The sequence below is a fragment of the Corvus kubaryi genome, unplaced genomic scaffold (genome assembly GCF_017639235.1).
Source record: "Corvus kubaryi isolate FWS band 111438036 unplaced genomic scaffold, C.kubaryi_AGA036_p1.0 split3-73, whole genome shotgun sequence".
In the NCBI taxonomy this organism is placed as follows: domain Eukaryota; kingdom Metazoa; phylum Chordata; class Aves; order Passeriformes; family Corvidae; genus Corvus; species Corvus kubaryi.
Genome location: NW_024582091.1, coordinates 38,984,808 through 39,056,896, shown reverse-complemented (window position 1 = coordinate 39,056,896; position 72,089 = coordinate 38,984,808). Strand labels below are relative to the sequence as shown.

General features: G+C 39.1%; 2 protein-coding genes across 4 annotated transcripts in view; both read right to left on the bottom strand.

The window, feature by feature from the left end:
* Positions 1-40,362: 40,362 nt before the first annotated feature.
* On the bottom strand, positions 40,363-47,393 carry LOC121659230 (vasoactive intestinal peptide). 2 transcript variants are annotated; one of them, XM_042017150.1, is made up of 7 exons: positions 47,197-47,393; positions 46,644-46,765; positions 44,996-45,136; positions 44,506-44,610; positions 42,904-43,023; positions 42,139-42,247; positions 40,363-40,651 (listed from the first exon to the last, which is right to left on the bottom strand). In XM_042017150.1, the coding sequence occupies exons 2-7, from the start codon at positions 46,754-46,756 to the stop codon at positions 40,643-40,645; spliced, it is 597 nt and encodes a 198-aa protein (XP_041873084.1). In that variant the 5' UTR covers positions 46,757-46,765; positions 47,197-47,393; the 3' UTR covers positions 40,363-40,642. The 2 variants fall into 2 exon arrangements, with proteins under 2 accessions (XP_041873084.1, XP_041873085.1); XM_042017151.1 differs by lacking the exon at positions 44,506-44,610 and having other exon boundaries at positions 47,197-47,370.
* A 13,711-nt stretch (positions 47,394-61,104) lies between these two features.
* The window catches only part of MYCT1 (MYC target 1), a 23,075-nt gene continuing 12,090 nt past the window's right edge, over positions 61,105-72,089 (bottom strand). Inside the window, exons 2-3 of one of the 2 annotated variants that reach the window (XM_042017035.1) lie at positions 69,035-69,119; positions 61,105-64,117 (exon numbers count right to left, since the gene is read on the bottom strand). In XM_042017035.1, coding sequence (XP_041872969.1) covers positions 63,585-64,117; positions 69,035-69,047 — 546 coding nt within the window. In that variant the 5' untranslated portion in view covers positions 69,048-69,119 and the 3' untranslated portion in view covers positions 61,105-63,584. The remainder of the gene's footprint in view (positions 64,118-69,034; positions 69,120-72,089) is intronic. The other variant, XM_042017036.1, reaches the window with a different exon arrangement.

Sequence of the window (72,089 nt, the reverse complement as noted above, 5' to 3'; positions counted from 1 at the left end):
CTGATGCCATTTGAATTGGATCACCAGTGGCAGGTAAAAGCTATATAAGAAAACTCATGGTGCCTAGAATGGCACCAAATCCTTTCTTTAAGCAACTCAATCAAACCTCTCATATCACTTAATGCATCTAAGAATATGAGCAGGAATCCAGTTTGAAGTTAAGGTGGGACTAAAATTTTGTGTCTAGAGTCAGGATTCTAGGTGAGTGTCAGATGCCCTTGCTCCCTTTCCAGTCACTGGGCTTGTCTTAGCTGCCAATATGCCATCTTCTTGTGACATGACAGGCACTCTGAGGTGTAAGTCCTGGCCTCCTCTGCTGCTCCAAAAGGTGTGTATCTCACATAGGTCCTGCTGCATTTATTTGTCAGTCTTGTGTGGTTGTATAAAGCTGTATAGAATGGCACAGACATTTCAAATTATAGCAAGCAGGTATATAAATGGACAGCTGAGCTGGATGTTAGCTGACCTTTTCATCTACAGTTGTGATCAGATCAACTGCTTTGAACTGAATCCCACTGTTAGAACCTGTATGAAATAACCCTGTTCCTCCTAAAGTCAGTGAGAAAACAAGGCCTTTCCAGAGAAGGGTTAATGAAAATTTCACTTCAGAGCATCAGCATTGCTTCCACTTTGAGGATGACCCTGCTCTGAAGCAGCCTGCAGCTCCTGCACTGGAGCTGACAGCCCAGGTAGGTATCTCAGGTGGCACATGGGTCTAGACACATCTGCATAATCAGCTGAGTCATGGAATACCCCAACCTAAGGATGAGCAGGCAGCAGGAGACACGTGTAAGCAGTGGCTGAGTCTGGGAGAAGGCCCAAAGCTCATGGGGATCTACAGGTTCAGGCCTCACGGACAAGGTGCTTCCCCAGCTGATCAGTGATCTCAGCCATGAATCGTAGAAAGGCCGTGATGAAGTAAAATCTTTTGATATTCTGTACCCTCCTTTGTGAGGCTGCCCTGAGCCATTGTCTAGTTGGCAATAGTCAGCTGTTGCCTACTCAGCCTGTCTGGGACTTTGGGAGGACATTTAACTCATTCTAAATTTTGAGCAGTCAGAGCAGTTCCAGTGCTGGAATGTAATTCCAGTAGGAATTAAAACATAGATTGTAATGCTAAGTCAAAAGGTTGACTTTAGCAGGTCAACATTACCTATGCATTACCATAGGTTTTCAGTGTTTGGCCAATTTTATAAAGATACTTAATGACCTAAAATATTTGAGTGGATTTCTTTAATTTTAATCCCACAAAACCACTTCAAAATTTTACCATATGTCATTTAAAATGAAGTCTTCAGCTTATGTGACAGGACATAACTATATATTTTCCATTACAGGATGTTCATTGTGGATAAATGCATTAAAGACTGTGAAGTTAGCCATATTGTATGTTGTATAATTATCATAGTTGTTGACTGAATGCAAATGCATTTCCTTTAGAAACTCATATTATCAGAGTACACTTTCAATCTTCATATAATTGAAATGGAAAAAAAATTAAAATACAAGAAGGGAACCCTAATATTCCCCTAGTCTAATATTATTACTGCAGAAAAACTGTTTCTTGCTCATTTTAGTGTCAGCCACCAGTTCAGGAGTTAATATATTTCCTGGTAATTTCAGCAAGTCTCATTAACTGTCATGGTGCTATTTCAAAGTATAGATTACAATGTTTGCATAGCAGAGCCTCATAATTATATTCTCTTAGTGTAAAGCACTTGTATTAGGTATATTGTGGGAAACAGAAGCAAATTCTAAAATTAACATTATGTCAGTGTAAAGGCCCCTTTCCCCAAAGACAAACTCCTGCCTATATTTAGTATTATCTGGAGATATCTGCAAATGTCATATATGACCTTCTGTTTTTACTTGACCACTTCAAGCTACATACAAGGTAAACATTTAGCTAGACTTTTCCACTTTTATGAATCCAAACCATTTCCTGCCAAAAGCCCACCTTGAAGTCTCTGCAAATATTTCCCTGTCTGGCTGTGCAAAGAGCTTTACCTGACTGCAGTTTAATAAATTTTTACTCACCACTTTCAAAACATAAAGGTCATTAGTGTGCTCTTTCTTCTTTTCCCTCCTGAGATAAAAATTATTCTGAGGACAAATTTAAACTAAAAACCAAAAGAATAATATTACTTAGGCTTCTAATATTTAGCTAAGGCTATTAAACGCTTTTTGTTCCACCCATCCCAGTATTTTAGATATAGAGTGAATTCTATCCAGCAGCTGGTGAACTCTGATGTCACTGTCTAAAACCAAGAGGGGTTTTAGGACCACAGGAAAATTCGATATGGAAGGGATCTCAGGAGGCCTTGTAGTTCAATATTCTCAGAGTAGGGTCAGCTGTGACATTTTCCCCCTGGTGAGGACCTTCTGTTCCAGACCATAGCTGACCGGTTCAACAAGGGCCCAGCCTTCTGAAGATCCAAGCTACCCAAATTCCTTTTGAAATGAGCTGGTGGTGAAGAACTTCTACCAGTCCCCACAGATTTCAATAGGGAATCGAAGGTACTCAGCTGCTTACAGGCTCAACCCAGATAAAAGAATAAAGCATTTGTAGGGGAGAAGTTTCTTACAAGGGAATTATTTTTTTTTTTGTACACTCACCAATTAAAGAGCTCTCCCCTGGGCTACCAGAAGCACTGAAAATCTTGTGAGCCTGTGTCCTTTCAGCAAATGAATAAATACATAGGGGGCTTGCTCCAGAAAGCCAAATCAATTTCAAACTTAATGACTCATGAGCTTTGTTGAATTTAGTGCAAGAACAAACACTTGTTTCAAGGAAATAAACAGTACAATCAAAGTACAAGCTTTAAGTCATTAAAAAGAAACAAAAGCTTGCTCTCAGCATGGTTGTTACTCTTTTTTGATTCTTTAAAATCATAACATAAGAGTTCAGAAAATGGTAATGTGAGGGGCTGGACTCTGCTGTGCCTCCATGAGCTGTGAAGCCTTGAAGAATCTACACAACTCTTCATCTAATCATCAGCTAGAGTTACCCAGTGCTTTCTTTTGATTTCACTGGAACGGATGCTAGCAGAATATGATTATACTGGCAAAGACCAGGTACCTCACAGTGAGACGCTGAGCAGTCTCTGAATAGTCACCTTCATTTTATAATGTGAAAGGACCTGGTTTTGTAGCCTTAAACAAATTTTACTAGAAAATAAAGCAGTTGTAATAAATACTACTCCTAGAATAAATATATAAAATCCCATTGAAAATTCCCTTCCTTAGAATAAAAAAAAAAAAAAAAAAAAAGTTTCCTTATGCCTTCCAGAATTCAATAAAATATTCATTGATGTTGAAAGGGTGGAAGGGAAAATCTCATCACTTGTGTTTGCTCTTTTTCCTTAACTCTTACTTCTCATACTCTTTTCTCAAATATAAAGAACACTTATACTGATTCTTTTATTTAATTTGAGCCTTAAAAAATGAATTTACTTGCCATTTATAAGAAATATATTATCTGAATTCCTACTGTTTTCACTCTGTGTCCATAGAGTTATGATGTCTTTATACAGTCTGCACATGAAAGACCCCACTATGGCTTTGTAAAAAAGCAGTGGAGAGTAGTTCACAGAATATTCTGATTTGAAAGGGACACACAAGGGTCATAGATTCCAGCTCTTTACTTGAATGGCCTATAACTAAGCTATGACTGTGGAAAGATGCAATATGATGTAATCATGACAGCATGATGTGATAGAATTGTATGGACCTCTACAAAAGCAAAACTAAATTGATTTCACCCATAGTGGACTAGGAAGAAATTAATCCCTCTGCCTGAGAAGATAGTGTGAATACATCTGAAGATGAGCAGAGTGGCCCTTTAATCTGACACCTAATGTACTCAGTAATTCCTCATAAAATTAATTTTTTGGCCCCAGATTTATTCTCTTCTCCCTTGAAATACAGTGCCTGTATCTAGACATTTTGGTTGAGCAGACAACTAACACAGGCACTATGAGCTGTGTCTTTTTATGATCTCTGTTACGAGACCTGATCTCACAATTAGATCTATGTGGGTAGATCCTTTCTATGTAGCCCAACTGGCCTAATTCATCACACACAGTTGTGACCAAGAAGAGTATTAGATGCTGGATCAGATTTGTATGGGGTTTGGTGAGATAGAACATATAATGTCTTCTGGAAAGCATTCTTTTCCCTAACTAGACTGACCTTGAATTTATGTACCTGCTTTAAAATTTAGCATTCTTACACTACTGCTTTAATTTTATGTCCATCTTATGTTTTAGTGTGCAATAATATTGAAATGGCAGGAGGAAATATATGTGTTAAAAAGCTTGAATGGACTAATCTAGTGCTTTCCCTTCAACAACTATGCTTAGATAAAATTCCTAAGTAAGCACTGAACTTTTACAGGAAGCCAACATATTAATGAAGTGACTATGTTCTATTTATGAGTCTATAGAATATTCATGATTCTTCCAGTTTTACTCTCTGTCCTTCACCATACAGCCATACAAAACTCTGATTTTAGTCCCACGAACACCTGTGGAATTTTCACATTAGTTTTCATGATAAATTTCTCAAACAATTTATGGGAAAATGTGAACGAAAATTCCCCAGTCCATTGATACATCCAGAGCTGCCCTGTCCCAGGTGCAGAACCTGGAGCTTGCCCGTGTAAAACTTCATACTGTTGGTGATGTCTATCTGCTGTGGATGTTGTCTATCTGGACTTCAGCGAGGCCTTTGACACCATCTCCCACAGCATACTCCTGGAAAAGCTGGCAGCCCACAGCATGGACAGGGGCACTCTTCACTTGGTTAAGAACTGGCTGGATGGCTGGGCCCAGAGAGCGGTGGGGAACGGTGCTGCATCCAGTTGGCAGCCAGTCACTAGGGGGGTCCCCCAGGGATCAGTGCTGGGGCCAGTCATGTTTAATATCTTCACTGATGGTCTGGATGAGGGGATTGAGTCCACCATCAGTAAATTTGCAGATGACACCAAGCTGGGAGCATGTGTCAATCTGTTGGAGGGTAGGAGGACTCTGCAAAGGGATCTGGACAGGCTGGATAGATGGGCTGAGTTCAACAACATGAAGTTTAACAAGTCCAAGTGCTGAGTCCTGCATTTTGGCTACAACAACCCCCTGCAGCGCTACAGGCTGGGGACAGAGTGGCTGGACAGTGCCCAGGTAGAAAAGGACCTGGAGGTACTGGTCGACAACTGACTGAATGTGAGGCAGCAGTGTGCCCAGGTGGCCAAAAAGGCCAGTGTCATCCTGGCCTATATCAGGAATAGCGTGGCCAGCAGGACGAGGGACATCATTCTTCCCCTGTACTCAGCATTGGTGAGTTTGTACCTTGAGTATTGTTCCCAGTTCTGGGCCCCTCAGTTTAGGAAGGACATTTTGATGCTTGAACAGGTCCAGAGAAGGACAACAAGACTGGTGAAGGGCTTGGAACACAAGCCCTATGAAGAACGGCTGAGGGAGCTGGGGTTGTTTAGCCTGGAGAAAAGGAGACTCAGAGGTGACCTTATCACTCTTTGCAGCTTCCTGAAAGGTGGTTATAGTCAGGTGGGGGTTGGTCTCTTCTCTCAGGAAACAACTGACAGAACAAGCGGACACTGTCTTAAGCTGTGCCAAGGGAAGTTTAGGTTAGATGTTAGAAGAAAATTCTTCACTGAAAGAGTGATTGCGTGCTGGAATCATCTGCCCAGGGAGGTGGTGGAGTCACCGTCCCTGGAAGTGTTTAAAAACGGACTGGACATGGCACTCAGTGCCATGGTTTAGTGGATGAGGAGGTGTTAGGTCACAGGTTGCACTAGACAATCTTAAAGGTCTTTTCCAACCTAGTTCATTCTGTGATTCTGTGATTGCCCAGCCCTGTAATTTGTTGAGATCTCTCTGCAGGGCCTCCTTGGCATAGACAATCTCAGGAGAGGGTATTTCAGGGACCTATAAGGTTACTGGTGAGCTTTCAGTGTAGCTGCCTTGGACACTGAGGAAATTAGGCAGCTGCGTACCTTGCCCACTCTCAGAGGAATCTCTGTTGTGGGACTGGTGAAGGCTGATGAATGATAAATCATGATTGCCACCAAAAATATCACACCAACTGAGACTCCCCAGTTGCCATTCATAAGCTGATGTGTTGACTGGAGAGCCAAGGAGTGATCAACTGTACTCACTCGGCCTTTAATATTCCCATATGGTCAGTGCAAAATTCTAGTGGAGAATGGAGACTAACAGTAGATTACTGTGGACTGAATGAAGTCATGGTACTGCTGGGTGCTGCTGTGCCAAGCAGGCTACAACTTCCATACGAACTGGAGTCAAAGGCAGCCAAGTGATACACCATAATATATATCACTAATGCATTTCTCTCAATCCCTTTGGTGGCAGAGTGAAGACCACAGTTCACTTTGCCCTAGAGCAGCACCCAGAACACCTGGAGATGACTGCCCCATGGATAGAAACATATCCCTCGTCTCTGCCATGGACTGATCCAGACTGCACTGGATCAGGGGGAAGCTCCAGAACATCTGTGATACATTGATGATAGCATTGTGTGGGGCAATCCAGAAGAAGTAGTTTAGAAAAAGGGAAGCATATAGTCAAAATCCATGTGAATGCTGTTTTTTACATACAAAATTTTTTTTAAAAGGCCAACAAGAGATCTAGTTTTAGGAATAAAATGTCAAGATGGACATCATCAGATCCCAATGGATGTGATCAACAAACAACAGCTGCATCTCAGCCAACTAATAACAGGTTTCTTAAGCATCGTGGTTTTTTAGAGAATGCAGGTTCCAAATGACAGACAGTCTGATTGCCAGCCCTCTCTATCAAGTGACCTGGAAGAAGAATGATTTCAGACAGGGCCCTGAGCAATGACAAGCCTTTGAAAAAATCAGACAGGAGATAGTTCAGTTCAGGTGAGTCCCTGCTGAAGAGGCTCCAGTGTATAATAAATTACCAGAAAGTCAGAAACAATATGTTTACTTGTTTACTGATGGCTTCCCACTGCCATATTGTGGCAAAGCCTTAGAGGTGGAAGTCATCTGTATGGAGTCCTCTATGAAAAGTCTGGAAACTGCTGAAGAAGAAGGGAAATAAAGTTAGTTTGCAGAGGTCAAAGCTATCCACTTGGCTTTAGGCATTGCTGAAAGAGAAAAATGGCCAATAGTTTATCTGTATACTGACATCATGGAGGAGATGCAACGTATAGATAGGCTCATGATTGAGGGGGTGGACTAGATGTGAATGTGAAATCTGCACTGCAATTATCAAGGCAATCAGTTAAAGCCTGTGTGGTATGAAGGACAATGGCTGAAATATAAATATGGGGAGGCCTGGAAGATTGACTCCAGCACACTCCCACAAACTGCCAAGTTATGGGGCCTGTCTCTGCCACTTTGGATTCGGGGATCTCAATCCAACTCCCCTTCAATCGCACTATCAAGGGTATGACAGTAAAAATCACCCAGATTAATGAAAAATTAATTTTGATGAAACCACACAATCTCAGAAGTGATGGAATCAGATTTGACTTCAGCATGCAACAACTTAGAACTACACACCATCTTTCCTGCTCTAAAAGACTGTTACGACTGATGGTGTCCAAAATCATGCATGAGAAACTCAATAGACATTTTCATAGGGATTTGCTCACAGACTAAGAGAATGCTATCTGTGTAAGTGTATCACAAGACAGGAAAGGTGATGGAGGTTAGTTGGTATGTAATAGAAACTGTGGGACCTGGGCATGACTTAAATGCTGTAGAATAACTGTTGGATACTATCCTGATTTTGACTGGGATAGAGTTATTTTACTTCCTGGTACCTGATACAATGTGGTGTGTTTAGATTATGAGAATAATGTTGATAACATACTGGTGTTTCAGTGGTTGCTGAGTAGTACATACCTTAAGTCAAGTACATTTTAATTTCCCATGCTCTGCCCCTGAGGACATGAACAAAAAACTAGGACGGAGAACTGTAAGAACAGCTGGTTCAAATGGTTCTAAGGGATATTCCATACAATAAAGCACCATGTTGAGTATGTGAACTGGAGGTAATTGACAGGGAGGGGCCAACCCCTGCTCAGTGACAGGCTGGGCATCAGTCAGCAGATGGTGAGCAATTGCATTTTGCATCACTTGCTTTCCTTGGGTTTTGTTATTCTCTCTCTACCTGTTATCTCCTTAATCATTATTAAGAATATATCTCAATTTATTTCAATTATTAAACTGTTCTTCTTTATCCAGTTCTCCTCCCCACACCACTGGGGTGGGGTGTGGAGGGCGGTAAACAAGTGGATGTGTGGTACTTAGCTTCTGTCTGGCATTAAGCCATGGCAGAGGAAACCCTGTAAAAAATAGTGCTTGCAATGTGCAGAGGACATAGGAACAAAAATTTAAGCACTTCAAATAAAATTTAGAAAAAATAAGTTCTTAAATTTTGTTGACATGGTAATCACAATAATATATTATTACTACCACAATTTTATAGAATCAAGGGCTTTTCAAGCATAGTATGGAAATAAAATAATTGAAATTCATAGAGTTTACTTTTGCACACTGACAGCGCAACCACACTTCTTTCTGGTGCTCTTGAATCTGTTTTCATTTGACTGTTGAGATTGTCCAGTTTACTCTGAATAAGGCTGATTTCCTGGTTACCTAGTACACCTAAAATGTATGTCGGGAAAACACATTTCAGGAGAACTATTATATGATAATTTATGGCTTAATATCTGAAGCTTTTCCCATTTTATAGGAACTTTGTAACTTTAAATGCTGTGTGAAGAGGAAATAATTTCTAATGTTATTTTCATTAAATAGATTAACTGTAAGTACATAGTGTTTCAAGTTATTCTTCTAATACCAGGTACTGCAGAGGGTAAAAGTTTACATTAATTCATAAAAACACTCAAAAGCTTTAACAGAATTTAGCCTACAACAGCACTGGTACCTATGCAACCCGGCTATAGCCCCATAGAATTGCCCATTACATTCTGAGGTTGGTTTACCTATCTTTATAATTCTCTATAAAAGTTCATATTGCACTGCCACTTTTTGGTGATCTTTCTAACACTTTGCCTGAAGCATGCTGATGACCTTTCACCTCATATTAATGAAATAACCTGGTGGTCTCAAATGTTATCTATTTACAAATTTATCAAATTCATTTAACTTGTCAAAGACATCAGGAAATATTTACTACCTTATATTAACTGTGAAAAAATGTCTTAATATTCCAAGGAAAGCTCAGTTTGCCGCTTTTGTGTTTCCATAGATCTTCAAAGCCACCTCTTTTTCTGTGAGCACTCTGTAGATGTTTATAACATTCTCATTAATGTGTCACCAGAGCATGAGATGCATGAGAATATGTCTCTTGTAATACACAGAAATACTTAAAAGAGAGTTGTCTTAGGCTCTAGATAGCTGGGAAATATTTCTGTTTATTACTTGTTTAAATTAATGTATAAACAAACTGATCTTTTATATTTTTATTCACTAGGAAAAAATTATAACTGAGATTCTCATATTTTAATAAATATATTTTTGTTAAGACAATGGTCCATCCTTTTTCAGCATCAATCCTTCACAATCTACTTTCACTTCCTCAGTCTGCATAAACAAGAGGTGAAAACTGGGCAATATTTCTCAAATGTTTGTCAGAAGTAGAAATGTTGCTAAACTTGGTATCTGTCCTACTAAAGAAGCAGTAACAACTGTCTTAAAACAAGGATAGAAACTCTGAATGTGTAACTCTTCTCAAATAGTTATTTCACTCTGTGAAATCAGCAGCTCCTAACACTAGCTTGTAACAACACATGGTTCAAGAATACACAGCTGGATTCTATGATTTGAGGGAAAGATGTGTCATTAGAATGGAAAATGCAAGAAATGCAAGCAGCATGGGTAACAGAGGTTGAAACTCTGTCTTCCCTTTAAGATACCCTTTAAGAAAGAGTATCTGTGGTGGTCACTGGAAGACAAAGAAACTGCAAACCTTAGAAATGTTTACAAATTGAAATAGGTATTAATATTATGAATTTTTCATTTTTATTTGACTATGCCATAATATCCAGACACAGCCTTTTTAACAGGAAAGGTCTTTCCATCTCTCCTAACATCTAGTTAGTTGCTGTCATAATTTGAGACTGGCCCAATACCAGGCACCCACGAAAGCCTCTCACTCACCTTCCCCTGCCACAGCTGGGCAGAGGAGAGAAAAAAATTAACAAAGGGTTCATGAGTCAAGATAAGGACTGAGATGAAACACTCTAAGGGCAAAACAAGCTCAACTTAGAAGTATAAAGGTTTTACTAACAGAGTTGGAGGAAGATAATGTGAAGTAAAATAAGCTCTTAAAAACACCTTTTCTTCTCCCAACCCCTCCCTCTTTCCCACCAACAGCACAGGGAGACAGGGTGGGAGGGGTTTAAATCATATTAGATGAAAAGTGAAAAGCGCAGAGCTAATACTTTATCAGAGGTAAGCGTTGTAGTGAACAGTCAAAACTGGAGGAAGGGCACGCAACCAAGGATAGTTAATGGCTACATGAAGATATGTGTATTGTGCAACTGGATATGTGAGTGCAGCATAGGAAGGTGTATCAGCCATTTTCAGTCTAGTTAGTAAGTGTCTGAAATACAGCTGTGCCACAGGTCACAGATCTAGTGCAAGATGGCAAGAAGTAAGTTCTTGCAGATGTAAGTTCTCCAAACCCATCCTGAAAGTGGTGCCACGGCTTTTGCACCGTGCTTACCTGTAGGTTAATGTGGCAGTTCTCTTCTGGTAGTCATGCCTACAGCTGAAGATACTCTCTTGTGATAAGCCTTATGCATTAGTGTAATCGAACCTCACAATTTCATGACAGACACACCTTAATGCTGCTATTCAGCACTCTCAGTGAGATTGTCTGACATGCCAAGAGGCTGGGTATAAGCTCACTGCTTCAGGTGTTGCACTGAGCTTGATTCCTCTAGGCATCCACCTCTTTTTCTGCAGCTCCATGCATCTGCTTATAGTCAGCAATTCCTGATTGTAGGATATGATCTCTTCTCACAAGGGCAGACAGTCTCGTTAATGTATTTTATTTCTACCATCTGGCTTTGTAGCTTTATCTGAGAAACATATGGACAACTTCAGAACAAGTGAAAATAAAACATTATGTGCAACAGGCTGTGGAAACAATCTGCCACTCTTACTTGGCAGATCCCTTCCACAAGTAAATGTCATTCAGGAGTGTAGCTGTCAAGTCAAATGGTGTCCCACGCAGCCCCAGGTGCCAGGCACTGAGCGTGGCTGTGGATGTCAGGAAATGTAGTGTGCAGATGGGCTGTGCAGCTCCAGGATCAGCTGCTGGAGCAGCTTCTCTGTCCTGAGAGGGCACTGTGAAATTCAGGACTGTCTTTGCTTTGGAGAGAATAACAGGTTGGGGAAAACTGTGAACTATTAGCAAAATTCAGCTTCCTCATAAATCCTTCTGAACTGATGCAAAAATGTTATCCAGACTTGTTCCCTGAAGCCTATCTGTTATTAAACTCTTTGTGAAAAGTTAAGTTTTTCAACAATAGATAAACAATCGGCAGTTCTGAGCTCTGTTTCTGAAAATCTCTGTAAGAGATGTTAGCAGAAGTACAGGATGAAACTCTCAGCTTGGTTCTCGTCTCTCAGAAAGCTTGAAAGGCAAAAGCACTGTTCCAGATTCACACATATGTTTTTGTTTACGTATACATGCACTTATTAAATTTGTATAAATGTACAAATAATTGCAAAGACATTTGAGGGAACAAGGGTGAAAATAGTCCTTTGCTCTTTTATTGGAAAAAGACTGTGGTTGGAGGTGAGAAAGTTTTGTAGATTTTCCCTCTCCAGCTAAGATTTGGCAGGGGCTGCCCTTGGGGCAGTAGTGGTGAAGCTGGGTAGCACTGACCTCCTTTCTTCCTTTCTTGGGATGAGAAAATGCTTGGAATCCCTTTTCTTTGACTCCGGGGCACTGCATGAGAAGTACTGTTAATTCCTTATCCTGGTCTCAGGGACAGCAGCAGCGCCTGAATTTCTTGCACTTCCTCATGAGCCTCTGGCATCTTGACATTTATTCAGTTTGGTTGACCTCTGCTGCCTTTATGTATCTTTAAAGTTCATTCCTGTGCAACTGTCAATACCTCTATTTCGTAGGTTTGAAATAAGAAGCTTTAGGGTGACTAAAAGGATGCCTGTAACTGTTCAGTCAAGTGTGGTTGCGATTTTAAAGACCTTGCTGTTTTCAGTTGACTTTTTATTAATATTGCATCTATTTTCATCTACATCTTTGGAAAATACATTGTATTTTCTAACCACTTTACCTTGTGTTTCATAAAGCAAGCTATAAGGTAGAAATAGAAGTAGTTTTGGGATCAAAATTTATCCCAAAAAAATATTCCCTGGAGCAAACTTTTTTTACTCTTCAATCCTTTATAATCCTAAAATCAGTTTTTCCCAGAATGATTGAAGCAGTGTTATCATAAAGCAGAAAGTTGTATAAGACCTTAAGTTGTATAAAATATTTTTAATATGATACTAAAACAGAAGTAAGAAGTGCAGACTATATAAAATGTACCAGTAATTGAGCACTGAGATTGAGGTAAAGTTCTAGAAGAGCTCACAATGAAATAAGGGGATACAATGGGTCAGTTTAATTCTTTGCTGAAAAGAGACATGGCTGTTATCTAACTTGTTACATTATACATGACATTCTCATCTGGATAGAGCTGCAGGAGTTGCAGCACCAGTTCTACTTCTGTTTGCCCATTATATGTCAGTGCAGTAGCATGGTAAGTCTAATGCAAATATTTCAGGGTGTCTTTTCCTGTTTAGGACCACAAAAACCCCACTGTGCTTTACCTTTTCCAGTCTCATGCAAGAAGTAAATCAATTGGCAACATCAGGTGGGGTGCAGTAAGCTCAGCTGTTCCAACTCAAAACAGGACGCATTCTGCTCTCTAGTCTATGGCACAAGATACATGTAGGCTGCACAGATAGCATGAAAAGAAATGAAAAAGACATATTTGCTTCATAAAATACCAGTTTTATCCTCAGAAACCCTTGCCTTTCAAAGTTGTGTTTACAATGTAACGTGTCGTTTTCCATCTCCTTGGGTGATTTTACTGTCAGGGGAGTCAAAGGACCAAATCTAACCTCTTTGATAATCCACAAAAATATTTTTTGCCAATCTGGAAACATAGCTCTGTTGTGGGCAACTGTGCTCTGCAGCAGCAGGAGATGGCTAAGGTGTGCTTCACAGGAAATTGTGATGATTTAACCTGGAGATGGTGTAGTCACAGCTTTCATTGCTAACTAAGGAGAATCACAGACTTCACTCTGAAATTAAAAAAATTGCTGTTCCAAATGACTTGTGCCAGCTGGTTGCTGCAAGCCCTGGGGACTAAGCAGATGTCTCAGTAGCTTCAGCTCACCAGGTCCATGCCAGGCAGCTCCTCCTTTCAGGAAGGCATGCTTCAGGGACATTTCCCATTGTGCCAGGCTGTGCAGACCACCAGTGCCCAGTCTATTTGCCAACCACACTCATTTTTTTAAACCAGAGTATCTCTACTGAAATTCTCATACAAATATTTGGTTAGGTATATGTGTTTTCCACCTCATATGGCTGCTCATATAATTTAATGTATTTCATGTCTTCTGCTTTCTATCAGACTGTATCCTTTTGTGTCATAGACAATTTCCTTTGGTCTTTTCTCTTTCTCCCTGGTATTAGATCTGATTTTTTTCTTCTAATATTTTGTTTACGTTCATGATTCCCCCCACCCTTCTTTATATTTCCATTCTCCTCTTTTCCTGTTTCTATGCCTGCATTCTCACAATTCTCTTTGCTCCCTTCTCTTTCCTGCTTCTTTTCATTTCTCTAATTTCTCCTGGAGAAAAGGAGGCTCAAGGTTGACCTTATCACTGTCTACTCCCAAGTAAAAAGTGATATCATGAGATGAAATAGCCTCCAGTTGCATATGAGGAGGTTTAGTTTGGATATTAGCAGAAAATTTCTTCACTGAAAGTGTTATCACTTATTGGAACAGGATTCCCATTTAAGTATTTGAGTCCCTGGAGGTTTTCAAAAATGGTGTAGATGTGGTGCTTAGGGGCATGGTATAGTGATTAGGGACATAGTTTAGATTTCACAGTGTTGGGTTAATGGTTGGACTCAATGATCTTAGTGGTCCTTTCCAACCTAAATGATTCTGTGATTAATAATTTCTTTTGTCTTTCTTCTTGATCAGATTGCTAGCACTATATTGTGTCGTTGGAGTAATCTATTTTTCAGTGACATTTCCAGGCTCAGAATTTAAATAAAACTAATTCATCTACTATGAATATAAATCTGTGATAGGAAGTCTTTTGTATGAAACCCTGAAGAAACGCAGTCTTCAAATCCTACTTCTTTAGTTAATGGCAAACGCTGAATTTACAATTAATCCCCTCCCACTCATACATCCCACTTCATTAAACACCTTTCCTTTGCTATAAGGTCACCACAATAGTTTTGTCCCTGAACTTCACAGTCCTGAGTCCAGAACTATTGCTTTTTTGGATTTTTTTTTCCTACTCCTGAACAGTTGTTTAGTGTGTGAGCAATATCTTTTTTTTCATCTAATTGAAGAAGGATATCGTTCTACATCATATGGTAGTTGCATAATCTCTCAGTCAGAATCAAACAAACCAGAAACTTAAAGAGTTCAATAAGTTTGTTGAAAAGTTGCTCACTTTTGAAGGCCCTTTACCAAAAGAAATAGCTCAAATGCTGATTTTCCAACAACTACATTTTCCTTCCTCTTGAAAAAAACAAAACACTAGTAACCATCATGTAGATGTCAAGTTTAATACTGGTCTTCAGTTTTCTGGTGTCAATGATTTAAAGAGGACATTGCATTTCTGTAGTTTTAGTGGGATCTCTAAAGGACTTAGCAAATAGATGGTGGTCAAAAAAGCTGCATAATACAGCCTAAGCTCATGTGAATGACAAATCTGGGTGTCTGTGTCCTTTCAGAAACCCTCAAAGTCCTCATCTGACATGAGTGAGATTAGCTGTCATCTTTAAATCATCGAAGCCTGAGATCAAGCAAGGCTCCTAATCTTAACAATTTTTTTCCTGAATATCTTGGTGTAGCCGTCAAGGTCAGAACCTGCAGCTACAGTGCTTGTGCCTAATATGGTAGGGAAGGAAGTTGCAAATGGATGGGCAGTGCTGGCTGGGCAATGAAGAAAGAAATCTGAGTCTTGCAGACAAGGGAACACAAATCTTCAGGTATTTTATGTATTTTGCATGTGAAAAGCAGAGTTGAAACCTCATCCATGTACTGAGTAACAAATCAAAGCCTTTTTTTCCTTCTGTCAACATTTCTTAACACTTTGCCCTACACTGGTTTATACCTACTTATGTTAGACAAGGACTTTCTCTTATCTTTTTTGCTTTTACTATACTGTATTTTATTACAAGCTACACAGTACAATGAGGGAAAGTTACAATTAAATTATTATCTTTATGACCAATGTCTGTTTTGCACAGTGAGGATTGATTTCTGATAGCCCAGGTTCATACCAATGTCTTTTAGAGACCTCTACCCCTCACTCTGAGCAAGGACTGTCTGTGCCTGAGCCAGTTCACAGGAAGACCCAGAGCAGCTGAGGGAAGGAAGAGAACTCACATGTCATTATATTAGGCTGAAACAGCTCTTCAAGCCTTAATATTTCTCAGCAAACTGTATTTCCAGTTTTGAAGGCTCCCACATTGAAGGTGAAGGGCTGCACCGAGCTTTAAATGTCTAAGTGGTGGGTTTGAAGTAGAATAACTGTTCAAAATAAAATAAAACAAATTTTCCTGCTGCAGTGGATGAGCCTGGCGTGGATGTACTGTAACTCTTTTGTTGAATGAATATTGAACTGAATATTCTTCAGACTCCTGTGGCTGGAATTCATACTAGTCCCTATAGTACAGTGATTTCAAAACTTCTTTGGTCAAGGTAAGAATTTTGAGTACACATTCTCCATGTACCTACATTTATTCATTTATAAATTATGCGCATGCAGAATGTACTATGTACAATTCACATTTTAAATTTTATAAAAGAACAGACATTTTTTAAAGGATGAGATAAAGACAAAATAAATGTTATTTTTCATTTTTAAAATATTCTTCCCTATTCATGCCACAAAAAATATTTTCTTCTTACACCCCAAAGGATTGCCTTGCACACCTCCTGGGTTTTATGCACCTCACCACACTTTGGAGAGCACTGTTTTAATTGATGTGCTATAATGGACCAAGCACCTTCTCAGTAGCAGTAGTAACAGTAGTAGTCCACAGACCAGACACTTGATTTTACCATCACATTCATATGAATTTTTCAGTCTTTCAAATCTAATTAATCTTCTGCTTTGAGCTTCTGGAATATCTGTGACTGGTATGATTTAAAAACACTGTTATTATGGTATTAGGAAGTGATGAAGTAACATCGCATTCACATAAATTTTTCAGTCTTTCAAGTCTAATTCATCTTCTGCTTTGAATATTCTGGAATATTTGTGCCTGGCTTGAGTTAAAAACACTGTTATTATGGAATTAGGAAGTGATGAAGACTTGACCATAGCTGTCTGCTCACTTCCTTTTGAATAGAATCACAGAAATTAAATAAGAGAGTGTTTGTCATTTATTTAATTGTTTGGAAATGACTGTTTATTAAAAAATACTGGAGGATGGCTGATGTATTTCCAGTATTGGCTTCAGTACCTGAATCAACACTGTAATCTAAAACATTGTTCCATTTAGCCCTGAATTAATGATATATCATTTATCTAGGATCCTAGCACAAACATTATCATTAATTCAAATTATTGAAATAAATGAATTAATCCATATTCTGAAATGATTTAAAAATTTTCTTTAGACTTCCAACTTTAAATATTTATTTAAATCCTATAAAACATGGCTACTTTCTTGTTTGTTTTTATGAAGGTCAAATATTTGAATGCCACACTTTTGCCACTAGCAGAATACAGGAGAGCAACCACCTCCAGAACTCCTCTGTCCTAAAACAGGACTCTGAGGGTGACCTAGGCTGGACTGAACTGCTTCTATAAAGAACAGACTTCAGCCCTCTGATCTGCTGTCTGACACACACATCACTGTAGCAGCAACCTTCCCCAAAAACTCCAATCACAGATTTTTGCTTTTCCAGGAAAAAAGACCTTTAACATTAATACCAAATAACTACAATTGTAACCAATAAATTTTTAAAGTCTAGTCTTTTAAACTGATTTTTCTGTTTTCTATCCCTCAGAAAATCATATGTGGTGTTCAGCTTACTATTTTTCTCACTGTAATAGCTGAATCTCCATCTCCATACACCTTGCCAAGTTGTAATGGTCTGGAGCGTGTCACAGCTGCCCTTAGGTATTATTGGGGAGTTGCTGAACTCCAGCATGTGGGAAAACATGGATAACATTGAAGTTCATTGAAAATCCCTTTCCCTGTTTGAACCAAGCTACATGTAAACCACATAAATCACTGACATATAACTGCTCTGATTATGCCACATTTCTGCCATTGTTGGTTTTTCCTTCCATAGTTTAAAACTGTGAAGGAGTAACCATACATTATCTCTGGCTTTCAATAGCAACACTCCCCCTCACTTAAAGATAGAAGCTATTATCTTGCCAAATTAAGGAAATCTCCTTGTGATTCCACAGATGGGATGGACACTTACTCATTCCTCTCTTGATTTTTGTAAGTGAAAAGATATCCGTGCTTCTCTAGAGCCTCTTCAACAGCAAAGAGCCTGATCCTGTTCATATTTAAGTAAAAAAGTTCCCACAGAGTTATGGAGAGTAGACCATGGTCAAAAGTACTGTAGTGTACAGACATCACAGCAGCACCTAGCTGGCAAGAAGATTAGCAAGCACATCTGTTCTGAACCATTAAAATGATATAAAGAAATTGCCTTTAAACCACCTGCAGGACAGTAATTTCATGCAATCATTACAGAGTCGTTAAAAGTTAATGTAGAAAAACCACCACCGTGGGAAATGCAATCTTCTGTGTTCACTAGATACTCTAAAAATGTGAGCAGACAACAATAGAGCTGAAAACTATTGTGTCAGATGATTATGCCTTGTGTCCAGAATATATTGTCTCAAATCTTTCCTTTGTCACAGATGAGACTACTTTCTACATTTTCAAGCCATACCGGGAATTTCCATGTTGGATATAACATACACAGGGCAGCAGGATTCGGGAATGCTGCTGAGAAGATACACTTGAATTCTGAAAGTGATATAAGGTTCTGAATGTCAGTTTTGAAAATCCTTATATTCAAAATACAAACACCAGGATGGGGATAAGCAATATGGACATAAAGAAAGATGTGCTAAAATTGAGGAGGGGACATAGTTATTCATGCGAGGATCAAAGCAAGACTAGAGAGAAAAAGGCATTGAAAGGTGAAAAAAGGAACTTAACGTTTTAGATCAGAGACACACATCAAATGACATAACAGAGAACACTGTGATTAAATACTGGAATATTTTCTTATAATCCTTTATTACATAGATAACGTGAATGTGAAGGAACTATGAAGGGAGGAATGGAAAGAAGAAATATTGCTTAGAAATGCATTCATCTGCTCTGAGGGACAGAAAGTTCTCCGTGACAGACTGGGCTGGAAGACATCTGGAAAGTACTACCCGTTGACTTTGTTTAGACTTAGATGTTGTTCCCCACAACAGTCTTGTAAACAAGCTATGGAAATACAAGTTTGGACAAAAGCATTGGGATCAGGAAAGATCCATGCACATGAGGAAGATAGTATCTGATGTAGAATCACTAGTATGCCCAATTAATTGCAAAGCTACAGTGTGTGTAATATTTTCCTTAATTAATGAAAGAAGAGAAGAGAAAATCTTATTAATTGCAAATTGGATTAGAGGCAAAGGGGCCGCATGCACTTTGGAAGGAAAAAAAAAGGGAATGAAAAATGGACTTGGCAGATTGGAGGAAAGGTTTAAAATCAAGAGCATGTAATTTAAGAGGCTCTGGATATTGTAATGATTTAATTTAAAAAGCACATGATATTGAGATGTGTGAGGGAGTAAATTCTAACTGTAAAAATATACAGTAAGAAAAATGTGTGAAATAGTCTTTTAAATCTACCAAAATCCACTTGGGTTTTTGGTTTGTTTTTTTACTTCAAGAAAGATATATCAGAGCCATAATCTCTACAAAACAAAACAAAACAAAACAAACAAACAAAAAAACCAAAACCAAAAAAAAAGAGCAAAAAGAGTTGTCAGAAATGCTGAAAATATAATCGACTCAGGAAAACAAGGAGACCTGGTATGGAGAAGACTGAAGGGTGACATATCACTATCGATGAAATGCAATCTGTAAGATTTAAATGCTGATTTTGAAAAATTCAAACACAATAAGATGTTCCCCACATCTATTGGGGAGAAAGAATACCTCAATTGCACCAAACAATGGTGACATTGACTATTAAGGAAACAATCCATTAGGATAGTGGAGTAAGAGCAGATGCTTCACAGAGAAGTTCTGAAATTCCCATCACTGGAATTTTTAAGACATTGGTTTGTCAAATATCAGTCAGGAAAAAGCTGATGTAATTGACTCCTTGTTCAGTCAGAATCATGGCTGATATCTCAGAACCCTTCCTCTACCATCCTATGGTATGGCAATTGCCTGGAGTTTTGGAATAAAGTCATTTGTCCAATCCATACCTAACTTCAGAGGGACAGAATTTTGCCACAGCTGTTGACGAAGGGGGAGGACTGGAGTGGAAGAAGGAATGGAAGGAGAGTTGGAAATGGCAATACTGGTCTGGAAGGCATGGTGCCAGATAAACGAAGATAATTTAAAAATGTGTAATTTGAAATATTTCAGTAAAAGGTAAAGCTACAAATGCAATAAAATAATCAAAGGAAATAGACACTTCTGTAGCAAAAATATGGTCTTATGTCATTTAAATACACAAGCAAAAAGCCAATGAAGTATTCTGAGAAGCCACTGAGGGATATACAGAAAGTGGGAAGTAAGTTAATGACGTTAGTATTGCTCTGAGCCTGAATAAATTCTCTGCTTTCGTCTTCATGAAATAAGCCAAAGGTCAGATTCTGAGGATTGGGATATTTTCCCAAGTGGGAGGGAAGGGAATGGAAGCGTTGAAAGACTTTATGAGTACATCAAAGCAGAGAAGCAATTAGAGCTGATAAAAGTTCACATAGAAGCAGATAGAGATAAATTGCATCCCAGATTTTTTTTAACCTAGCAAGCTGTAGAAAGATGTAGAGGTTTCCAGCTCATAAGCTCTAAGAAAGAATAATATAAATATAGCATTCAAGAGACCAGAGATTCAAGAGCCAAATCAGCGCAGCCATGACACTGAAGTTTATTTATTTGATAATATATATTTTTGCTTATTTATTGTCTCAGCGATACATAAGGGAAAGACTTTATAATGAGATTCAGTGAAGTGAGTTATACCTTTACAAAGGAATGAGGTAGCAGTAAGCATTGATCTGAAATCATCCCTGTGGTGTTGTCAAAGCAATTTGCACTTTGCAGTCTCAGGTGTTTGCTACCACTGAAGTTGTTTTCTTAATATCTCATACTTCAATCAAACATATCTGGGTTATTTGCTGTAGAATTTTGACAGAAGATAATTCACTGATATTCTGTTATGATGATCTCAAATGTAATTTGTTCATACCATTTTAGCTGTCTTGAGTGAATGAGTTAAATAATATTTGCTGTCTTCAGCCTACTTTAGCTTTGCTCAGTTGGGCCATCCTATGCAGAATATTACTGTGCTCTTTATAAGCCAAAACCAGGGAAAACAGTTAAGAGGAGAGAGTTAAAAAGAAGTGTATGGTTTCCCAGATGAGTTAGTGTACTGCCCAATGCATTCAGTAGAGGGGACTACACTGATTTAGAGAAAGAAACTGTGGGAAACCCACAGCATCTGATGTCTTTATGCTAACATGCATAGACACTTGTGACCTTCTCTTTAAGTGAGGGCCTTCCTGTATAGCTCACAACTGTGTATTCTATTTTCAGGATTATTCATAATCTTTAGTCTTTCTGCTCCCTCATCTATGGCACCCTATAACCTGCTGGAAACAACTTTCCAAAAGAAAGTTTTAAAATGGTTTTCTTTGATTAATAAAAAGCCAAGGTTCATCAGATGTTTAGATCCAGTTATATGCATGTATTAGATCCAGTATAAATACAGATGTTTAGGCCCAGTTCGACCACAAAATATTAGCACAAAAATAATCATTGAAAGATTTCTATTACTAACTGGTCTTCCGAATATGTTAAAAAAAAAAAAAAAAACCAGAAACAAAACCAAAAACATTGGCATCTCAGTCAAAAGTCTGTCTTAGAATGCGTAAGCACTTAGTTTAAGTTTAGTAATAGAAGTGGTAGACAGCAAGCTGAAAAAATCTGCATGGGAGATCTCTTTTCCACAAAACTATCACAGTACACCAAAAAGCAGTTTCCAGTGAAAATGACAAAGGGAAAGATAAAAGCCGTGGAAAACTTTAATACCTCTGTCACAAACTGCTTCAGACAATCCATGCATTTGTAAAGATGGTTCTGGTTAGAACTGATTGGATTCAGTCAGCTCCTGTGTTTTCAGAAATGCTATTAAAAATTCCTAATTGAGAAAAAAAGTACTTTTGAAACATTCTCTTTTCAGGAGATAAAGTATCAAGTATATTTAAGGTTAAAAAAGGATTTTTTAAAATCATTATATAAATATGATCTATGTGATCATGAAAAATACATGTTAAAATGAGCTTTAAAATACTGAAATACTGTATAGCTCTTTGTGTGTGGTTTACTGGAAAAACATTCTCATTTAAAATGCAACATTTAAACAAACCAAAAAAAGATTTTATTCAGAATAATGTTCTGAAACTGTGTTAATGTGTTTTATAGTTTTCAAAAGACATTTTTGCTAGACTTTTAATCATTTCTAGTTGCTGGCATTTGAACACAGTTTATTGAAAGTGTAGTTTTGAAGCAAGAATAAATACAAGGAATAAATACATGAAACCTAGGAATTTAATTTTTAATTCTGAATATCAAATACAATTCCTATATTAATCCACTAGGCTTTGATTAGATGACTTGGCAGCCCTTTCCACTCAGAGAGTTTAACAAGTTTAGGGTTTTTCTATAGCAGATGCAAATCATCTTTAGACACGGAAAGTGATCCATGTTCCCTCAATCTACACTGAGCATATGAGCACTAAGTGAACTACCCTTATGGATTAGTTGCTAAATTAAGTATTTAGTAAGCAATGTAGTATTTTAGTAAGTGCAGAGCCTTGCTTTTCAAGTCCTTCTGCAACTATTGGCTCTGAAGAACAGGCATTTTATGGATTATTTTATCTTTTCTTCTGGCTAGAGGAGTGGGGCTAGGTAATAGGGCATTTCTCTGGTGTGTTGACACCAGGGACTGCTCAGCAGGACCTGTCCACCTGTGACTCTGGTTTAAGCAGTAAGGATTTTGGGGGGCATATTTTTCATATTTTAATATATTTTATATGCAAAATGCTGGTACCCAGCAGCTACAACAATGAATTGATGACTGAGGGTATTGGATTTAATTTCTGGCTTTGTGAAGATATCAAATATGTTGCTTATATTCTCTACAGCATAGTTTCTCCTCCTCTGTCAGAGGATTTTAATGATTCTAACTCTGCTTCCAGGAGTGTTCTTGATGAGCTTTAATTAATATCTTTAAAGTGTTCTGAGCTCCTTACCTATGCACTGCAATATCAATATGAAATATGATTAGATTTCAGAAACAATGACTATCCCAAAGGTTAATAATAACAAGATTAATAATGTATTGAATTTTATGTCATCTATTAGCACCTTACACATCAGATAGTATGGTTTATACCTGTGCCTGCCTAGAGGAAAAGAGTTTTCCACTGAAGACTTTTTTCCTCTCTATTTTTATGTGTCATGTCTAAACCAGTTCTGGTAAAAAGTCTCTGTTCCTTTCAGAGATTGCAGTAGTCATTGGAGATTTTCTTTTTAATAGGTAAGACCACTGAGGTAGTGACCAAAAAAACTCCCGCTCCCACACAGGAAAAGTAAATTTCACGCTCCTCACAAAACCTCACATTAATAAAGGCCTTCTTACTACTTACTCAGGCAAGTTTACTCAGTATAGTACTCACTGCTTCCAGATTTAAAATGGAATTGTGTGGCTTCCCTCAAATTCTCAGTTTGAGACTAATTCACACCCAGTTTGGCCAAAAATCTTTGTCATCTGACAGCCATCCAGCACAGTGCTGAAGGTGTTTTGACTGCCATGGTCTTGGACTTCTGGTTTCAGAGAATTACCTGTCCCACTTGTGGTAAATCCTCCCTCTTGGTACTCTCTCAGATGTGCTACAGTTTCAAGCAGTCACAGAAAGAAAAGCAATCTTGTCATGCTTCGAATGTAGGGGGGCACACTGTTGGATGGGTATTGATAGTCTTCTGTCTCCACTGTTCTTTGATTGAAAAAAACAAGGCTTTTAGCAACATTACATGGAATTGGACATCCAAAATTTGCTGGTAGTGAGTTCCAGTGCTCCCTGTACACAGTAGACTCTCACCAGAGCATCTGCAAACCGTGCGTGTGCTGACCAAGGCAGTTCCTAATCTAGGCCATCCTGATTCAGCAGGATATCTCAAGGGCTAGGTTCCTGAACACTATCAGGATTGTTGTTTTTCATGGTTTTTTTTTTTTTTTTCTTTCTTTTTTTTATATACTCCAGGATATAGATGCCAGTACAATTCCCTTTCTTAAAAAATTCTGTACCTTTATTAAAAACCCATTAAATAAAGTTTTTGCAGTGGTACTGAGAATCCATGCTTCTCCCAGGCTCATTCATTTTTGCTGTTTTTCTGGCATCACAAAGGGGGTTTTTTGCCCATTTATAACGAGGTATTTTCAACAGAAGTGCTGACGAACATTCCTATCTGGCCGTTTCCTGAATGCACACACCCCTTTGGTTAACACAATTTACTAGAAAGCTGATCTTGAATCTGCTCTGGCAGTAGCTGACATTTGTACAGTGTTGCCAAAGGGGGAATGTTACCACTCCTTGGGGATGTAGGATAAATAATGGGATGCTGATATGTAGGTGAGTTCAGAGACCAGCCCCAGTCCAACAAACGCAGCTGCAACAGGCAGCAGCACCTCTGCTCTGTGGATATTTATCAGACACAAGCATCAAATCTGTTGCAGCTTGAGGGACTTCTGGATTCTTCCAGTATCAGAACTTTAGACACGAGGAAATGTAATAATTTGAATTACTTTGGGTGTCATTAGGTTTCTGCAGGGTACGGCAAGAGTGAATATGGCTCTTTTCTCTCTCTCCTTCTTTTTTTTAATGACTACCTCTTTATGTGTTTTTTTTCCTCAGGTACCAATGAAGTTTTGAGACTTAAGTCAAATTTAAAAACTACTGATTAATACAGTGAGCTCCCTATTTGCCAGCATTGTTTCAGTTTCATCCAGTGTTAACTGCCTTGCAAATAGTCTTTTGAGTATTTAAATAAGATTCAATGTATTATTTGTTACTTTTGCTTCCTATATTGTATAAATAATTGTGTGTAATACATAATTATTATACATTATATATGTATGTAATAATTCCTTCAGTTGACCATTCTAAACTTACAATATTTTACCCTCACTACATCTCTTATTTTTCCCTCTTACAAGAGAAAACATAAGACACCATTTATTTTAGCTTGTTTTCAGCCAATGCATTCATTTCACATCAGACTATCAGTGCCTATTGATAATTTCATTGCTTGTTTTTAATTAATATTATATGTCATTCAGCATATGACACTCAAAGTAAATGTTAAACCTCTGGCAGAAAAAAATCCAATTGGCACTTTATGTGCCGCAATAAAATGGCAGACAACAGTTGGCGTTGTTCGGCAAAAGGAGTGCTTTCCTGGGAAAATGGAGCATGATGATCACCTCTCCTGACCCTGAAAACCACTTAACAGTCACAGGGCTTATGACACTGACCTCAGAAAGCCAAAAAGGAAAGTAGGTCCAACAAGCTTGTGGGGACAGCAGCATTGCCGCGCTACTGCTTCATCCCTGGGATAAACCAGGGTGCAGGACTCAGATTCTCACTGTTCAGGATCTGCAGATGAGATATGAGATATACTTTGGCCTCTCCTGAAACACATGTCAGTCTTTTTAATAGGAAATTATTTCTATGGAGAATCAAGCTGTATTATTATCTATCATTGTTATCTGATGTAAGGAACATTATAAACCCAACTCAGTGATTATTATTACTGCTATGACCTGTCATTTTCTCAGGCTGCACAGTTAACAGTGAGGTGCATCTATCATGAAGGTGTAAGAGAAGGAGAAAGGATTTATTTTGCAGTTGATTCAGGCTGCCTTTGTGTCTTGATTCTGTTCATTCGACCACCTTTCTCTGTTTTCTAGAACTTGTGCATGTATCTGTAGAAAATAATAAAAGTACACCCTGCCAAACACCTCACCAGCATTTGTAGGTTGTTGAAATCCTGTGCTGAGAGCAGAACATTAGAAATGCTGTAGACATTCCGCCCTGGCAGGGTGCATGAAAGCTGCCTTGTCCCCATCACTGCCACTGCCTTGGCAATGAGCACGTCTCCTTGAAACGTGTGATCAGTTTACATCAAGCTCCCTAATCTTTTGTAGTGTCACCAGTCACCACAAACAATAGGGTTTGATTGAGATTTCTTCCCTTTTGAAGGAATCAAATTGCAGTTTTGTCTCACATGAAATAAGGCTCACTGGTTTGTGATTAAGATATATTATATATCATCATTTGTTTCTTTGTTTGTATGCCTATATATGTATGATGTGCTCAGCCAACATTGCGATAAATAGATTTCTTTCATAAAAATCTCCCATGCTTTGAGGTCATATCTCTTTACACTGTTTTCTGGCAACTGGAATTAACAATACCTCTTGCGTAAATTTTAATATTAACGTTCACTTCCATACTGTTAGTGACTGGCAGGTAACACTTGTTTAGAAGGAAATCTTATTTCCATGCAAATAATTTTTCTAGCTTATCTGTGCAAGTGCAGCTCATGGCGGAGAAGATGCTAAAGGATGTACAGCTGCAAAATGGAGGTCTAATGGTTCTCAATAGGCTGAGGGTTTTTTGTTTTGTTACAACTCACCATGACACAGACCAAAATACTTTTGCATATCTTATAATTAATGTAAAATGACATGGTAAAAACTTGGCAAGGTTCTGCTGTGGTATAGACACCAACCATGTTCAAACAGCTCATAGTTTTACAAATAACCAAAAGAATTACCTTGTGATACTTCTTCTTCTAGGATAAAATAGGCAGGGGAGTTGAATAAGGCAATCTTTAAAGGTCTCTTTGAACACAAACCATTCTATAATTCTGTGATATTATGAATGGAAGGTTATTTTTGTACGAAGGTAACAAACATCTTTATATTAAAACACAAATACTCCACCCACCCAAATAATACACAAAATAATACACAAAAAATGTATATCAAATAGAAATTCCGGAAGGGATATATACACCTAACTTTATCTCAATTCTAATGAAAGTGAGGGAGAAGAAATATATTTCGTTTTCCCAGCTGAAACTGACACAGATTTCCTATATCAAACTAAATATCAGAGTTCAGCTATCAATAGTGCTACTCCTATTTGTTCTTTGACCTTTTAATATACCTTCCACTTACAGTGTAAACACCACCAACATGCTGAATGTAGAAAAGAAATTAGTTATGAATTACATAATTATGGTTTTTACCATGATTATTCCAAATTATGGGACAGACGTTGGAAAGGTAAAAAGTGTCATGGTTCCTTCCCCAACTGACTAGGTATTAAAAAGCTGAATCTCATTTTATGTATACAACTCCATTTTATATTTTTCATACCAGAAAGATATAAATCATGATCATTATTTCAGATAAATATATTAGGGTTGTAACCTTTTAAATTGGACTTTTTTCACTGTATTATGATGCCTTGCACTGAAAAAAAAAACCAAACCCAAAATCCAAAACAGAAAACAAAGCCATAAAGAAGGAGTGTAATACTGACATTTTCCGTCAGCTCCTGTAGTTTTTTAAATTAAGACTAGTAGAAACTTATTTAAAGCTTTAGAAGACATGGATTAGGTCAAAAATCCTGAAGATGTGTAAAATATGCCAAGGATCTAACCCAATACTGCTGGTCATGACGTGCATAAAGAATAAATTTGAAATTTGCCTATGATATCCTTAGATCGATGGAGCACAACCACAGTTTCACATACATATAATTTCTGTAAAACCATTGGTGTTAAACAAGCATGAAACTGCAGCACCAAAGTTTTAATTGCAATGATGTATTGAGACAAGGAGGGAAAAAAGGTAGAATGAGTGCTGGAAAGCCTCCTGTGGCAAAGCAACTGCTGGAAAGAAAACTAATCAGACACAGTTGGAAACAGTTGGCTTTGATAGACTGTAAACAGTAAAAGTCATGATTTCTCTCAAAGTTATCTGACACCTTCATTACTGCAATTACTTATTTAATGCCCCTCACATCAAGAAGCAAACACAGCTTTATTAGCTCATGCAAGCTTATTTTTTAATCTGTATTCTTCACCAGTACTTACCAATTAACACTGTGCATCAACAACCTGCATTTGTAGCAGCTGCTGAGCTAAAAATGTATTCAGATAGTAGAACAGTATGCAGAAGTGTCATACTCCTTCTAGGAACATGACCAAGTGAAGTCAATATTATAAAATACATTTTGAATTACAGCTTTGTGATACCTGAAAAGGAAACGTTAATCTGTAGATTTACCATAGCTGTCCAGCTTAACAGACATTAGACATTGCATTTCACTCTGTTTGTTCTTGGTCCTACTTTACAGATGTTCAACCAAGAAGTTGAGGTTTCACCCAGAGGCATCTTCCAAAATATTTAAATCTCGACTTCTCATGCTACACTGGTTAACTCATCTGCAGAAGCTTGGTATCAGAGCTGTTGCAACCAAAACAGACTGAGGAAGTAAAAGAAACCACGTCAGTGAGGAGAAACAATACTCTTTAATACATCAGCTGTTACACTTTCCATGGAAATGCATTCAGACTGAAGCTTTTCTTAAAGTAAGAACCAGAAATAGCTAAGAAACTTTTGTGATCTTGTAATGTCATTTTGTAAAATTAAGAAATTCCTGGATTCTGGCCACAGAGATTTGACAATTTTCAAAGACATCACTTCTACAGAGTTTTTATAACAGCTGTAGTGAGGCTTTATTTAGCCAAATGTCTGTAATACATGTTTATCTCCCTTGCAGTGCTGAGCCAGATGTCAAGTGGAAGGCTTGAAGTGATTTTTTTCTGTTAGATTGATTGAAACTTTTCTGTCTTTCCAGTGTGCTGGTGCAGGTAAGAATATATTTGTAATACATACAAAATACCAGTGAGATCTGAATAAGTGGCTACAGTTAGCAAGAAGGGTTGATGCATTCAGAGGAAATATCATCAGTGTATTTTAGTATTGTCGTGGTTTGATGCAGCTAAACGTCAAGATCATCTAATATTTTGACCCTTCAATGAGTTTCATTGAAAATACTATAATATGCCTTCAAAATATATCCCATAAATTGGAAAGGAAAATGAGTGTATCTTCTTTGTTTTCTCAATTTCCTTGTTACTAGGCTGGCTGAAGAAAAGTTAGATATATTTTCTATAGAACTAAAATGCATTCCTTAATCTGTCTTTGCAACATGCAGAAATCATTGACCTGCACTGAGATTAATGGGAAGATCTCAGATGGAGCTAAGGGTTTAAATAGAGGTAATAGAAGTCAATCTTCCATTTTTTTTCTGAACACAATCTTGCATGCAAGAAGTATAGATCATGTTGCAAAATTCAAAATCTGAATCTACTACATGATGCTCCATTTTTTTTTTCATGTTCCATCCATTTCAGATTCTTTTTAAGGCTTTTCCTTCTCGAACTGCAATTTTAGTAGATGAGTTTGCCCAAAAAAAGCTGCTTCTGCAAAGAATCGTCATGGAGTAGGTAATGTTAAACGTGCAAACTGAGTTGTAGTGATTTCTTCCATACCTTGAAAGAGTAAAACTCCTGTGCTTTATGATCTCAGAGGAGGCAAGCAGCCCTTCTGATCCAAGTCTGTCTCCATTAAAGTCTTGTAATGCACACTAATGCAGTGTTCCTAAGGGAACGCCATGGTGATATTTATCCTTGCTCGCCTACTAGGAAAATCCCTGCCAAGCAGGAGAGGAAGCATCTGTATGCATGGTTGAGCAACATTTTTATGCTAGCAGATATTCAAGGGCTCTAAAAAGATTCAGATTCAGTAGGAAATGAATTTGAAAAAAACACCCAAGGAAATGGCATTTGACTTTTTTTCCCCCTTTACTTTGGGGGCCTACCTTGACATTTAAAGTAATAAAACCATCTGCAAAATCATATCTTGTCCAGGAGTGCCATTATAACAAGTTGAACTCTTCCAGATTGGATGAAATAACAACTTAATTGTGGTCTTAATAGATTTCCCAGTTGCTTGCTGCAATCAGACCTACCTTTTTAACAGTCTTCATTGCTCATTAATCACATTTCCTCTCTTAATTTCTCCATTTCTTTCCTATTCCTTGAGGAGTATGGAAACCAGTACAACTAATCACCTCTGAATTATGTATGTGAATCATCCCAGAAGCACGTGGTTGGGATCTTTCTCTAGGTCAAGAGGGTATTTTAGATACAGAATAATTTCTCATCTTGTGATAGGGACTTATTGTGAACTTCAGTTCATCCAGAGGCTGTGTTAACAACCGGCTCTTAGGCAGGAATCTTCATTCTAAACTAATTAACATGTCCTAAATCTTAAACTACTATAAATGAGAAATAATTTGAGATGACTGACTCACCTGATCATTCTTTTCTTTGCTATTAAATGCATTTAAACTCTCTGAGTGCTCTACCAAGTGGACTGCAATTAACCCAACACCCTGACTGCTATGATTAAATACAATGTGGATACTTTTCTTATACCATGCCACATTATGACATAAGTTTCAAGTTTAAAGTTGTTACCTGGCACAATGCATTATTTATGTGATTGTAATGGAGTTGTGATATGCAAATAGAAAAGCAATTAGAAGCAGAACAATGCCTAAAAGGGGTATCTGTTTTCTCTCATAAACTAATTCAATACAATAGTTTAGCAAATTATTTCTGAGTAGCACTATAAAGAAGAATCTCAAAATATCAAAATGTTGCATTTCTGTCCTAATCCACTGTGTTTTTCATGGTCCTGAATGGGATTCAATTCCGTTTTTCTCCTTATATGGGTCTTTCTTTGGCTTACCTATAAAAACAGTGATACAGTCCATCTTCGTATCTATCCCCAGGTGCTAAGTGTCAGAGGGGTTTTGGGTGCACAAGAAAAATATTATATGTGATCAGGATGTATCTTTCGTTTTTGTAGATCTATAGAGCCAGTCATATATTCTCTGTTTAACAAGTAGCTATGACTTTGCAAGCATTTAAGAAGTCCACAGAGAATCCAGGCCTCAAGTGCTACATTCCTTCCTGCAGAAAACAAAACCAAGTTTAAAAAGTACATTTTTCAATAAGAAATTTTCTGAGGAGCAATGAAATCTGGATTCCAATGACTCATTTTGATGATATAATGAACCTAAAGGTAATGGGAAACAAAGCTTTGATCAACCATGTTTATGCTTTATGCTGCAGGGTTTCCTTCAAATTGTCATTTTCCCTGGAAAGTCCAACACCTGCCAAGAATTAGAAAGACAACTATGGATGCAAGCATGTGTGGGAATATATCTGTATTTATTTTATGTGCATTGAGTGAATTAATATACAGTCAGCAAAGCATTTTTTCCCAATCATATTTTATTTATTGTGCAACATTAAAAATGGTAACATGTGCTACATTTTTCTACCTAAAGATGTAGACTTCCTTAGTTCTGAGTGGTATTTTTATGTGTATGACATTTCACTATCTTAGGAGGTCTTTTATGACCCAAAATATTGATTATTCTCTACGTATCTGCATTTACCGCTAGATTTGTAAAAGTAAAATCAGTGCATCTGCAATATTGTCAACCACCTAAGTTTCTCTCTATCTGTAAATCTATTAAACAAAACAGCCAATGTGAAACTCAGTTAGTTTGACAAATAACAGACATCCATAGTTAAAAGCTTCACTATTTGCTGATATGTGATTTTCTTGTATGTTGATTTGGAATACAGCACTCAGATCCCTTGGATATTCAAGATTTAGTCCTTGCTATCACAGGAGAACCATGTCAAATTACCAGTTTCATAAATGCACTAAATTTATGAAGTAGCAGCTTAAAATTCAAACTGGAACATGCTTCCATAATTTCAGCTCTATGATAGCTAGAAACTTCGTGTCATTTCTCACCTAAGTTTATTCTCTGCTAATACACAAACTTGTCTTCCACGAGCATTATCCTTTTTGTTTTTTCTTTCTTTCTCCTATGTATTTATTCTTGATGGAATAAAATGGAAATCATGAAAATTATGGAAGGAAATTATATCAACTTTAAGGTGCTGTTTTATTTTGAAGTTATATTTAAAATGAAAATAAAAATCCAATTCACCAAGCTACTATTTTTTAGTCCCTATATCTTACATACTTAATATAAGACTCAAAGAACAAATACAAAATTGGTGATTTTGATTACATTCTACAGTTATACTAACAGCTACTTATGTCTACAGGATTGAGGAAATATTTTTAAGATCTTCATAACTAAAAGAAATTTAACCAAGAATATGAAGTACCAGGAAACGCATGAAATCACAATCTTCGTAGTAATTAAATGTAACACCACACAATTATTTTTGACATAAGTAGTAAGAGTGAGCTCCATCCAAGGTGTGGCTACAGTAGTTTTATGTCTGGAGAAAGGGTCACATTCCTGTAAGCCACAATAATTCAGAGAAGTCATAGACATTCTGGCTCCTTCATCAAAATAGAAAGATAATGGTGTGTCTGAAGAGTACTTTGCTTCCAAACATTCTCCAAATATTTTCTAGACTGGAGATGAGCAGTTCATTAATTAAATAAATTGTCTCCCAACTAAATCAAATTGTTTGAGATACTCTTCAAAATCCAGTCTCTTGGAATTCTTGTTTGCTAGCAGTCAATACTAGCAAAAGGAAAACAAGATTGAAAACATTCGTTTCCCTGGGTTACAGTGCAACCAGCTTTAAGAAGTCTAAATAAATTTTGGTATGTGTGTTTGAATGGTTCAGCTTAAAACTTTCTACCACTGCCAAGTACAAATAGAGCACAAGTTCTTTTTCAATTTACTCTTATTTGGTTTTATTCTGCTTCCTTGAGAAAAACATTAGCAGTATGTATCAGTTTAAGCTTGTATCTAAGCTGCAGAATGCAAAAGGAAAATGACAGCTAGACCAGATGTCATTGGTAACTTATTTGTACACTTTACTTAAAATTATTGTCTGAATGAAAGTCTTTAATCAACACATATCTGAAAATCTGTCATAGAAGTAACAGATCAAAAAGCAAGAAATAAAATTATGAATTAATTTTTCCTATTATTTATTTTGGATATAAGTAGTTACCTAGCAGATTTATAGGGTGTATCTAGGACATCTAAGCGTCAAAAACCAAAAGTTTTTTCCAATATTTGAGCTGAAAATCTCAGAAAATTAGATCTAACCAAGTCTCTGTTTCTGAAGATGGCAATGCAGAAACTAGAAAAAATATATAAATGTTTAACAATTCTTCAATTAAGTATCAAATTTTATTTAAAAATTGCTAAGGACTTGGATTGCTCTTATTTTTTTCAGTAGCAGATTCTCCCACAACAGATAATACTCCATGAAGTTGTCTCTTTCTTGTAGTGTCACTCTATGATATACCTTGTGATGTAAATAAGTTACAATGAGATGTTCTTTCAAATTCCTTTGTTTATGTCCATTAATACAAAGAAGCCTAAAATAATAGTAGGTACTCAGGGAAATGCACACTAGAAAAACAAATCCTTGACCAGTCAGAGCTACCCAAAAAGAATGCTCTTTATTCTATATCTGTGTCGTGGGCTGAATTTGGAAGACTGTAGTTCCTGAGCCTTCCAAAACTCCTGTATTGATGCACAGCTCTTTCAAAGTGTAATCAAACAATACAGATTATAAAAGCTTAAAATCTGCTTTAAATTTTACCAGAGCAAGTGTAGAAGTCCTTGAAACCATAATCTTTTCCACTGTGGTCTGCTGTTGCAGCTACAGAGTAAAGCTTGGGCAGGAAAGGTTCTCCTTCATTGATTTCTTCACTTTTAACAAAAAATAATTTAATAGTCTGTTTGCATTATAATTATGTAGCATGCTGTTTTTACACTGAAGAGTATCATTCAACAAACATAAAATTAGTATAAAACCTAATATGTCTTTGAAGCAGAATTTCTGATAGATTTCTCTCAGGGAATTGTTAAGAGCTAATGTAATTAGAAATACAATATAGAAAATTTATATGGATTAGTCCTTTTTACAGAGAGAAATTGTCTAGTGGCCATGCACTTTCTTATTAATCAGATCCTTCAAACCTATTTATAAAGCATAGCCAAGGAAAAGTCCCACCTAAATGTCATTCTGACTTTACCAGGTGAAGTTCTGTTTGTTCCAACACCAAAAAGCAATCTAATTATCTCATATATGATTCCAGAACCCTTCAGAATGTTGTCAGTGTGAAAAAGCTATTCAACAGGGCTAAGGCCAGGGAAATGAAATTTTGAATTAGCTACTCTTTGGGAAAATACATTTAAATGGAGCCTGGAAGTTACAGAATGTGCACTACCCAATTAAATTTGATCTTTACAGAATCAAAACCCCTTCTCTATGAAAGTAGGGTACATTGAGCACTTGTATTCTCACCTGTACTGAACAGAGTATGAATCATAAATCAAAGAGCGATGACCCAAGTAGTCCACTCAGCTGGATTTCTTTATCCCTGCACAGCAGTAGACTAATGATCCAAAAGGTAATCCCTGTTGTAATCCTTTAGCTATGGATAAAAGGAGACCCTCAGCCCCTCAGCATCACTGGAACTACACTTTACCATGATATTTTAATATACATGACATAAATACACAAGTGCTTGCCTGGCTTTCTTCCATCTTCCTTTTGAAGAATTAATGTGGATGCCAGGCCAGTGTGTAAACTATACCACACACTACTCACAGGGCAAGTCAGAGGACATATAGCTGTTTTTACCCTAATCTCCTTGATAGCGTGCTAGGGCTTTGCTGTGAACTGATCTCCATTTTCCTGTCCTTGGGCTGCCAAAAGTCAGCAAAGAAGAAAAAGGCAGGGCTGCTGCTGCTGCCACCCGTCTGTCCAGTATCACAGAGGATGGAAGGGCAACAAGAGGGCTGCATTTGTCATTTCCCTTGGCTGCAGGTTAAGGAAGTTGAATTAAAAGATACAGACTATAGCCACATAAAAAGGATGCAGAGATCTAAGTGAAACTACCCAGTAATCTGGGCAGTTGCCTGTTTAAGAATGGAGTTTTGCTTTACACACATTTTAGATTGAATTGAGTGCCTTCCCCTCCACTCACTCCATAAAAGCTACCCTATATCAACTGCTCAGTGATTCTGTTTCCTCAGCTTTAGAAAACACAGAAATGTTTGAGAAGCAACAACAATAATAACACCAAAATCCAAAACAAACAAAACAAAAAGAAAAAAAAAAACCACCTAAAACTAAACAAACAAAACCAAACCAAACCAAACAAACAAAAAAAACCCCCAGACCGAAAAATCAGCTCTTCCAAGACCTTCATGACAGAGGCCTTCAAAATAACTAGTCACTTTTCCTAAATGTCTGCAATAAAGGAGGGACTTTCAGATTCAGTTAGCAAACAGTAATTTAATAGTGTTAAGCTCAATATGAAACATGAGCCCACTGGGCATGGGGCTCCAGCACAGTCTTGGAAACATGGATTCATTTACAAGATGAGACAAGACAAACTGTTTCTTTAGCCCAGCAAAGCAGGGCTGGGGGGAAAAGCAGTCTATAAGTACATCTAGGAATACAGGTCTCTGAGAAGAGTAATGGTATTCCTGCAATGGGGAGATTAGGATGGTAAGAAGTGGTTGAAAAAGTGCCTGTCAGTTTAGGCTGCCAGTAAAAAGAAGGTTCCCAACAAGTACAGCTGCTAGATCTGCGCAGCAGCAGAATTAGGGGGAAAAAATCCAGCTGTGCTCCTGAGGGAGCTTGCTAAGTTAATGAATGAACTTGCATAATGTAAGATCCTCTGACAGCCAGAGATGACTATTTCTTCTCAAAGGCAGAGTCTTAAACCTACAGGGGACAAACAGCCATATATAAACTAAGTTTAACATCAAGTACTTTTTTGAAGACATAGTCTACACCTTCTCTACCTCAACATTTACCAGTTTCTTCTTTCTTACTACAATCTTCACTGCTCAAGACCAGAGCTCTGACACAAGCTTTGGAACTCAAAGTACAATGCACTGCTCTGGAAGGAATCACCAAATGGGACTGAAACGATTGACACCAAATCTAGAATTTTTCAAATTCTTCTTGCTTTTTAACCAAGACTTGGTCTTTCTGCATAAATTATATATCCCTAGTCTTTTCATGAAGAGGCTTCCTAGAATGCAGGAAGTTTGCTTTCTATACTCTCTAATAAGAGAAAATTGCTTGCTTAAAACAGTGTGCAGATGTTCTGGCTCTGATTATGGGAAGAGGGACTGTCTGAAAAACAAAGATGAAGAACTGTGTTAGAATAGAAACAAATGGTGATAAGACATCTGTCAAACATACTTGCGACCACTTTCTGTGAAAAGCAGTTCAAGAGTATATAAAACAAGCAAAGAACTAGGAGCATCCCAGGCTTCATATAAATGAATTCTTCTCTACCAAAAAGCTGATGTGTAACAACTTGACACTTCCCAGTCAACAGCTTGGCTGTTTCATAATCTACTGACAAAAGTTGCTGCTCTGAGTACATTTCCTAAGTAGAAAGGTCTTCACAGATACATCTCATTTAACAGAAGACAGTGACTGTTTTTAGCTTCTCTTCTAGTTTCCCCCATTCCAAAAATATGATACGTGTTGGATAAGAGCAAATTCTGACTAGAAAACTATTAAATTAGTGCATCTACATACTAAAAGCATTTATATCCCATGTTTAGAAATAACAGGCTATTAGATGCTGTGGTCTCATAGAAATGTGAAATAGGGCTTCTAAATGTCCAGAGCAGTTCCAGAAAAAGATCCAGAAAACTGATCTTATGCACCCTCCTCACGGACACTCTTCTAAGCATATTATCCTATGCAAAAGTCTATCTAATACTTAATAATCTGCTCAGTGGGGAAGAACAAGATAATTTTCCCCCTTTTTCCATCTCATTATGGAAACAATTCCCATTGTTTCCCAAAAACATGCTCTACTCAAAATACTGGTTTTACCATGATAATGTTGATATCTAGATATTTATCTCTTTTATTGTATCATTATGACTTACGTCACTTTCAGTTTAATCTTTGAATATTAGGTCATATTTTTATTTACAAGTGTTGATTATGTTATTGAACATATTTATCCTCACAAGGGAAAATTGGTTTTTTCACCCCCCCCAAGTGCCCTGCATGTATGTGTGTGCAAAACTGAAATAAAACTTTTCCTGTTTGTTTACTTCAGAAGCAGAATACATACGAAATTATTCTTTTTAGTTTTTTAAAGATTGATGCAAAAGCTGGGTGCCTATTTCCTACCTCCAGTTCTAAACCAGTTTGGTAACCTGGCAAGCAATTTGTCGGTGACTGCTCCAGATCAGAAAAGAGAAAAGCTGAAAATATTGTAGTTGCCTGAGCCAGCACAAGCCCCAGGAAGACACGTGTTCTGTTTGATGTATCCAAGGAGAGGTCAGTCTTCTCTGCCAGTCATACAGCAAATGGGAAGTCTCCAGTGGGAAGTCAGGAGCTGTTTGTGAGCAGGACAGGCAGCTCCTGCAAATCTAGTTGTGCCAGGTTCTCTGCAATACTCCTCTCCATCAACAAGGCTGGCACTTTTTAGACTGCTGCACCGTAAATTTAAATTCTGCTGTAATTGCTCTTCTCAAAAGCAAAGGTATATATTAATGCACCAACTTTGCAAGGCAATAGTAAGATTATTAGAGGGTGGAGAAGCCTGTCATAAGTGGAGGAGGGAGAGAGAAAATAAGGAAAAATAAAAGAGGTAGGGGAGGGAACAGGTAGTATCAAAAAAGGCAGTTGGCAGCCTTTTCCAACTCCCTGCCCCAAATATCTTACAAGCAAATAAATTATTCCTGTATACATACATCTCCTTGCAAAAGGTCCATCTTTGGGGAGAATTCAATATGCCTACACATGAAATTATAATTATGCTTTGGATCCAAGTTACCCATTTCCCTATTTTTAAACAGATTTTTTTTCCCCAGAATTTCAGGTGGAACAAACACTCATAGCCCCTCAAATCCATTTAAAATATCAGAGGAGATGTTAGGGTTTTATTTGTTTTTAATGTGCTTTTACTGGCTGTAATTTTAAATTGTTTTGTCAACTTTTGTAATTCTCATGGTGTTATACAGAATTCTGACAGTTCTTGAATGGATGATGAATGCACAGATGCACACAAGCATGCAAATCTTCTCTATGGATTTAGGACCAGAAAAGATCCTCTTCTAGTGCTGGTGAAGATGCACTTAAAGATGATTCTGTACCTTTCTTTAAGAGCTCCAAGGGATAGCTTTAAAAAGCAAACCCCATTCAATAAAATAATAATTAATTCTATCCTGTGAGACCACAGGTATTCCTACCCTGTGTTAGAAGTGGAATTCTGGAGAAACATGGTGAGGTCTTCCTTTAATATATACCCCAATGACCCATCACAGTTTTATTCCTTCCTCCCCAGTGGTTGCATTTTTCCAGTCAGTGGTTCTCTTCTAAATCTCCTGGGTATTTGCTTCCCTCCTAACAGTTCTCCGTTTGGGGCTGGCCCATTCATTCTCCTAATAATGCAGTGTTTTCATTCCACTCTTATGACATTTTGCAGATTGGCTTTAAGATTGGTGACGTGTATTGAGTCACTGGCAGGATGAAAACTTGTGTCATTCAGTGAAATGTTACAATTTCTCTTCAATTTTATCATTTAACCTTACTGTGACCACCTGCCCATCGAGTTGAGGTGAACAATGTTATGTCTTCCACAATTAAATCCTCTCAATGTATTAACTGGCCTGTAAATCTCCTATGGAAAACAAAGGTTGCCATCACATGTTAAAAGTCATCCTTTAGCACAAATACCAAGTCAAATATATTATTCTGGATGTTAGTGTCTTTCCTGTCAGTGCTAGGTTTTGCTACAATGTACACAAAATTTAGTATGCATTTTAGGCTGTCTCTATTTGCTAACGCTCAGGGGAAGCTACCACAGTATTATTTGAGTTATTACAATGTGTGTGTGTGTGTGTGTGTGTGTGTGAATATATATGTGATTTCCTAATAAGTGTCCCTACATTTTTCTCCATCTTCATGTAACAGAGAAAATACATGTTCCAAATTCTGCAGTTTTCTATGGAGAACAAAATATCGGGAGTATCAGGAAGATAATACATTAGACATGGAAGACAAGTTCTTCCATTGGATGCCTTATTGATAAACTGGAAACAAACAGAAAAAAAATTACAAGAAACATGTAGAAAAAAAAAATCTGGAATTGTGTAGTTAAAAGTTTGATCCCTCCAATTTTTGTTACTTTAAATTGAGTGAATGACATACACTAAAAAGAAAAAAGATCTGTGTATATAAAGGCCATATGCAGCTTTGTGTCTGGTTGGTTTTTTCACTTATTTTTTTAATGATTACATCTCACAGAAATACTAACATAGTTCAAACTACTCTGAAGAAAATTTCTAAGTACTATATCATCAGTTTTTTAGTATCCTTCAAGTATTTACAAAGACATTTTTTCTTTCAAGTGTTCATATGATAGGAAATGGGGGTGGAAAACCACTTTTCAAGAGAAGATTTTGAAATCATGTCTTTTGTGAAAATATAACTTTTGTGAGACATTCATTGGCTTAGGCTAAAATAGATTCTGTCAAGGCTAGATAGAAATAGCAATATTAGCACCTGATCTGTGAAAGCTGGTTTTCTTTTGACATACAGTTGCCAATATTCAAAAAAATTGCAAATCAGAGGGCTACATATTTATGAGAACTAGTCTCCATAAATCTCAGATTTTACCATGTTAGAAGTTTCTTTCTAAATGAGAACAGTAAACTTGTAAGTGAAACTTGCAAATCAGTTTTATCACTATGTGTGCATATGTATGATTTATAAATATTCTTGAAATTCCAAACTGAGCTTGTAAGTAGGTCTGATAAGTTTTTCTACTTTCTACATCAATGCTGTAAATCTAACAGCTGCAAAGTTCCAGTTCCATAGTCATCTACAGTAATAGAAAGCTACAGAAAAGGGGACTGGATGTTTATTTACTTGACTTTCTAAAATGGTATAGGATAAATCAGTTAAAAATGTTATCTTCCCCTACTACTGTAGTAGAGACAGCACTTACTGGGACCTCTGCTGTTCCAGGTAGCTGTAGCACTGATTCAAACCACTAATATTTTGCCATGATAATAAAATGATTTATTGTCTGAATATTCTGTAAATTACATTCATTCTGAAAAAATAGTAAACTGTCTTCAGATCTATTTTATATATAAGCAATAGTTTCATCATCAAAGCTACAGACAATTAAATGTAGAATAACTTATGACTTTAGGCATCAAACAAGTCAAGGGATTGCATTCTTTTAGCACTTTGTCAGCTCCAGAGCATCTAAAACACAGCTGAAAATAAAGGAGATGTTTCTGGTGTTACTATAATTTTTATGTTGTGAAATATTAAAAATGTGAACCGGAAGGAAAGAACTTTTAATTCTTTTTCAGTTTTTCTAGTTACTTGGTAAACTGCTAGAAAAGCGTTCCCTTTTGCTTGGCAATAAGCTTCAGAGATCTTTGTAAAGCAATTTTACACACTTTGCACGTTCTTCTCCTCATGTTTTTACACGTTCTTTGTGAGGCTATCTGGAAATGTTTCCTTATAATTACATATGTTTGACTGAAGTTGTATCACACCTAATATAAGCCAATTAATTAGTCATGATGGGCTCTTTTCAGCTGCACACTCATTTTCAAATGAATTTATTGAAGTAAAGGATTTACAGCATATGGACTCACAGACTTCTCATGAGTTAAACTGGCATCCATATGTACAGCTTTCAGTAGAGAACTCTAGAGTAATATTTACAATGTAAATATCAACTTTTATTACATAAGAAACAAATATATCACAACTTTCACTTCACAACATATTTGTTCTGGTTTGATGACTAAAGTCATCTCTTTGAAATACTATGTGGAACTCAAAAATAGCTTGTTCTCGTCATAGACTTTACCAGGTGTCCTTCAGAGGTCCTGAAAAGCAAAGGAGAAATGTGCTTTAGAAGTCAGTTTTTTAAGCATTTGCATCATGAGGTGTACAAAGGCAGACAGCTGGCAATAAATAACACTTGATATAAAACAATTGCTGTGCTTGGGACAGACAGGCTGAGATGCGGCTGCTCACAGGAGTTTGGTGGGCATTACAGTCAGATAAGACTGTAGGATGAGAAAAGAAAGGTTGAGTGACTAGAGAAAAATGTTACTGCAGATTAGCCTACAGGGCAGAACTGCTCACTGAAATAATCCTGTATCCTTGAAATGGATACACAATTTCAGGTTGCTCATTCCACACTACATTAGCAACTGGGCACTGCAATAAAACGACAGGTAACAGTCAATACTGATTCACCTACAGGCACACCTGCCTCATCAGTAAAGTCACTAAAGAAAGGAAAGGACTGAAAACGTCTCCAGGAAAATATCTGCGACCTGCTGCACCACTACTCTTTCTCCCTTAGTCAATGCCAGAATAGTAATTTTGTCCAGAAAGAACATTTCTTTCCAGAATCACGTTGCTTACGAATTGTTTAATTCCTCAAGGCATAAGCAGTTTATGTCCTTTCTAACCTTTGGGAACTTTAGAGGAAGCGCCACAGTGGAAAGTGGAAAGGAAAAGAACATTTTCTCATTTTATATCAGTCTTGAAAGGAAACAACTTTTTTGGGGGGGCAGGGGGGTGGGTGTTTGGGGATGATACAAGAAAAGACATTTCTCCAAATTTTATCTTCAAGAATAGCCTTTTAATCTTTTTTCTTACTTGTGTTTTGAGACACAGCTGAATGCCAAAAACTATCCTATCATCAATTCCATAATACACTTTGAAGAATACCAAATTCGCTTCTACCTTACACTTTCAATGTTATGTTCCTTCAAGTGTTGATGTAGAAGGGTTTACATTTCAGTAAAACAAAGAAAAATAATTGTGAATGACTTTAGAAAGAATAGTAGTAGCTAAATGGAAAACAGGAACTTCAAGATTTGCATGTTGTGCTTTCTTAATGCATAAGGTTCATGTTGCTGATGTCCTTAGTTCTAGGGGCAACTCCTTCCTAATGAAAAAGATGTTAAATAAAATCTGTGGCATTCTTTTTAATTAAAAGAAATATCCTCAAGTTTGTTCTCTGAAGAAATAATGATCCTTGTAATTAAAAATGAGTCAGTTCTGGTTTTATGCTGCAGTGCACACTTGTTGAAACACCCAAGTGAGTTAGGTGCATTATTAACAGTGCCATTTAATTAGGAATTTTCAATAGCAGCAATCATGGGAAAACTTAAAGCTAATTATTAAAAATTATTATTTTATTCAGACACAATCTCTGTAGAAACATCAAGCTTTTCATGGAAATCACTCCCTTTCCTAGAGGATTCCGATTTTCTGGTAGGCCATACTTCATGTACAATTAATCTCGTTTTATGGGTCAAGTCAAATAACAGCAAGAGGGAAGAAAATCTTGGCATACCAGTGGGAGGTGGCTCAGCAGCTCATCTACAGAATCGTAGTTTTCTGAAAAGGATGGTTCAAGAAGTTCTGCTTCATCTCGAAGTTTAGCAGGGTTTAGCTCTTCCTGGCTGTTGTGGATCAGAAACAATTTTATTGCTCTCAGAAGAAAAAGCAAAGAAAGCAAAGCCTTCTTCTAACCGTAGCTTCTGCACATTTTCTTACACTTACACCCAAAGTGTTATAGAACATATGAAATAGCATGTTTAATGAATAATGAGACATGATATTTAAAAGCAGTTGTCTAAATGAGTGAATATGCAAATGGAATACAAAGGTCTACAAAAATGTATGCTGGCACTTCTCACCTACACCAATTAGGGCATATAGTCCTTCAGGGACTTCTAAATTTTCATTTCATATGTTTACAGAGAGGCAAATTTTCAACAAATTTCTTTATAAAATTGTTGTTCATGTTCCATAGCTCAGTGGATTTTTTCCTTGAGAAGATTTTTTTATAAATAAAAACAATGTAAGAATCTATCGGAAGTTTTTTAAAATTGCCAGATGCCATCTCCTCTTTATTCTTTCATTCTAATCTCATTGTGGTGTCTGTTCCAAGAAAATGTTGTCTGTATTTGAAAACCATGCTATAAATTATGCTATCGAGTCATTAATGTTCAGTGCCTTTTGCTTGTCCTTTCTGTATACGTACGTGGATGTAAACCTTTTCTGTCCTAATACCATAAAAGTATGGAAACAATACATATTTTCTTTTTTGTAGTACCTTCTTTTTCCAGTTAAAACTGAGTTTAAGTATTTCTTCACAGCCATCTGCTTTCGAAAGCGGCTGTAATTGTCAGTGAAGACAGCATCAGAGTGGCGCTTGACAGGACTGTCCTGGGAGCTGGCAATACAACAATTACAATGGAAAAATTAAGAGACAATATCTGTTTAAAAGAAGATACCATTAAATGAGTGAAATAAGCTTTATGATGTTGGTTAGCCTAATAAAAGCAAATCTCCATTTCAGTTTTCATTTTGCCATCTATGACTTTAGATCCTTCCTCTGTTGAAAAGAAGCCACTGCTTCTATTGCTTACTATGTATTTTAAAAATAAGGATCAAATTCCAAAGTCTTCTGGGACACACCTTCCACTGATTGTTTTCTCAATTTTCCCATGACCTATGCAATTAGGATACATTGTCAAAGATTTCTAGATTTCTTATCCCAGGAGTTCTGCAAAATCGAGTGGTTAAGTGTGGATTTCATGACTCTCTCCTGTCTGTACTCACACCCCAGCTTGCACCTTTTAATAAACAGATTATATCCTAATTTCTATCATTTGTGTGAATATATTTCAGTACAATGCCAAGGTTTAAGTCTGGTTTAAGTCTCAATAAGTTCTTAAAGGACCTCATCATTGTTCTTATTGAACTCAGTAGAGTTGGAGTCTACCGCAGAGGAAAGTCAGAGTGCAGCATCACACAAGTAGCTATAAATGCTTGTCCTAAGGTTTCAGAAGACAAAACACACCTTGTGAAAACCAAACCTGGAGACCTTTTCTCCGTGCACGATCTTGGGAAATGTCAGGATGTTCTGTTTTAAATGGTCTCTGTTAGGTCATAGCATATAAGAAACTGGAACTGTATGCTCTGGAACAAAGGCAGCATTGACATAAATGGAGGGCTAATTTTTACTCAGCTTTTGAGTGTATGAAGTGGGTACTCAGTGGTATCATCACAGTGGCTCATCAGTTTCTGCTTACGGATTTGAAAAGAAGAAAAGTATACAGTAATCCTACCCAGCACCCTGTGCCCCTTAGTTTATTAATGTACTCGTCTGCAAGTTGCATCCAGACCCCTTGTCTATGAATTTGCTTCATTCTTTTTTGAATCCTTCTGCAGTACAGATTGCACAAACATCTGTCAACATGTTCTACAGCAGGAAAAAACTATTCCTTTACATTTTCACTATAAGCCAATCATTTCTTGATTTCATTGTGCATTTCCCTGTTGTTAAGTACTGAGTAACCAATCATTTTTTATTTACTTTTGCCACTCATCTGCCAAGCTAGTAAAAACACTGCCAGAAAAAAAGAATTAGCAAATTGGCATGATAAACATTCTAATATTTCCAGTATACATTATCCATGTTTTGTGCAGTGTCTGTTGCTCTACCTCTCACAGCTGTGTCAGGAATAAATAGTAACATACTTATTTAGTAATATCACTAAATACTTATATAGGATTTTCAGCTTCCCCATAATTATGTAAGCTTCTCTTTCATTATCTCTAAATCACAAAAAGGAGAACTTGGATACAGAAGGGTAAAAAAAGTGCTAATAAAGCCAGCTAGGAAAAAAATCTACCTAATGTGTCACCTCACCTAACTCGTTTTCTAATAAGCGAATGCAGATATCTCTTCACAGCAAGTTTAGCCAAAAGATGGCTGTAGACACTGGTGAAAATTCCATCAGCATGCCTTGCATTTCTGAAATGGACAATAAATAAACTCTACAATACAGCCTGGGTTCATATAATTTTGATAATGTTCATTTTGTAAACATACTGCTTTTTTTTAATTTATCTATTGTACATATTAAATTAAACCAATTTCATAAAATAACTTCCAGATTTTCACAATGTACTTTTTAGTCCTTCCTGGAAAGTGAAGGCATTCATCATGCCAGAATGGCAATACAATCAACATCTCTGCCAACATCCCTACTGCTACCAGTATTCAAGCAATGGCTGTGGGATTTTCTTCTGTAATTGAGTCTTCCTTTCCTAATTCTCAGTTTGAAAATGTGAATGATTTTTTGGCAGACATCAAGTAGTCCATCATCTTTTGTATTTATGATAATAAAGAAACTCACCTATCAATAATTCTGGACAGATCAAAATAGAATTTCTCATTTTCAGGTAATGTGTTCTGCAAAATATCTGATTCTGACTTTAATGACCCACGGGCATGGTCAGGTTCACTGGCTCCATCAAACGGCATTCTGTTTCCCAATCTGTTGGAGAAAGAAACCATGTAAAGTACAGCTAGCTGAGGACGCGCAACACTTTACTGCAGCTAACATTCTGGTTTGTGTCAAAATGCACATCTACCTACTTTAATCTGTAAGGCATTTTAAAAAAAGCTGGATAAAACAAAAATCACTTTCAGGTAGAATCCATGCTTAATTGTAGACTAATTTACATAACAGATCCTTCTCTCAAATGCATATTTCCTAGATAAATGTTCTCATTGAATACAATTTATTCCAGTATATAATGTATGACAGTCACAGCACAAGTGACAACCATGAAGCTTTTCCTAACAACTATATTTTGTATAAATGATGGATGGAATTAACAGCCTCTACCCAAGCAAAGTGAAAACTGTTCCTGTGATGTATTTACCTCCCAGTCAAGATTTAAGATGTGCTTTGAAATGCAGAATGAAACAGTTCTTAGGCCTTCTCCAAAGAAAGCAAATATACCAAGAACTTCAAACTAAATGCAAAGTGCAGTCATATATCTCTACATGTTTTTATTCTCCCATGTTAGAGGCTAAAAAATGTTTACATTTAATCTCTTAAAACGTATTATGGCAATTGCTCTGTATAAACTGATGTACAGTTATTTCACATTTTTGTAAACTGCGATTTCTTATGGTGTGTGATTTTATCGAGGGGAGTCTGACTGCATAACACTGGTTTGGCATCATTCCTTCTGGCTGCTCTTATGTTCTGTGGCAGACAAGAGGCTCCCATCGTTGTAGGAAACCCCTGTGTGTGATGACACACAAAAATCACACACTAAAACTGAGATAGACTACTGCCCTTGTAATTTTAGTCACTGTTAGAACTGCTTATGTATCTGACCCATGTAAGTCTTCTGTCTAGCAAAAAAAAGGTGCAAAGTTGCTGTGTAAAATGAACCAGCTCAAGTCACACCGCTTGGAAGTCAGTCACTGTGCTGTTTTGCTGTTCTGTTTTTCATCGGTCCTCCTACACTTTATGTTCCTCTTACCTAGATGCAAACCGTACCGTTCTGCCATCTGATTTAATTTAGCTGGACCACTAATAGCAACTTCAACCAGCCGAAGCACGCAGCGGTACAAAAACTACGCTCCGCTCTGTTCCCATGGACCCGCTCACGTCCCAGGGCTCGCCGCGACCCCCATCCCGTCCGCCCCACGCACATGCCGCGGTCACCACGCCCCAGCCCGCGGGGCAGCGCTGCTGCAGCCGCCTCGGGAGCTGCGAGCGCGTCCCGGCGGCTGCTGCCCGGTGGGTGCGGCCGGCACCGGCCGGGTCAGGCCTGACCGCAGCCTCGCCGCGGGCACCCCGCGCACCGCCGATACCGGGCAAAGACCCCGACGGGAAGCGCCGCGCTGCGCGCTCCTTGGGAGGGCGCAGCGGAGTACTGGCGCTTCTCACAGCCCCTTCTGCCTCCGGCCGAGGCTGGGCAGGCCCCTGCGGGCCGGAGAGGCGCGGAGCAGAGCTCGGAGAGCGGAGCGGAGCGCGGCCTTACCGCGGCACGGGAGGGAAGGCGGCGCCCCGCGGGGGCAGCGCCCGCGCCCGCCAGCAGAGGGCGCTGAGGAGGGCGAGGGCGAGGAGGAGCGGGGAGGCGCTGCGGTGCTCCATGGCCGCCACCTGTGGAGGGAAGAGCGCAGCCGTCACCCACCGCCCCGGCCCGCCTGCGCCCCTCGGGGCTTCGCCCCGGGCCGCCGAGCCACTGCCCCGGCCCCGCTCCCAATCGCGGTCCCTGTCCCGAGAGACGCCACCGGCCAGCAGGGTCGCGATGGCGGGGGAGCTGCCGGCGGCCAGGGAGAGCTGGCACCCCCGAAGGTGAGCCCCGGCCCGGTGCAAGGGGCAGCGGTGCCAGGGGCTCAGCCACTTAAGCGGTAACAAGGGAGGGTCCCGCCCCGGCTGCCCTGGGCTTTCAGAACCTCTCCCCACTCCCCGACAGCCGGGACGCCTTCCCCGCAGGTCCGGGGGGGAGAAGAGGAGCGGGGGTACGGGACGGGGACATCCTTTCTCATCCGCTGTCAAGTTGCCGCTGTGGCGGGGAGAAAGTTACTCACGGAGCCGCGAGTCCGTCGGTGGGTCTGGCTGGGCGGGCGCGGAGCGGTGCTGGGGGAGTGAGCCCTGGTCCGCTGCTCTGCTGCCGGGGCGGCGGCAGAGGGTGAGGAAGATGAAGAGGAGGGCTCCGTCTCGCCGCACGCTCTGAGCTGCCCGCCGCGCCGCCGCGTTTTATAGCGTTTACACGTTTCTGCTTCCGAAGGAGCAATCACGTTACTGGAGAGACGTCACCCTTCCCAAGGGGACGGTCGCTTTGCTCAGGACAGTCAGAGACTTATATTTAACTCATGAGCAGTCGCGTACCTCTTCCCTCTTCACCTCATCCCCTCCGGCCATTATTTGATTTATGTTAATGACATAGTTTTGCGGGGACCGGAGCCCCGTCGGAGGGGTGATTCCGCCTCGCCGGGAGAGCAGGCGGTCGTCGGGGTCCGCGGGGGCACGCCACACCGCGCATCCCTGCCCACAGCCGGGATAGCCGGAACGAAGGGGGCTGCACTCCCCGGGCCCTCCGCTCCCCCACCCCCTCCCCCGGCCCCCATTCTCCCAACCCCCGGGCTTTCCTAAGGAGCCCGCTTTCCCGCCCCGGGGTTGCTCCTTTCCCTAGCTCTTCGGCAGTGTTTCCATGCTAAACTGGTCCCTCTCCGTCCCTGGCACATGCGAGTCCCTGACGGGGGTTCCCGCCTGGGGTGCGGAGGGAGTTGGTCTGAAAAACAAAATTTTCCTGCGGGTTTTAGTTTGATTTTAGCAGGTGTCGGGGTGTTTTCTACTCTTCGCTATTTTGTTTAAACTGCGTGCGTGTTCGTGGAAAACGGATTATCCTCCACATCCAAGCGCCGCTTGGTGCAGCCAAGCACGATGGGTGCTTCCGCGGATCCCAGCGCCGGCACGCGCAACACGGGCGCGCAGGGAGAGCGGCTGGAGCAGGAGGGGGATCAGCTCTTCCTTCTAATGTGTCTTAAGCCCAAACCTCGGGGATGCCACAGCAAGGGAGAATCACTTTCAAGCCTTTGATTTTTCCCCTTCGAATTTTCCCTGCCTCAGAGAGATCTGTGGGCAGCAGGGAAAGAAATACAGGGGAAGTGGGCGTGGGACCCGCTGGCGGGCCGGCAGGACAGGGCTGATCAAGCAAGCACCTCTTCAGTGTCGCACCGTGTCTTCTCTTTCAGGTGCCTGCCCTGAAATATTTGCCAAATAGTCGCAGAAGAATTTCAGCTGTAAAGGTCATTATCCTCTTTTATTTTTTCTTTTTTTCCTTTTTTTTTTCCTTGAGCTTTTGTGCCTCTAATCCTCCTACTCAATCAGTAACGATTGTACCAAATCCATACAGACGATTTCACCATTTCTTCTTACTTCTAATAAGTTTTTCTGTTTCATGTTTCACTAAAGGTTAGGCAGGCTCAATGCCGAAGATTCTGCGATGCTTAATCACATTTTCTAATTCAGTTACATAAAGAATAAGTGAATTAGATTTAAAATGCCTGGAAATTTGTTTCTCGGATGACAGCTGTGACTAAAACCAGAGTTCCTGCAGTAGTCTAATTTCAGGAAATTTTCCCCTTGTTACTACATAACTGGGGGTCGAAGAAGCTATTCTGCTCCGGAATGGCGGGATGAGCATCAATGGCACCGTATTCCCCTCACCTCAGAAACATCCCAGCTAGGGCGCATAGGCGTTGTGCCGTATGCACGACCTGGGGAAGTGCCGTGGACTTCATTCAACTACTTGAAAGAGGAGAGAGGAAGGAGAAAGCCATCTCCTGGGTGGTGTAGGGCCGCGTGGCCGGGGCACTGCGAAGCCTGCGGTTGCCCAGTCTCCTGGCCTGGAGCGGCGAGTGGCGAGGGGAGGCGGCACTCGGGACCCCGCGGGCAGGGCGGGTTCGAGGGGGCCGCGGCTGCCCGCGCTCCCGCTCCTCAGTCCAGGTTCCCAGCCCCTCTCCTGTTCCTCAGTCCCGCTCCCGCCGAGGGCGCCGCTGCGGGAAAAGCCGAACGCTGCTGGCAGCAGGAAGCGGAGAAGAAAGAAGTTTCCTTCTAGCGCTAGCACGCCTGAGTTAGCGCAGCCTGTAGAGGGGGTCTCGCAGGAGTCCTGCGGACCGCGGTCCCTGGAAGGGAGGAGGGGAGCAGGCAATTCAGTCTAAGGGATATGTGAAAAACAAGTCTGCTGCCAGTTACTATGTATGTGCAGTATGGGTGGCTGCGTGCTCTGAGGAGATGTGTATAGTCTCCACTGCCTAAAAATTAGAGAACCACTGGCAAATCAGGGCTTTTTTACCATACTGTACCATTTGGTGCTGTGAGGTACCGCACTGCACCCTTCCATAGCGTACCTGGTGAATCTGGTTTGCTGTAACTTAGTTTCTTGTCTACAGAATAGGGAAAATAGATGGTATTGTAAGACTAGATGCACTAGAGATTTCTCACACCATTAAGGGGGCTCTAGAGAGGTTTCTTTATCAATACTGTCATCCTTAAGGAGGTTCTGAGGCCATTTAACCCAGCTTGACACAGTGTTGTCTAACCTAGTGTACTACCTGCAAAGAAGGGGAACAAAGTCATAGGGACATCAAGTGGTTCCTCTTGTTTAGTCAGGAAATCTCCAATGGTGCTTTGAATGGACCCCAAAAGTCCAAAACACTCTTTAGTTGCACTAACAATTGTCTGCATTTCCTTTAAGCACCCTGTTACAACCCACCATCTCCTCCTCTTGCAGATAAATTGAAGAAGAGATTCCACCTCCCCCTTTCTCCTTAGTCCTTCCTCACGCTTCTCGAGAGGATTTTCATTGAAGGAGGTTGGTTTGGGATGACTGACAATGGTTTGGGATGGCAATCCAAATTCTATCTTTTCCAATTTTTTCCCCCCGAAGCTTAAATACACTACTATTTCCACATTTGAATAAGTTTTGATAAGAGTAAGTCATTAAAAAGAAAATAATTATTTATAAACAGACAGATGGAGAAAAGACCCTTTTCCATCAATATCCTAAGTGAGATCCTCTAAGATCTAGGTAGATGAACCCTTTTTGGATGGTCACTCCCACTGTTTTCTACTGGTAAAAGCTCTGCCCTTTCAGGAAAGTGTCACTTGGGAGAAAATAGTGCTTGGGAGCTTCTCCAGGATAATAATTAAACGCAGGAAACTCCTGGGAAATCAAGTATTTTTCAGTGGTTTTTACAGGAATCCTGATGCATAGCACCATCACATTTACTGAACCTTTTATCTTCATTCTATGTGTTATCAAATATCTTTTGGCTACTCTCCATTTTTGCTTCAATTTCTTCTTTAATGTTCCACTTAATAAAACAAAAAATCAAAAAAAGTTACAATTATAAAATTGCAATATTTAGGAATGATGGAAAACCAATTAGACAAGATGGAGCAAAGAGCAGAATTTGTCTGAAAGTTTGTCCTACCATTTGTATACAAAATTGTGTGATGTATATATAAATCAAGTATTACCTAAAATAGCTAAATCATCTAGGGTAAGAAATTTGGGAGTTCTTAGGGTTGTTAGTTAGATTTGATTACTATTTTTAGCATGTAAAACTATTATGAAATTGACATGCTAAAAATCTCTTAAAGCCAAATCCTTAGATGAGAGGAATCTGCTTAGTTCCATGAAGGACCTGCTTAGCATTTACCAAATTTATCATGTAATTGTATTTGAAAAAGAGAATTGCATCAGAAATAGAATTAACATTTTGTTTGGCAAAAAAAAAGAAAGATAAAAATACTAAGAGACTTTTTTGAGGACTTTCATATTCTATCAGAAAAGGAAACTTCTACTGACTCATGAGGTCTCTTATAAATCATCGGGTTAACAGAATGTCTCTTGTGCATTACAGCTCATGTTGCTGTGGATGAGTTCAGAAACTCTGCCTTTGATCCCATAGCCATATCACATTGATCCACGAGTTTTTAGAGCTTATAGAGCAGATTGATGGGGCACTACTATTCAGCAGCTAACAGAACAGCTTTTTCAACTTTCACAGAAGAGATAGCAGATGAAAATTCAAGAAACTGTATATGAAGAATAAAATATACAACTAAAAATTGATAAACTAACCTGCCCTTCTCTAATCCTTTAACGGCAGGATTAGCATATTCCCCAATATCTGCTCTCAGCATCCTGTTGCATTGCTGGATCCCACTCTGCCATAAATATTTATATTCCTTGATATCACCCAGTTTGAAAAAATGGATGAAATGCTGAAAAATGAAAATGCTGAAACTTGTTCCAGCTTCACTTTCTTTGCAGCTATCTCTGAATGCTTCTCAGAAGAAATAAGGAGAAAACCATCAGTTTGTTCTTTTAGGTAAGTTTTATTTCAAAAGCACAATCCATATTCTATCATACCTTTAGCCTGAGTGAGTTCCGCAGACTCAGAAATGTGATGGCAAGCAGAATAGAACACAGACAAATATTTTTCAATTAAAAACTCATGAGTTGCCTTCTGCAACAGAAACATTAAGAAGAGTGCTTGCCTCCTCAGTTCCCAGGCTGTGGGAGGGTCACACAGATGGAACAGGGGAGCCTTCATTTCCTCTCTCACCCTTTTTGAGTCCTGCTTTCAGGTCAAAAGTGTGGATCTTCAGAGCAGAGTTATCAACTGAAGCAAACTCCTGCAACATGTAAATTATATTAACAAACATGATAACTATCTACACCACCTGAACAAGTTTCTCCTGCTCCAGGTGGTACCTTTGCATTATGATTCTGTGTGGGTTAACAATTTTCAAAACCAGTTTTCAAAATCACTGGAACGTTTGGATTATGCCCATGACTCCCAAACAGACTCCCGCCGCTTGCATCTGTGTGTCTGGGCATGACAACAACATCCATGTTACAGACCTGCTTGGTTAGAACTTCTGAGTAGATGCAATGATGAGCAAATGGCATGCAGGAGAGCTGCTGACTCCTGTGATACTTCCAAGAGTCTTTTCCCCTTGCCTCAGATGTTATCTGGGAAAATTCCTAATGCTTCTAGTATAGTTCTGTGTTTTCATACCCCTTTACCTTTGGGGTGAAGGACACCCCAAAATGCAATCTCAGCTTCTCTCAAAAACTCCAAAGCAGTTTGGCATAGGCATTTTGTTCTCCATATGTTTGTGTTGTCTGGTATGTGTGTGGACTACTGCTTCATGTCCATCTGGTTCATGATATGCAGCTGTCCTAGAAGCATCAGTCTAACTTCCTTCTCATTCTTTAGCATGGATGTGGTGTTTTTGCCATCCCACTCTCACTATCAGACACATGTATTCTGCACTCATACCTCAGGAGGACCCGTGACTACACAAGATTTAACAGGAGCTTTAATATAACTGGTTTTCTTTCAAAGCAATTTCCTTCTAATGTTTCACCTGACTTGTTTAAAGTATTCCATTTACCTTAAAGCCCAGAAAACCACATGGTAATACAAAGTTTGTCAGGAAGCAGAGTAGTTTCTGATTTGGTCATATTGTATTCTTTGTTTTGAACAAGCTCTCTGAAATATGTCCTATTTCTACCAGCACAGTTATAATCTTCAAACTTCAGCAAAGGATCAGATGATTCTTTCATCACCAGGAAGTTTTCCCTCCTCCTGCAGCTCCTCCAACCCAATCTTCTTCTCTGCAAATCTAAAATAACCTCTGTGTATGACAAGGATGTGTCTGTCTTTCAGATGTCATAATATTCAGATTGAATTTGCCATTCATTTTCACCCAGCTCTTTGCTTCATGGTTTTGGATATACAAAACTGGGTTTTCTGTGGTGAACGTTTGGAAAATCACGTTCTTTTTCACCATGTTCTTACATGTGTAAATATCTCTAAGCTAATATCCAATTATCTAAACAAATACTAAGAACAATCTTTCAAATTCATGTCCTTACATTTTCCCCACGCTCTTAGGCCTGTCACCTGTCCTATATGATACCTTATGGAAGTCCTTTTGCCTCTACCTGCACAAAAGAAATGCAAACTAGAAATAACCTCCAAAATCCATTTGGATTATCTGTTAAAAGTAAAACCCATAAGGAGTGCCATAGTGGAGTTCAAAATTTAGAAGTCTGAGACCAAAACTGCCTAGCGTGCCTTATCTCACCACGATTCGCTGTTGACACTCACCTTATGTAGTCTGCAAGTTTATTGGGAGCTTGGGAAATCCAAGCTTCTTTGGGAAACTAATGTTGCTAATGACTAGGAGCACATCTGCAGATTCAGGCAAGCTGCTGAAAGTCTATTTGCCTCCTTATCTAATTCCTATACTGCAAAATCTCCCATGAAGTATGGGAGAATTTAGTCCATTTAAACATTTGTAACCATATGATAGGAATCTTTCTTGGGTTGTAATTGCAATATCTGTGCTGAAAACACTGGTATACTTCCCCAGTTTTGCATAGATTCTTCTTCCTGTGTAAAATACAAGATGCTGGTTCTAGACTGTGTGGCCAAATTCTTTTTGTCTTCCCCAGTGAATACTGCTACTATTGCACTGTCTGGAAGCTTGTGAGAGCAGACATACCATCTCAGGATATAAAAAAAACCACGTCAGTCGGGCTGGAAGGCTCATCTTAAGATGCTAATTATGCCAGGATAACTTTATCCCTTGAACTGACCTAATCATCACAAGTTCTTTATTTACCAAGCTGAAAAAAGAAACCATCTAAAAGCTAGAGCAGAAACAAGCTAAAAATGCTTCAGTCTCAAGCAATTACCACTATTGTCTTCATGGAAAAAGAGCTGAGAGAGGTTTTCTAAAACTGTCCATGTGTATAAAGGGCATGGTGTAACGTGCTGTCTCTTAGCACTACTCTAAGCCTAATGTACATTATTATGGGTGTGGAAATCTATATTCACATTTAGTTGCTGTGAAGAAGGAATATAGAAGAAAGTATCAACCTGTTTATCATCCTTAATAAATGATGTAATTTGAACTTGACTGTTTTTGATATTAGTCATGAAAGAACTTCTGTAGTGTTCATGGACAAGAGAGCTACAGTTCCAACTTAGTTTATTATTTAGTTCTACTCCACAGGTCACGAGAACAAACGATAACTCCTACATCTTGTTTAATTGGCTTCTTGGCCAATACGTCAATGACTCATTACCCTTTCCATTTTACATGAAGCACTAGGAGTGTTCCAGTGAACATGGCACCACAGTCAATATATTTTAAGTACACATGAATAGATCCAATACTAGTAAGTGTCTAAGAGATTTTAGGAAATGAAGATTATCACAAAGACAAAAGACATTAATAGGCACAGCAACACCTTTGATAGCCATCATGTGTGGTGTCACTGTGCATGTGTATAATTATATTCTGCACTTTGTTTGCATTTTTAAATGTGACAAATGAATTACAGTGATTTCTGCAGAAACAAGTGAAACATTCAGCACCAGAATCAGCACTATTGAATATCAATATTAAAATGTTGCTAATTAGTGGACTTAAGCCATGGACCTTAGCACCTTGAAATTTGTTAAACTTTCTGCTCAAATCTTACTAAAACATGAATTCATAAATAATTAATGTATATTCGAATCTTGCTCCTGGTGATGCCGTGTCAATCGTATGGTTACATCAATAGCTGAGCAGTAAAAATAACTGTGTAACTCTTTTCCAGCATGTAACTGCAGGATTTTCAAATATTATTTCATGTAATAGATAATTATTCTGTACACTTCCAGCGGTCCAAGTCACAGGTAATTTTTTGTCTGGCCTGAGATATTATCTGGTATAATAGAAAAATTTTCCAGAGATGTGAAATCACACAATGTCAAAATAGAAAATTATATCACACATGCACAACACTAGGTGTGAAAAGGACAGAAAAGGTCATCTGTTGTAGGAATTCTTCCTGATTTATTTTCAGAGATGGTCTCAGGTTGCTTCTAGGAGCTTCAGCTTGGAAAAGGGGGGAGGAACTTTCAGAATGGTTAGAAGATTATCCAAACAAGATTTCTTTGTCTATTGACATTACTCAACAACTGCTGTAATTTTGAGCACTTGGTTCAAAGACCTTTGCAGTGAAATGGTAACAGAACAATTGGCTCAAGGAGGTTTACTCTTCTTTCAGCTCTTGAAACAAATATGTTGAATAGTATAACTTGCTTTTTAAGACAAAATGTAGTATAAACTGAAGCTGAATCCACACTCCTGTCTTGGCCTCTATTCCCTTAGGCACATTGCTCCATACAGAGCTGTGTGGTTCAGAAAGCTCATCCTCAGCACAGCTTGTGGTTCTGGTGTCTGGGACTGCAAAAGGTCGTGGATCAGCCTCTCCCAGGCAGGAACACCGGCTGCATCTCCCAACTTGACTACCACTGACTGGCTAGGAAAAACTTGTTTATTGTCAGCTTGGAGGCTGAAGACCATATTAATGTTCGGTGTAGTCATATTTTAGCTACCTGCTATGCCCAGTAAATAACTGTGCCTAGTAGTAACATCGCATATAATTCTTCATGCAGAATTTGTGCATGCAGTAAAAGATACCCAAATAAAATTGTCTTGATAGTTAAAAGGTTACAGGGTCACTCAGAAATGCATGCCATGTACAAATTTAAGAGCATGAAAATAAGCCAGAAACTGGAGTCATTAAAAAAATTCCAGACCCCTTTTTACCTTGGCCTCTCGAAAGCTCCAGGCAAAGCTGAACCCAAAGTGACATCTCTCAGGATCTATCAAAATAATGCATTTTGTCAATTCCTCATGCTGTCTAGAGGCAGTAAAGATTACAAACAATTTTTTCACAGGCCTCTAAGAGACTGTTCTGCTGGGGACAGTTTGTCTTCAGACAGTCTTGATTATAAGCAAGATCATTGTAATGTCTGCCTCAACAGTCAGAGGAGAGACTGGCTGGCTGATGCTAGAACTGTCTTTGCTCTGCTTTGCTTTCCAAACCCACCTCTAAAATGCTCCTCCAGAAGTGATCTTTACCAGAGTGAGACTCTAGAAAAAATTCCCTTTAGTCTTTCTTGCTGTCATCCTATTTCATAGGCACCTCATCCAGAGAGATGAGCTAATGCAAAGAATACCTCTGTCGAACAACAGAACTACCAAGACTCAAACAAAGCTGCAATTCTGAAGTTCCTAACCCTGCTCTCACATCTGATTCACCATGTCCTTTGTTGTCAGCCCCTCATGTGTCTCCATAAGGATGTAAAGATCACCCTTATGTCCCTACAGAACTTTTTACATGCTCAATGAGCGACTGGGCAGGTGAGATGAGCAGAGTAGTCGTGTTTTCACAGGAAAGAAACTTTCAAGAAAGAGAAATCATTTGGCAGATGAAAATTCTGTTCTTAAATTAGCATTAAACTTGTTCTTAAACTAGAGTTATGTGCTTTATGAAATTATATTCTGATTCAACAGAGTTGTTAAATAGATGAGTAATCTCATTGCAGTCAGTAATAGAGCAATATAGATTAAACTATCAGCAGTCAGCCAGAACATTTGGTAGGTTAAGGGTAGATTGTGAACAAGTTTTTGCTGGATTGAGCTTGTGTAGCAAGGCTCTCAGTTGTGTGTCTAGCATATCACATTTGCAAATCTGCCCCTTAAGTACAGCAATATATAATACAGTATATTTCTTACTTTCTTTTGATTCACTGTAGGGGTTTAACCCAGCTGGCAACCAAAGCCCATTCAGACCCTCACTCACACCCCCAACAGCAGGATCAGGGAGAAAATCTGAAGGGTAAAAGGTAGAAAACTCATGGTTTGAGATAAAAACAGTTTAATAGGGAAAGCAGAAACTGCGCAAAGCAAAACCGGGAATTAATCCACTGCTTCCCATGGGCAGGCATCCCCAGGAGAGCAGGACCCCATCACAGATAAGAGTTACTAGGGAAGACAAACGCCATCACTCCCAAAATCCCCCTTTCCTCCCCACTTTATATTCTGAACATGATACAATATGGTCTGGATTATCCCCTGGGTCAGTTTGGGCACCTGTCCTGGACGTGTCTCTTCCCAACCTCCTGTGCACCCCCACCCCCTTGCCAGTGTTGGCAGTATGAAAGCAGAAAAGGCCTTGGCTCTGTGTAAGCCCTGCTCAGCAGTAACAAAAAACATCTCTGTTATCAGCCCTGTGTTCAGCACAAATCCAAAAAATATCCCCATGCTAGTACTGTGAAGACAATTAAGCAACCCCAGGCAAAACCAGCACAACTGTCCTGTTGTACTTTTAAATAAACAGTTATACTTGAAACTCTTTGATCACTAATGACTCAGATTTTGAGTACAACATCGAGCGCAACAAGATTGTCTGAAACATTCTTGGTTTATTTTTAAATCTTTGTAATGCCCGGCACTGGAAGCAGCTTTTAAATCACCTAGCCATTTAATGTCTTACAGGTGCTTTGAATGAAGCAGGAACATCTATTTATACCTCTGTGAACTGCGAAAATGCACTTAAAGGTATGTGATGACATCTAGCCTTCAGTACCTATAAAATGTCTGTGAGAAGGCATGCAGATGCATAAGCTTTGTTATGGATCAGGGAATGATCAGGAAAGACCATTTCAGGCATCTTTCAGGAACACTGTCTCGATATTAAAAACACTCTCGCTTGCCTTATTTTGCAACGTCATGGTAAATCTGCCATTCTCCAATGCATTTGGATTAGTTGAATCCTGTCAATCTACACTGAGCTTTCACAGCTCTTATTTCTCTCATATATTTTTGGTTTTATTGGGAATATCTCTCTGGCCTAGAGCAGGTTCCATGTATTGGTGAAAGTGATAAAAATTTGAAAATGCTTTGGTATATCAGAGACAGTTTAATTATTTTTTAAGCTAATACATTTCAAACATCATTTCATCATGATTACATGATGTAGAAACATATTTAATGTTCAGTTTCCTTTTCAGAAGTGATTCAATGCCTAGAAGCATTTAGAAGCTTTGAGAGATTTAATTTAGTGTATGTATAAGTACCCAAAAAATATGTTCTTGTGCATGCAGGAATTTTTATAGAAGTTTTTATAGAAGTTTTATATTACCCAAAATGATCCAAAATATCTGCATTATGAATTAATGTGTTGTGGAGTTATGAGAATTTTGCAAGGCAATTCAAAATTTTGCTAAATGATGTCTGCCACTTAGTACTGACAAAAAGGTGTCTGTATCTTTCCATGAAATTTGCCCAAGGGATTAGGGAAAGAAAAAGGGGAAAAAAAAGATCAGTCCTTTGATGCTGGCAAACTAGAGCTAGAGAGCTTATCACACACAAATCAATCAATTCCTCAAAGTGATTTTCTGCGTAAGAAAGTTCTGGCAGAACAACAAAAGAATGGGATAGAGTGAAGATTTGTGTATTTTTATCATCATGCTTACCCACAGAGAGAGCTTACTATGGAACTAAATGGAGAAGCACTAAAGGAGAAAAAAAAAATCTACAATCTCTCTAGAAAAGGTTTAAATGGAATTGGTCCCTCCTATTAAAAAAAAACAACTTTAAAAGATCACCAGAATATAAAGTACAGAAACATGGACAGAAAATGAGACTCCTGCTTGCCTCTCCCTGTGCTCAAGCCCTAGACTAGTCAGTCTAGGGGATTCATCCTATTTCAATGTGCAATTTATCATGAGCAACTTCTCCATACATGTCAAAGAAATGCGTATCACTGCCAGCTGTGATTTGTGCTCTTCTTAAGTTGGAACAAGAGAGAAGCAGCATCCTTCCTTTGTACACATCAACATGCTGCTATAAAATAAAGTGGATTGATATGGATGCAGGTCCTACATGAACTAGACAGGGATAATTTTGCATTCCAGTGCCTTTCTGTACTGTTCCTAGTCATAGGCACATCAGACAGTTATGTCCTAAATCAGCAAATCCAATTTCCTGCTATCTCAGTCCCATCACTATGCGTAATCCCTTTCATGATTAAGCTACTCTTGTTTAAAAGAGCTCCTTGCTCTAAAATAGGGCAACTGCCCCTTCACAGCCCTCAGCACACAATCACTTGATTCTGCTGCTAAATAGATGAAAACATGTCTCTGATGCAGAATGTCTCTGGGAATGCAGACAGGATACATGTTCACTGAAATAACTCCTCAATCCAGTGCATGCCCATCAGGCATTGCCACAGTCATGCACTAGTGTCGTCAGAAATCTGATGGAAGCCAAAACCTTCCACAGAAGTCAAAAGCAGAAACGAGACACACAAACCAGACCCCTCCTAAGTTACTTCCTTAATCTGCAAACTGTTTGAGGGCAAAAGCACGGAGTAATGCACAGATCCCACCTGGCACTGTGAGGCCAGAAATCCTTAGTGGAGTCACTGGTGTTGCAGCTGCTACAGTGTGAGGCAGTTTGTTGCTTTGTGTGCTTCAGGAAGAGCAGCTGCCAGCAGTAGTTCACCTACTGAGTGCTGAAGTAGTTTTCTCAGAACTCTCTAGTCTAGCTGGATGAAATCCTGAGTAAATTGTAGCCAATAATTATATTAGATTGAAAAAGAGATTAGGATCTTGTCATCCTTTTTGGTATTCAGAAATATCCGAACAAAGTCATACAGGAACTCCAAACATTCAAACCCTTTGAAAACTTACTTTTATTAAGAGACCCAAATGAAGATACAGGTATTTTCCCTGAGTTTTAAGACTTTGTATGTTTAGTTTCTAAAGTACTATTCTCAGCATTTTGAAATTATATCAATGCTGTTTTCTTTAGTCTGCTCTGGACTAGGTAAATTTCCAATTAGTATTTTCTTTCTTTTTTTTTTTTTTTTTTTTTTTTTTTTTTTTTTTTTTTTTTTTTTTCCCAGAAGCTGTACTGCATCATAGACATCACCTAATTTTATCAAATGCTTATAGATCAGGGATCTGGCATGTGTCATTTCACCTCTGAGAGGATATTTCCAGTAAGCAGAGTTTTCAGTTTGTACTTAAGAATGGACGTTGAGATGACTCAAAAACTTCACGATAAATTACAAGTGAACTCTAAAAATGTGATTTGGCAAAAACACTGCATGTTCAGTGTGTTACAGTACGGTAATCAGTAGCTGTCTGAAGAGGTGATCAGCAGCTCTTCAGTGGGGAAAGGTCAAGGAATATAGCATGAGCTACTTTTGTAAATAAGATGGAACATAAATATTCTCAAACAAAGAGCTGTCAAGTTTTGCCTTCTATATGAACCCATAACTGGAGTGACTCTTTTTGTGGACATGGACAATAACAGGAAGTGCTTCTCTATGAAGAGGAGAAGTAGTTCTGCTTACTCAGAACAAGGTGTCAGGATATCTGGATGTTGATCAAAGTTCTACCTATCAGTCCCTATGTGATTCTGGGAGCACCATTTTAGTTGTATTACATGCAAAATAGTTGTCAAGTTTAATTCATGCTTGTGAATGCTCTGAAATCTTTAAATCTTCAGGAACACTTTTCTTTTTAAATTCAGCTCTTCTTTCTAGTATTTTAAATTGAAATAAAAGATGATTTCTTTAAGCAGATATAATTTTTTTGCATATTGAACACACAATGATTTCTGAATCCCAGAGTTAATTTGGGGGTTGATCCTGTGCAGTGTGCTTTGGTCATAATGCAATAAAATGTGCATGAGTCCATTTAAGCATGAACCTTATAGTGATTGCCCTTTTGCTTAAAGCAAGCATTTGCTCAAACACAATGTGAATTGAAGCTGAAGCACTTATAAACCAGTGGATTTAATACCTGTAAGCACTGTTAGTTGTGAGAGACCTTCTCACTTGTAATCCTTTGACGGTGTTCTCACATGGTAAATTCTGACCCTGACTTCAAATAGCATCTTCAGTTTTGGGGTGTTTCCCCACAGAAGCAAAGGCAGGAGCAAGTCCTCATTCACATTTCTAACTGTATCAGCTTGTATAATTAAAGATAATACTCTTGCCTTTAAAGGATCTTTTATGCAAGTCACTTTTTTTATCACAAAGAAAAAACATGAGATTGAGTTTATAGCATCTAACTTTATTCCATATTCTGAAGCTTCCCGAATGCTTGGAAAACATTTATTTCAGATGTGAAAACAAGTTTTAGGCATCTGACAGTCATACTGGTTATGCATCAAACATCTGTGGTTTTAGTCTCCCTAATCCAGGGCATATAAGAAATGTTTTGATATCCAGTACAGATTTCAGGAGCAAAAAAAATACAGTACATTTAAGCTTTCCTCTTTACATTGTTTACTAGATACAGTGTAATACAAGTAATAATTGTGTAATAATTATGCTGTGGAAAGTTCTACTGTAATGTAATGTGCACTAAAAATCCAGAAGTAAAAATTTACTCATCTAAAATGATGTTACTCTCAAGGGACAAGCAGCTTTGGCCAGCTGGGTGCACAGTGGGTCCAAAGCTGGTAAGTTCTCTCTTCCACAGTCCATCAAACCCTCTAAACAAAGGGAGAAAGCTTGAATTCTACTTTTTGTAGGCAGGTTAGAATAGGCTGCATCACCTACTCTATAGCAAGGACACTTTGAACATACTTTTGCATGCAATGATATTCACCAGACTCAGAAAAACTCTAGATGAAAAAAAATTATTAATGAATGAAATAACTTTTTTTCTTTCTTCCTTCCTTCAGAGGTCTATTATTTTAAGTCTGTAGCCTGTGATCAGCCAAATGCAGTGTAACAGTCTTATCAGCAAGTTCTGGGTGTGCTAGAACCCATAGTGTCTGGAATTAAATGCTCTGTAAACTCTGTAAATGGTTGTTCTTCTAGCAATGACATACATCTCTCCAGATGTGTTGCACACTAAAAATGAAACAATGAAATCCAGTCAGTAAATAAATGCAAAATAATTTGCCTTTACAATAAGGAATACTTGTTGTTTACAGTAAGTATTGCTTGTAAGCTCAATGTTTGTAGAGTTATTTGCGAATGGATGAATATTGGGCTGGAATACTGCAGTTCAGAGATCAATGCCAGTGCTTCCTGAGGGATGTTGAGCTCAGCAAAGGGATGCATGCTGCCCATCTCCAAAAGCCTGGAAAACCTGGAAGATGATAAGCATTTTTCCCATTCTCAGAAGCTGCTGAATCTTTGTCCCTCCCAGAAGACGAGAACTTGTTCTCCCTACAGAAGCCCCTCAGAATCAGGAGTCCTGAGGCTGGTGCTGCCCAAGCCTCTTAGAAACAACAGGCATATTTGCAAGTGTGGAGTGTGGACAGCTCCTCTGCTTGTGGAAATTCTTTACCCTTAATTTGAACATGCAATATTTAACAGGAAACTGATACAATAAGACTTCATTCGGGTCCCATTTGTCTCTGTTATTTCCAAATCCTGAACATTTTGTCACATCAGTGCAATTAGTCTCTACTAAGCCAGGGGTTAGCTTGGCATGATACACATATAAAAGTCAAGAATATATGTAAGCCTCAACTAAATACTTCCTCTTTATCTTCATAGCCCAATTCATTCTATAATCCCAATATTCAGCCATAGATGTCTGAAATCTTGTTTTAGTGAAAGACAAGATTTCAGTGAATAAAAGAAAGAATTAAATGCTGGTACAATTTGAGGAAAACAATTTGAAATAAGGAAATGACTAATCCCATAGGAAATCAGGAAACTTAATTAAAAAATAGTTGTCATTCATACTGCTTATCTGGATAACCAGAACTAGAAAAATGAAACATGAGGAGTTCTGCCCATACAGCCTCACTGGGTATTAAAATGTGACTACTTGTTCTGCTGACTGCAGATGGAAAACTCTTTATAATTGTTATCATGCGTTTAGTGGGTTGTTCAAAACTTTCTGCATGAAGCTTCACATATGTCACAATTTTTTTCCACACTGTGGGGAATTTTAAACAAGCATCCCTAATATGGAGTCTTTTCAGATCAGATCTTTGCAATCAACAGAACAGGATGTCTGTAGCAGCCAGGACTGCATCCTCTACGAGGTCTGCATTTAAGGTTCCTCAGACTGACGCTCTTCTGGGGTTATAGCAAGAAGGTGGGGAATGGGAGGTGCTCTCTGAAAATGTAACATCCTTGGGAAAACACGTAAAATCAAAACTTCTTAAAAAAAAAAAAGGAACAGTGAAATTTGCATTGATGTGCTGTGTATATCAGTAATCTCTAGTATCATTTGTTTCTTCAAGAAATTATTTCGTTTTTATGTGGCAGCGTTTTTCCCTCTAAAATAAAGAGACAATGGCTGCAATTAAAGATATAACACTATAAATATGCAAGCATACAATAGAGCAGTAAATAAAAGCCAGCAGTGCAAAGACAAGTGATCTCTCAGACAGTGGGATGTTGGGATCCATGAAATCACTGCTACATGCCTCTTGGCAAAGTACGTCCCCTCTGCAACTGCAGCTGGAGACTTCTCAGAGATCTTCATCATGCACGGAAAATTGTTGAGATAATTGAGGTTCCTCCTAAAATGCACATGTGTGTTTGCAGCAAGGACGAAGCTCAGGATTCTGGGAAAGCTTTTATGATGGTTTCATAGGCGGGAGGTGGGGTTTGCGTGGAGTGGCAGATGCGGAGGTTGTTGTTAGACCAGTGGAATTCAGGTCGACTCAAGCTGTTGGTGGTGCTTCCCACAAGGGTTGTGGTGGTGTTTGTGGGAGTGAGGGTGATCAGCTGACTGTTTGTCTCCACGGGGAGGGGAGGACACTGCAGAAAAGGGTGGAAGGTGGATGCACGGAAACTTGACTTCCTGGGGAAAGAGTTGGCCTGCTCCAAGGAGGCTTGCCGCTGGAAGGTGAGGCTGGCCAGGCTGAGGTTGCTCCGACGCTCGCAGCTGCTGTTGCGGTAAAATCCAGTCCTGCCGGCAGTGTGGCCATGGGATGAAGGTCTGGACCGACGGCTGAAGGCTGAGGGGCTCCCCTGGGAAATGTGGGCACTAGCTCTGCGACGGGACAAGCAGGTGAAAAATGCCCAGATGATCCCTCCAATCACCAGTCCAATCACCATGGACACTGTGAAGGCTATTGTTATCTGCTCTGAAATACAGCAAAAATTAATATCAAAGTTAATGAAGTAACTCTGAAAGATATTCCTGCAAGAAAATTAATTTAAAATGCCAGCCTCCTTAAAAGATGAAACAGTCCCTGGGTCTTCGTGACACATGAACTTCACAACATAAACACAGCAGTTCAGAGTGCTCTTACTATACAGCATTTTGGCATTTGTTTGTCTGGTTTTTGTTTGGGTTTTTTTTTTTTTTCTTGTTTGTTTAATTTGCATAATTCGACATCCAGAAAAAAGCTAATATTTAATATCAGTTTCAGTACCAAGGCAAGGAAAGTCTTTAGCTTTTCCCAGAATCAACCACCCACCAGCTCCAAGTGTTATAAAACTGCCAAGTATTTCCTTCTGTAGGCAATAGGAGGTGTGGATTTATGCACTTGTCCTTCTTGTTATAGACCTTTATGTTCTGTGTGTACGTGTTTGCAAACTCACCTATTAAAACAGTGATGTACCTTCTACCATGTTCTTAGCGGAGTAAGCCCTGTATTTATTACAACATTAGAATACTTCCCAGCCTTTTACTGCTGAGTAACAGATCATTTAAAACCTCATAGTAATTAATGTAAATTACTACATCCTAAATTATTATGGTCAGAGATAACCATTCATAATACTAAGTCTCTTGAATATGTCCCATCCCCAATGCCCAATTTAAAGATGCATTAATCTGCCATTAAGAAAAGTAAATTTCTAGCTCTTTTTGAAAAGTTTTCAAGGCTTGCAAGATCTGAAAAGAAACAAACAGAAAAACAAACCCGTGGCTAGGATTGTTTTCTCTCCCACATGGTTTCACAATATGGAGAGATGTGATTTTTTCTTTGTATATTTCTAAGAAGAGGACAGTTGCTTCAGAAAACTTCACTCAGTTTTCAACCAAGCACCAGCATTATTGCTGCTCTAAAAAGTTCAGAGATATATTTGTAATCCTGGATAAGGCCTGAAATGAATGCAAAACATTTATAGATCTTCTCAAAATTCAAGATGAGCTTGGATCTAAAACGAGAAGGAACACTATGTTGACAACTGGTGGAGCAAAGAGGGAATAAGCAAGAAATATCCATGGGACACCTTGAAACATATTTGTTCTGTCTGTACTGTTCTATCATATTTGTGAAGCATTTTTGTTAAAAAGGCAAGTATATTCATTAGATAGAGAAAGGTGAGTAACTCCTAGAGCATACTGAAGAGGAGGCCAGATAACACTGTGCCAGACAGAAGGTAGCAACTCCAGGACTGGGATGCAGACATTAGAGGCCCGAAAAGGCAAGATGAGACTAGGCTCAGAATTTTCTAGCAGCCGCTAAAGAGTTTTCCCTGAATTTATTGTGCTGTACAAACAGTCGTTCCCAAACCTCAGAATAATGACAGTGAATCTGGGTTGTGGGACTTGGCCAAATCAGATGCTGAAGATGCAAGGAGAGTGAGCAGCCCAAGTGATGTCTATGGAGAGCAGCCAGCACACCATCGAGAGAGAGGAGAGGTGCCAGGCAGGGCCAGCAGGACTGACTTGCAAACAAAGGCACCCCAGTATTGGCAGCCTGGAACAGATTCTTTTAAGTCAGCCTTAAACTTAGGACAGATCACTGCCAGAGGGAGGAAAGAAACATTAGCTTTGCTTCCAGCAGAAGAAATGTAAATGATTATTAGTTAACTGCACTTTAAGAAGTAGTCATTATTATCTTACTTATCTATCTTCTTACTTTTCTCCCTTTAGGGAAAAATGGTTAGTGATGTGATTCATACTTGGAAGGCTACACAATTCTACTGTTCCTGGCCTGTAACCTCTGCTTTCAGGTAGGCTTATAACATTATCCTTTTCAAACAATGATTGGTGAGGATAATGTATTGGATATTGTTGCAGGGAACTGCTCCCTCTCAGGAACACTTTGTTGCCCTTTCATTCCAAGACGGCTCAGACTTGATCCTAAAAGACAATTTTTCTTTAAGCTCTCATTTCTATACCTCAAAAACTTTTGATTGGGCACACTAAAGACAAAGGGTGACTGCCCAGTCTGCTTTCTGCAAGAACCCACAGGCAGCATCCTGCACTGCAACTCTTGGCTTCAGATCAGATCGCTATAAGCAGCTTTCTTCTCACAAAGCCAGTGTGATTCTGCCCTTTATAAAACATCTTTAGAGACACAGCAGGACTTATTGTGCCCCTTTTGGTCAGGAATAGCTTATTATGTCATTTTAATACATTTAATACATTTTGTTACTGCAAGTTCCTACTCATACTCCCAAAGGTGGGAAGGGAGAGCCAGGACTTGGTGACCTCCAGTTGAATAAATCCCAGAGAGAGTCCTGAAGACAGCACTTCCCACGCACTAGAGCTGCAGTCTGCATACCCCTACTGCTGTCCCTGCATGGCTATTGTAAAGTGGAGCAAGAACTAATCCTTTCTTGTGCTCATTTCTTCTGCACTTCAGCTCAAATGCCTGTTGGGTTATTATATTTGAGGCTGCCAAGGAATCCCCCAGGCACAGGGCTCTGTGCTGCCACCCGATATCCCTGCAACTCTTTGGGCTCTCAGCTGGCAAAGATCTCCACAGGGCTCAGCAGCCTTGAGCGTAAGCAGAAGCACAGCAAGAAGCTGAAGTGTACGTGGCTCTGGGGTTGCCATGCACCATGGTGAGGATTTGTCCCTGCATCCCTCGAGCCATAATTTTCACCACCTGCACAATCTGACCAGAGTTTCACACTGTTAAAAGCAGATGAGGGAATTGACAAAAGTATTGAGTGCAGCTCTTCAGTCCTTCCCACGTGCTGTTCCCCTGTGCTGGAGGTACAGCACAGACAATTATCCCTTTGGATAATGATGTCTTTTTCTTTAACCTGTTTATTTCTTCTATTTTTCTATCTCCATATATGATGTAAAAATCAAGGGTCAAATTATTCCCTGATGAAGCTCAGCTGGGTTTACACTGCCTATTTCAGTTGCCAGGACTCCATATGCTCTCTTTTCCATTTGGACCTACATGTAACCCCCTTGGTTTTTATTACAGAAATATCACTAGACCCATTGGTTGCAGACATCTCATTTTTTTTCTCTTCCCAAAATATCACTGACTTCAGTTGGAACTGTGGGTCACACTAATGGGCCAAACTTGCTCTTTGCTTACTCCCTGCAGAGGATGAATTTCACCAAAATGTAATTCAGTTCTAAAACCTTACATTGTAGAATTGTAAATTTATGCCCATTGATTTCCTCTTTAGAATATCCAGCTATCACAGCCCTGAGGTACATCGGAGAAAATATTATCAAACAGGGAAAAAGATCAAAGGTGGAGTGGGACTTGCTGCACCTGGGATTTTGAGGGGAACAGCTGGCTTTCACCAAATTGTTTTTCTCTTCCTTAATCAGGGCAGTGCCAGAGCAGAGCTAGCCTTCCAGGGAGTCAGAGTGATACTGACACAAGGCGTCTCCCAAGGGGCCGTTGTAATATCTTATGGTTTTCTGAGAGCTGTGCATGTCATTCTGCCCTCTGCTTTCAGGGAAAATAGTAAAAACAAAGATCTGGGGATAAGTTAGGCATGCTGCTAATAACAACAACTACCCAGGTGCCGGTCCTCTAAATATGTTTTGATCTGTCTGTTTCTCAGGCTGCTCACACTGCCTGCTTTATTTCATTATGCCATAGCAGAAAAGATTTGGTAGCTCACTTCAGTCAATTCTCCACTCTCACCTCTAACACCAGCTGAGATGAAGGACAAAGCTTTTTGTCAACAATGCAGGAGAGACTTTGAGGTACAAAGCCAGAAATGAAAGGCTAAGGTCAAAAAGCAACTGGATATTTTAGCCACTTTAACTTTCTATCTGCGGCACTTCCAACATGACCATGGCATTTCAGAACCCACAGTAACACCCATAACTTCTGAGTGTTACCCCAGATCTGAAGATCAAGTCAGCTCCTTTGTCAGCTCAGCATCTATCCAGATCAGGCAATTTCTTTTTAATTCTCTGTGTTCCCTCCTCTCTAGTTTCTGCATATAGTGTTAGGGAAACGCGGTGATACACATTTGTACAGCGGATTATTGTATCTGCTGTGCAAAACATTTTCTTGGTCGTTGAAGCTTTCTTTAAGGATTTCATAACTTCTCATGAACTGTACATATGAAGTGATAGCAAATATCCTATCAAATCGATAACCTCTAGCAAGTGCTTATTGCTTTACAAAATCCACACTGGAGAAATTTAGGCATGTTATTTTTAAAGACAATAAACTGGCTGATAAGAGGTTTTTCCTAGCACTTGGCCCTGAAACAATTTCTTCCCATCTGGCCTGGACATCTGAAGGAGGGTCAACCGAAGATGGCTCATACCAATCTGTAAGTCTTCTCAAAAGTGGATTATGTTCTCTTCTTCCTCACTTTGGGGTATACCTCACCCAAAAATAGCAACATAATCCCTACCTAGACTCAGCAATCCCTGAAATACCCAAAATCTTCATAAAGTAGATTTGCTTTTTGTGATAGAGTGTCCCACCTCTATCATATAGGCTTGCAGAATGCTTGCAGAATGCTTGCAGACAAACTAGGTCAACCTCTTAATTCTGTGAGTTTCATTTCCTTTAATTTGTATAGACAACATCAGTCATCCCTTTGAATTCAAAACACATTTGCATTGGGGATTCATTTTCCCAAGAAATTTCTCTCTTGCCCTCAGCTCTGGCTGCAATAAGCTGCAATAGGTTTTTGTTCCTTGACCTCAGGAAACCCTTGGGACTTGTATATTTCCTATACCCTTACGGTAAGGTCCCGAAGGTGTTAAATTAAGGAGGGCACAGGGTCTTCCTTCCCCCATGCTCACAGATATATACATTTTTATTTATTTATTTATTTATTTATATATATAAACTTTACAGCTGGCCATGATGGAATAGTAGTACCTTTCAAAATCATGTAAGCAGCACTTTTAATGACAGCATCTCAGATCATGAACCCGGGTGAGGTGGAGGAAGACAGGAGAAAGCACTGAATCCAAGGGAAAGAGAAATGCAAAAGCATCTTTTAGTCAAGCTGTGCACATATGATGAATTTGAACTGCATCTTTGCCGATACTAACTAATAAAGCAAATAAAGGACCACTCAGCTTTCCAAGCATCTGTTCTGCTCATTTTATTGCTAAGCACAAGAAGTCAGAAGACATCCACAGGTTGGAGTGATACCTACACATCTGATTTGATTTCTAGTAGGTGACTTTCAAATATTGCAATTTTTGGGTTTTGCAGCTGGTTTTTTTTTTTGTTTTTTTTGTTTGTTTGTTTGTTTTTTTAGTTATTGTTATTGCATTGTTCTTGTTTCATTCAAAGAGTAAAAATTAAGCAGTTTTCTTAGTTTTCACCAGCACAGAGTTAATTTTTCTGCAATAGCCATGAGGAAGCAGAGCCTGGAGCTGTGTGCACACATCTGGGTTGTTATTCTATACCATGTTATAGGGTGGAATTAAGGGACTCTCACCTCCAGGAAGGGTGTGGCTTCAGGTGGGACAAAAAGCGTGGCAGGGTAGGGAACCTGTTGGTTCACTGTCTCTGGATCATGCCATGTTGCACTGAGGTTTGGTATTTTTATATGTAAATCACCCACTTTTTATATACTTTTGTTATTACTATTGTTGGTGTTACTGTTTGTTTTCTTATCTCATTGCTGTTTCCAGTAAATTGTTCTTATCTTAACCCACAATTTTCACAATTTTGTGCATCCAATTCTCAACTCCACCCCTGGGGAGGGAATTGGAAGGGGAAGGTGCAGGATAGTGAGCAAACGGAGTCTGGTTTGGGAGAGTCTTGGGGGTGAACACTAGAGTGGGGAGTGCCATTGCTAGGCCACAAGAGAAATTTTATTTTAAAGTTATTAGAAATGATAAGGTAGCTTGTTACCCAAGAATAGCATTGTTCAGCATTTAAACACAGCTTTCTATAGAGACGTTTTACTCATACTACATTGGAGCAAGACTCTGTTCATTTACTTAAACATCTGAGAGTAATTTTCCTATTTTTCTTTTTTCCACTTGCCCCAAACTAGCATGAGACATTGTGCATCTGACATGCAAATTCTATTCCATGGGGACTCCAGCAAGCTCAGATGTAAAACATACAAGTCATTGATTTCAGCTGCATTAGCAACAAGAAGTATCAGAACATACCACTGTGACATATAGTGGAAGAGAGTTATTATTAAATTTTCAAACAAAATTTTAGAATTCTAAATTTATTTCCATTTTATTCCTTTCCTTCTCACATTTTTGCCAGCTCTCTCTCTTTTATGTGATGCCATATGCCAGTTACTCAAACCTTGTTTAAGTTAGTTAGCATTCCTCTCCCTCTACGAACACACATTTGCACAAACAACTTCAGCTTGCCTTACCCCAAAGCTGAAAAGCCTTGATAACTAGTAGAGGGTTTGATCTCAAACATGAAAAAATCGGCTCAGCCTTTTTGTAGTAAGATGATCTTTTCCCAAAATGAAAGCTCAGTGAGAAAAGTGGGTATAAAATGCATACCAACCAGTGTGGCAATTCATACCTTACGCATACATTGCACAGCTTAGTACAGAGCACCAGCTAGTGTATTAAAGCATGCATTGCAGTCTACAAATTACAGAACTGTTAACCTGACAGTAGTAATGGTTCAGACACTATTTTAGAGGCGTCTCAGTGTCTCAGGTTTCAAGTGAGGTTCAGCTAAGTCATTAGCAGGTGATCATAGCACAGTCTCTTCTGTGCAAAACCAGACTGGAGCAGCCAGGGTCCATCAGAGTTTGAACAAAGTCATAGCAACTTCCTAACAGCTATAGTCTTAAGGAAACCTCCTTGTCTGACCATACAGAAGCCAGTCTGGCAGTGACACTCACACCACCTGAGCTGGGACAGAAGCCCTTTCACAGGTACACCCCCCACACACACCTACACAGTCAGACCAGGTTTCCTTACCAGCTCAACCCCATAGCAGAGTCTCAGATGTCCAGATCCTTAAAATAATTTAATTATGGTCCAATAACTAAATGAGAGAATAATAGCTCAAGCTGGTGCCTCCAAGAAGGGACCCTGAACAAAGGAACCTCTGGGCTTTTATTCCCTCACAGTCCAAGGGAGGGAAAATTTGGGGTGCTTGTCTCCTGCTGTCTCTGAGCGCCTGAGTGTCCGGTCCCCTGGCAGGGCTACAGGTCCCTGGGCCCTTGTTATGCAAAGGGTCAGCAGGTCATGGGCTCTTGCCTCAGGCTCAGGTTCCTGCCCCCCAGAACACAACCTGAGCTGGCACTGCAGCTGCACCCAGAGCTGCCTGCACTGAATGGATTCCTCAACAATAGCAAATGTACATCTCCAAGCTGGACAGGCTACAGCTACTCTTCCTCATGCATTCCAGATAGTGAGTTTGGAAATGAAATATACCTGGGGCCCAAAGAGCCACCACTTCCTCTCACCACAGAAGTGAACTTGAAGTGATTTGAGCTACTTGAAATGTTATGCTGGTTCTACCAGCTCCAAGAAAGCCGGGCCTAGTATCAGTTGCCAATTCCTATGCTACTGTTGTCATGCTGAGCTCAAAAAAGCAATTTGTTTGTATCTGACAAGTGTTGGTATTACTATCTTCCCAAGTGCCACTAATTGTGTTAGCAAAACAGCCTCTCGTTAATCATTTGTAGGCAGTCCATGATTCAGTTGGGTGGATGAATCAGTTGCTGCGTAATATCAACCAGCTGTGATCTTAGTCATGGCAAAACTTCAAGAAACTTCACACATGACTCTTGTGAGAAGACTGAGAGTGACAGGCTACAGCACAAGATAGTTCAGGTAGTTGTGATGTTCAGGAAATGAAGAGGCAACAATAGGGACATCTTGAAAACAGAATCTGTGGGGGGAAAAAAGCTGAAAGAAAAGCAGACTGTGAAGGACATAAGAACAAATAAGGGGCATAGTTATGCTGCCAGAAATATCAGACCTCT

Excerpts from the sequence above, each read along its gene's own strand:
- LOC121659230 (XM_042017150.1), bottom strand. The coding sequence starts at position 46,756 with ATGGAGCACCGCAGCGCCTCCCCGCTCCTCCTCGCCCTCGCCCTCCTC. Across the intron at positions 45,137-46,643 it reads GCCTTCCCTCCCGTGCCGCG|ATTGGGAAACAGAATGCCGT; the intron begins GTAAGGCCGCGC and ends TTTCTCCAACAG. Across the intron at positions 43,024-44,505 it reads CTTATTAGAAAACGAGTTAG|CTCCCAGGACAGTCCTGTCA; the intron begins GTGAGGTGACAC and ends TTGTATTGCCAG.